Raw genomic sequence first — 72,089 nt, 5'->3', positions numbered from 1 at the left:
ATCACCTCTGGATCCCCTAGTGTAACACAATGTCTGGCTACCATGTAGTAGGTGCACAGTCAATATCTCTTGCATGTTGTAAACTACTCTGTAGTCTGGTCACTAGCCAATTTTTAATAAGTATGTAAGACCTTAAATGAGTGTTTTTTAAGGAAGTAGACATTTTGTATGGGTGAATAATGTTTTTTCTCAAGCAAGTTTTCATACTGCTTTCAGAATCATTTCTAAAACCTCAAAGAAAATTAGCACTAGAATATTATAGTCCCATCTCTTTTTTTCCAAATAAAAACAGTATTCTCCAGGACAATTGATTCATTACCTAATTAATTAAAAATGATAATGAATTAAAATAGTTTTAGAAAATCCATCCTCTACGTATGAAAATTTGGCTCTCATGAAAATATTCAGAGATATCTCCCAAATGAGTTTACGAATGACAGCAGGCATGGAATGAGTTTGTTTTCTCTCACTGCAGTCCTTTGATGGAGGCTCTATTCCAATACTCTATTAAATTCTAAGTTCTAGAATATCCTTAAAATAAACAAACTATTTCATTTCCTTGCCTACTCCATAGATTTCACCAAATACAATTACAATAGTAATTGTAGACTGATACAGCATAGTCCATTAGGATGAGAAAATGAGAGAGCTGTGAGCCTTATTCTGATCCTCATGGATATTTTAGACTAGGAGAGTCACCTATTTTGGAATTTTGGAAGGAAAGGAGCATTGACATCTCCTGCTTTAATAGTGGAAAGCCTTATCGACTCTTATGGTCAACCCTCCCCCCCCCCCCATTAAGTCATATAGTTCTTTTCAATCCCCTGACCCTAAGAAGTTGGGGTGTCTACTGTAGCTCAAGGCACATCGTCATAATAGAGTCATAGGAAGTATGTGCCTAGAAGCAGGGCAGAATCAGATTTATGCATCTCCTTGCAGTTTTCTCTCCTAAAATACAAGGGGGAAATTACAAACCGGTATTGATTTGACTGACTTTGTATCTCACTGAAATGATCCAAGCAGAATGGAATGCACTGTCACTTTCTTGGTTCAGAATTTCTTAACATAAAAAATGGGGGCTGGGGAGTGGTGAGTAACTCTTGTGGTCCCACAGGGAGCATTGTAATCAAGGAGAGCTCTGTACAGTGTTAGAAGAGTCTTTATATCCCCTCTACCTCCCTGCAATATGCACTTGCAGAATTGGTTAAATGAGCCACCATATTCTGGTCAATATGAATAGGCTTGTAAGATGCTCAGTTTGATTTAATGGCCACCCATGGACACTTCCATACGCAGAAGTTCAGTCTGAATAAAGCTCTAAAAATTCAACTATTCCATTTGGCATTGTAGCTGTATTTTAATGTCCTCTTCAGAATTCTCCGTTATAGTAACATCTCTGCAATCAGTCTCACATAAAAAGACCTGTTTGTAATAAATTGGTCAGCCTCTTATGTGCCTATCTTTCCTGATGGGATATAAAACTATAAGATTGTTCCTTGTAGACTAGGCTGTAAGATTTTCAGTATTACTAGTGTATCTCTACATTTGCACAAATGACTTATTTCAGGCTTTATTTCTGTTTCGAGTCTTTGTTTTCATTTTATCTCATAATTGTCCTGAGGGAGGAGGAAGCAAATGGATTGTGCTTGTGAAGTATAGGTCTCTGAGAGCCATTTAACTGAGATGTAGTTTATGAAGAAGTCAGTAAGTGAAAAATAAAATTGTTCCATCTTTTGTCATCCTTTCAATTAGGAGACTTATGTGACAGTTGTGAACTGTAGTGCCCTGGACAGGAATGTTGGCAGACGTAGAAGTGTGCCATTGATTTTTGTGAATATTCTGAGGTGGAATAATCACATTGCCTTGTTAGTATATAATAATCACCCAGTGCACAGACCCTAGACCTTTGGAATCACTCAAAGTTTTCATTAGAGAATCAGCAGTCTTTTAGACTCACTATGGTGTACCTCAATGTTGAAATTGCATATTACAGGTTATGCTCCTGTAAATAAAGGACATTTTGTTATGCCCACACTCAGCTGCGTTTCCTACTGTGATTTCTTTACCAGACCCTGCTGTGACCTATTGGCAAATACAATGCATTATTGGTGAGCCTTTTTTGTCTGAACTTGATGTCTGTCCAGAAGACAAAAACACTGATTAGGTAGAAGGAGGATGAAAGTCCTTCAGGAACAGAGTGACTCTGGACCTCAGCTACAAACTGCAGCTTATTCATAAATGTCAAGAAACAAAAGGTGAGGACTAGTACATCCTCTCTTGAGGGTGCCTTCTCATCTATCTCTGGGAAGCATGACTGCCTTATGGATTGAAATTTAATGGGAAATGACCAAATATAATCGCTGGGCTAAATTTGCCAAGGCCACTCTGATTCAGTTTTAAAAGGGAATCAAATCTAAGGGCCATCTTTTGCCTCCATTTCTCTTGGAGGGTTCTCTGAGGGACCCAAGGATGGCTCACTTTCAGAAATACTGATGGGGTTATTACAGAGTAGGAAGTTTCCCTAGACCTCATTCCTATTTCTTAGTGCTTCTTGACTCTTCACTCAAAGTGCTTGGAATAACAATCTCTTCAAGACATACTGGTATTCTAAGTTGTCATGTAGATGAGGAAACTTTTTTGTCCTCCAAGAAATTTCTTCTCCCTGGTCATTTAATGGCCTGTAGATATAGAATCCTACTAGTGAAAAATGACGGTTATGAGATTTTCATTATGAGCTTTCTTGGTGAGGCCAAACAACAAATATTCATAATGACATCAACAATTTACTGTTTCATTTATTATAAGTCCCCTTTATAAACATTCTCAAGTTATCTATACTTGGCAGATAAGGAAATGTAAGTTCAGTAACTTGGCAAAACCTCTTTGTTGACAGTAGCTGAGAGCAAGCTTTTGAGTTAGACAATCCTGATTCTGCTGCTTATTAGCTTCGTGCACTAGTTGCTATTATCCTTCTTCATCTGGTTTCAAGTTCAGTGTTTCTTCCATTTTACTGTGCTACCAACCTCAAATCATTACCTTGCAAATTAGCTGAATAGAAGGGGAATGTATTTTCCTAAATATGTAGCACAGGTAGTGAATTTTAGACCCTGTTTTGCAAAGAATGGTAGAAATTATAATTGTTTTTTTCCAAAGCAAGAAAACTTGCTTGAAAGAGAAGCAGTTGTTCTGCTGCTGCACTCTGTTGGCTGAGGATACAAATCTTATCCTTCTATTCTAGCAAAAGAGAAAAGCACTGTTTTATACCTGCTGTATGTGGAGTCATCAGGGGTTAGTGATGTTTCTATTAAAGAGTCAACACTGTCTACAAGAGGCTGAAGATGACCAGTTTTAGACAGTCATGTCTAATGCAGAGCATGAGCTTTGGAACAATAGCATTTTCCCCTTTTTGCTTTATGGCAGTTCTCTGATTAAAGGCCAGGAAAACTCTGTTGAACTGTGAAGTAAGGAAGGATTAAGAAATTGAATATGATCAACGTATCCAGCTGTACCTTAGAGAACATATACACACGCAACACACACACACACACACACACACACACACACACACACACACACACACCAAAGCAAAACAAAGAGCAGTTGACTTTCAGTTCTATTCATTAAAAAGATCCATTTATAATTGTACATGTGCAGAAGGGCTGCGAGACTGAAGTGATACCTGAGAGAGGCCTGGGAATATGTTTGCACCACATTACTTGGACTGCATGATAATTGAGAGCCATTGTGGCTGAACACTTTATGAGTTTGTTTAATTTGTCACAGTAAATAAAGCTTTTTTGATGCAAGTTAATTAGCTCGCTTGTGTTACTGCACATCAAATGTAATTAACAACCAACTGCCAGTGTGGGGTTGCCCTTGTGGAACATGGTAATAGGGGGAAAAACTTAACTGGGGCTGGAGTAAGTAAAAGATATATTGTTGAATCAATCACCCTTCTGCCGGCTTAAATTTGGATGGCCTAGAATCTAAGGGAAAATATCAGATCTCATAAAATATCAGCTCTTTAATTGGATTCCCTAAAAATCTCATGTATTATTCCAGGCTCACATTTGCTACCATATTAAGTAAACTCAGCTAAGTGAAATTCCTACCACTGCTCAGACTTCACTTTCTCCTTGATTGGCATTGCCTATATATCCCCTCTCCTTGGATCTTTCATTTCTAGCCATTTACCTTTCTTTAGTTTTGACATTTTGTTTCCCCTATGATAAATGCTGCTATAGCTAATGCAGAAGGAGGGCTATTAAATAATAACCGAGAAGGAATTCGTTTGAATGGGCAGAAGATAATGGAAGAACTCATTCAAAGAAGGGGTCCATACTTCCAAATTCATAATGGTATTCTCATTTAGTTTGTATTTTGAGAAAGTATTCTGCCTTACTTTTTATTTAACATTTTATTTTACATTTTACATTTTAGTTAACACAAAGATGTCAGAGAGCCTTAGTTTAACCCTATTTTTGATCATGTATCAAAAAAAAGGTAGGAAGGCAGAAAGACCTTTAAAAGGACGTAGTAATAGTAGAGTTGAGATGCTCCACTTGTCTACTATTTACATTGTAAATATTCACTGGGAAACAATTTATGTTAGGATGAGATAAACTTATAGAACTTTATAGTTTTACTGGAGTAAACCTTTCCCTCTCATTACCTTCATAAGGTGTCACCTCCTTTATAAAAAAGGAAGAATCTATGCCAACTTCTCTAAGTAATAACAGTATTTTTGGGAATAACAACCTAGATAGGAAGGGAAATTGAACTGATAGTGGAAGAACTAAGTTAAGTTCTGACTACCACTAACCAGTTATCAGACCACCTGGGGTGACTCACCTTCTCTGGGACTCAGTTTCCTCATAGAAATCAGAGTTCCATTAGATGGTTTCATCTTTGTCTTCTAGCTCTCAAGTTCTCTTGACTGTATGCTCTCTCTCATGATTTTTCAGGAGATCCTCTGAATTCATTTCTTTTTAACCTGCCCACCACATGTCTTTGCTGTCTGGTTTTGACAACAGAGAACACGTAAATCCAGTGACTCTGAAGTTAAAAGAAGTGTGTTTAAGAATCAAGACTCTGCCCCCATTCATTCATTCAACAAGTATTTATTGAATACTTTCTATGAATGAGGTTCTGGGAATCTGAGGATATAAATGATCTGGATAATCCTTCATATATATAATTGAAAAGTAGATAACAAGTAGCTAGCTTTAAAAATTAGATCTCTCTACTCATATTGAATTATTTAAAAATATTCCTATGTATTATATATATCTCTCTCTTCCCTGGGTTTTTATTTACATGCTGTATGTATTCAACACACCAAAACAAGCAAGCAGGCCTAAACTAAGGCAGAGGGAAGAAAATAAAGCTCCTTTTATACCTGAGCATTTCCTCTTGAGACAGCTCTCTTTACTGAGAGCTGGCAAGAATATACAACTTATTTTCTTTTATGTGATTTGAATATGAAGAATTATATTACATTTGAATTCATTTTTACCCTTTCAAAACTAATATTTTTATTATAAAAGTAATACACGCTTACTCTAAAAACAAAATATTTCAAAAGTTTATGATAGAGAAAAAAATTAAAGTGCCCCATTTTCCCACTTCCTAGGGAAAATCACTCTTAATATGTTGGTTCATATTTTCTCTCTTCCTCTCTCTCCCTAGACACATACTAGTAAAAATATATTATTATGTCTTTTTACACAGATAGAATAATACTATTAATACTGAAACTTGATTTCTTTCAAAGTGTATCCTGGCTCTACTTCTTTGTAAGTAGATCTTTTTTTTTAAATAACTATGTTGTATTCCATTGAATGAACCTAAGTTTATTTAACTAGTATTGCAGTTGATACTATGGATTTATTTAACTAGTATCGCTGTTGATAGATGAATTGTTTTCAGATTTTTGCTTTGTAAATGATGCTGCATAATATTTTTATAATATTATCATCACTACAAAGAGTAATAAACACCTCTTAAGTACTTATGAGGTATCAGGCACTTTGGAACACACTTTATAGACATCATTTCATTTAATTCTTGAAATAATCTGACAGATGAAGGCAGTGAAATCTAGACATGCTAGATAACTTGTCCAGGCTCACATACCTAGAAAGTAATGGAGCTGTGATTTCAGCCCAAGCATGTCTGATTCCAGAGCTAAGCTCCACACTTAGCAAATATTTTTGTACATACAGACAGTTTTGTATATATGTCTTAGTATACGTGTGTGGTACATTTATAAAGATTAAATTGCTGAGTTAAAGGATAGGCAATATTTGAACTTAAACATGTATTTTCAGATTGACCTCTAGGAAGTTTTGCCAATTAGCCCTTCCAATTGCAGCAAATAAGAGCAATATTTTCTCCACACTCTTGCCAACATTATGTAGTATCTTCTTCCACCCAATATGATAGGCAAAATAATTATATCTTTGTGTTGTTTCAATTTGCATTTCTTTATTAATTTCACTCTATTACTAATAAAATGTATATATTTACCATTTTTTTCTTCATGTGTTGAATTATGGCTCATATGCTTATAATCTCTGTTTTAAAGAAATTGCATAAAATTCTCAGTGAAGTTTTATTTTTCATTTTAATACACTGTTAATTTTCTCTGTCATTATATATATCCAAACCGCTGTTTTGTTTCTGTCTATCCCTAATGCCTTTTGAATTCCTTTATGGGCTGGATATAACCAGGTACCATCCTACCAGCAAACTCTGATTATTCAATTTAGTAATCAGTCAAGGTCACAGGACTTGGGCAAGTTAACTGACAAGACAAGGATGGGAATAGGCCACTTAAAGGTGACTTTTTCTCATAAAAATTATGGTAGTTATGGGAAGAGAAACTATTGACTTTTTAAAAAATAACATATTTTGAAAAGATAGCAGAGGGCCTAAAGGGAAAAACTGAGAAGAATGACATTAAAATAACAGATGTTCAAAATGATTTTGTTCAATAAAAATTTTAAAAATTCTTCAGAAAATATAAACTTCATTGAAACCTCAGGACTAATAGAGTACACATATTTGAAATTATGAATGTGCGCTGTAGGATTGGCTCAAGATGCATATAATTAGTTATACTTTAATTTCTAGAAATGAACACATATTGCTTAAGATTTTTCTAATTGAGACATGCTCTGGAGGAGTGACAAAGGTAACATCTATTTGACTTAATCAAGAACAACAAGTTTATATTTCTTATTTTTTTTCTCTTTGAAAGCCACCTGCTTTCAGACATGTCCTTGTGGAATCAAGAGTTTATTTTCTGTAAAATTCTAGCTTCTCATGAGTTTAACCAAAAAAGAATGAAATAATTACTCTATCATGCTATTTACTTGAGACATTAAAAATGCAGACAGACAGAAAGATGGTTAGTCAGATAATCGGATTATACTGGCTGAATCCTTAAGGAATCTGCCACTAAGAGCAAGACAGGAAGGAATAAGGAGGTGTGAGACTTAAAGCCTGAGACAGTGAAAGGTAAATGCAGTGTGCTGTGTTGTTGGGCTCAGAATGGAAAGGGATGACATTTTAGAGGCTATCCCTTTGTCAAAAAGTTCTTGCAGGAAAGCAAACTTAAAAATGTATTATCCGCTACAACCTACATCTTGAAGAAAGTGATTAATGCAATTTGGCCAGTCTATAACAGAGCCATAATATATTGTTGAAAGGGACCTGCTGAGGCAAAATGTAGTGTTGAAAATGTGCTGTTTCTTAGTAATAATAGAGGCTACCGAAGTGAGCCTTAAAAAAGAGCAGGGCTGGCCAATGATTAAGCTAACATTAACACCTTTTCCTACTTGCAAAGACTCCAACTTTCTCTAAGAACCTCTGGTTTTTAAAGCTTTTTCTTCCTGTTGTTTTTGCCTGGTTTGGATATTTTATTTTCTGGTGAGTATTTTGGAAACAAATAAGGAGTGAAGAGATGAAGAAACTCTTGGAGAAACAGAAGCAGGAAGTTGGATTTTGCTTTGCTTTCCATAACTCTATCTTCTTTTTTTAAGTAGAAATATTCTGTATATCAAATCCTGTCATGTGTCATGTTTTAGGGTATGGCACAGTTAACATCTACAGAATGGGATAGACTAGGGGGAACAGAACTTTGAAAATAGACTGCCCATTGGGTATGTGCAGTTCTGGAGGGGAATCCTGGGCATGTGTTAGGTAATGATTTAGCCTGGCCAGCAGAGCAGGTTTCTGAAAGTTTTAACAGACAGGTGGTAATTGAAGTAAGAAGCATGTATTGGAGAGGGCATTTGATAAGAATTGAGGTGAAATCCTAGCAAAATGAGGCAATGGGAAATTCTCAATGCCAATTTGGAAGGGCATGTGGTAGGTGGTGTGAAGGTAGGGAGTGGCAGTGCTCCAGTCACTGAACTGAGGATAAAGCACAGGACTGAAGCCCTCAGTAAAGAAACTTACATGAAAGGACTCTTGCCCCATGGAATATTATTTTCCTGGCACTGACAGGATTCCTGTTTGGTTAGTGGCTAAGTTGTTACCACAGAAGGAAAACAAGGAAACGAGCATGAATTGTTGATTCTTCTGAAGTGGGTAGCAAAACAGCAGTAGCAGGTTGACGTTGCAAACTCTCATCTCTAATGTAACAGTACACAATTCCCTTGACAAGAGACAAAGCAACTGCTAGGTTTAATGTGTCTTTACATGAGCAAATGATCTCGCATAATAATACCGCACCGTGCTGACAATCCTCTATGAATACCGCAGTGTAACGCCGACAGTTAGCTAACAACAGAGCTGCCTGCCCAGATAGAAGGTTTGGAACTACACGGGAGGGACATATTCGACTCAAGGTACTTCTGGGGAAATGTGGAAAGGCTGACATCTGGACTGTCATGCAAAGCAGACACATTCTCAAACACAAGAGAAATGCCGTCTGAGAGGTCTTAGTGAGGCTTCCAAATTGTCATCAAGAGGCTGTTAAATTTTCATAATTTTAAAATAGAAAAAAGAAAGGATCGCTTTAGAGAAGTAGTGGGAGGAACCAGTGCTTGAGATGGATGCATTTATTCATTTACTAAATATGTCTTGACTACTTTCTGTAGTCCAGGTAGCAGGCTAGGTGACAGAGCTGCAGACATGAATAAGATCATCCATGCCCTCAAGAGTGTTATTATCTATACTTGGAGGAGGAAATAAGCCAACAATTACAGTGTTCTGTGGTGATAAGCAGGAATTAAGTCAAGGTTGTTATGGGAGCTGAGATAAAGAGTATCTAACAGTGTGTATGTGTGTGTGTGTGAAGGGTGATATTGGTCAAAGAAAGCCTCCAGGAGAAGGGGATATTTGAATTAAATGTCGAGGAATGGGTAAGTGGATGGATGGGTGAACATTCTCGTTGGAGAGAATAAGTCCAAAAACTTAGATTCATAAAAGGGACTCTCATGGAATATATGGTGAAAGTAGTGCTAGGAGATAAATGGAGACATGGAAACCAAGAACTGCCAAACCCCTTATTCAGTAGTACCCTTGGGTCTGTGTTGATAATAGATTATTGAAAACTAAGAAGTAAAATTCTTCTTTCTAGGCAAGACACAGTCAGAGTACAAATGAAGTATTTCCTGATGCAAAACTGGTTAGACCTTGGAGGAAGTTTTGGGGGAAGATTAGGAGATTTCCTTCTCTGAAAGGTATGGTGTAGAAAGTAAGGAAACAAATCAAGAGTTCTTTTAACTTTATAATTTTTCTTTATTTCCAAAATTGCCTAAAAGGAATAGGAAAGATTATTGAAGGGGAACGCTGCAGCATAGAATGAAGCTGCAAAATTCTACAAAATATTGGTGGCAGGCAAACATTATGGGATTTCAGTGTCAAGGTAATAAAGGGGTATTTCAGTGTCAAGGTAATGATTGTGTCATAATGAACTAAAGTTATTTAATAACCCTAAAGCATTTGAATTATGTATAGTAAATTCTAACATGCTATCCTTGCAACCTTTAGAAATGAGAACTCACTTAGGTCAGGAAACTGCACTAAGATAGTCTAGATTATTATGGGCATTTAGTTGGTCTTCAGTGATAGGTGATGACTTCTAATACTATCCCTGTTTTATAGATTGTCTTCAGCCATTTGTGATCTGTAGGGTTCAGATCCAACCTGTGTATGGTGGCCCATTTAGTAGTGATGGCCAGGTTCATGTCTAGTTCTCAGCTTAACCCAACTACTTGTGTGGTAACTTTATCAAGCTCTTGCTTTGACATTTACATCTTGCAAATTGCATGCAAAGTATAAACAGAAATTTTCCTCTTTGAAATAGAAATGTTTTCAAAGAGCATTTCTCCATTTCTTCTTTGTGTATCACATCCCATTGATATTAGGAGAACCAATGCTACCAGAGTCAACAGCAGAGCTGGCTGAAAACAGAATGCCATTCAGTGTCACTGCATCTGGTAGCCTGGGGAAAGCATAGGTAACTTCATAGAAATTATCAAATTCTGTGGGAAGCACATTGGATGTTGTCTAGTTCTATATCCTCACTTGGCATATGGGAAAACTGCAGTGTTTGCTCAGAGCTCTGTGATGACAATAGATTAGAATTTAGATTTTTCTAAGTTCCAGGGCAGTACTCCCTTCTATCCTATAGCATTTACCCTTTCATCCTAAAGTATACAGCAGAATACTTCTTTTCTATTATGGGTCAGCTATTTTGGAAAACACTTTGAAAATATAAATGTCATAAAAAATGTGTTATTTAAAAATTTTGTGTAAGAAGATTTACATTCACAGGTCTTTAAAATATTTTTGGGGGGGGGGGTCTACGCAGGCAAGGGAAATAAAAGCAAAAATAAGCAATTGGGATGACATCAAACTAAAAAATTTTGCATAGCAAAGGAAGCCATCACCAAAACAAAAAGGTAACCTACTAAATTGGAGAAGATATTTGCAAATGATATATCTGATAAGGGGTTAATATACAAAATATATAAAGAACTCCTACGACTCAATAGCAAAAAACCAAACAATTCAATTAAAAATTGGGCAGAGGACCTAATGAGACATGTTCTCAAAGACACACATACAGATGGCCAACAGACATATGAAAAGATGCTAAACATCACTCATCGTCAGGGAAATGCAAATCAAAACCACAATTAGATATCACCTCATACCTGTCAGAATGGCTAATATCAAAAACACAAGAAACAACAAGTGTTGGTGAAGATGTGGAAAAAAAAGGACCCATTGTGCACTGTTGGTGGGAATGAAAACTGGTACAGCCACTGTGGAAAACAATATGGAGGCTCCTCCTCAGAAAATTAAAAATAGAACTACCCTATGATCCAGTAATCACACTACTGGGTATTTACCCATAGGATATGAAAACACTAATTTGAAAAGATACACGCACCCCTATGTTTATTGCAGCATTATTTACAATAGTCAAATTATGGAAGCAGCTCAAATGTCCATCAATAGATAAATGGAGAAAGAAGATGTGGTGTGTGTGTATATATATATATATATATATATATATATATATATATATGCGCTCACATGTTTTCTATGGCATACCTTTAGACTCTCTGCTTATCATTTTACAACTAGTACTCATGGAAAAGGACTAGAGGAAAAGGCTTTCCTATCCAAATCAGGGCCTTTAATTGTCCTACTCAAATCAAGGTCATTTTCTAAAGATATAACTCTTACAGTTTTATTATTTATCCCATTAGTGACTCCAATGAAGAGAAATATATGGGGTAGATAGAAACTTTTATAAACTTTATATCACCAGTATCCACAGATCTGCAATAGTCAGGCTGACTTCAGACAACATATTAAACAGGAACATATGGAAAACAACCATTGACTTAATCAAATAAATTTCTTTTCCTGCCTCCCTCCCTCTTCCCCTTCCTCCTCTCCTTCCTTCCTTCATTCCTTCCTTTCTTCTTCTTAATACATATTTACTGAGAATCTATTCTGAAGATAGCATATATGAAGGTGATAGGGAGCTAACAACCTAGCTGGAAGACAAGTGTACACACTGGGATAGAGTCAGGATTTGGGAGAGAAGGACTTCATTAGTAAATAAGTTTGGGAATGTTAAGCTAGCAGGGATTCTATACTCAGATGCCTTCAGAGGCCAGGGTGGTCATATGAAGATAATATAGTTTGAAGATGATAAGGAGAGGTGCATCTGCAGGCTGCAAATTTGCCCTTCTGAGTAAAAAAAAAAAAAAAAAAGAAAAAAAAGCCCCTTGGAGCATTAATATCCTGAGACAAAGAATTTTAGAGAAAGTGGGGTGCCATTGAAGAGTTTTGAGATGGATATAATATCATTAAAGCCATGTTTTGAGGGAGATTGAGAAAAAGGCAGAGATGTCAGTGTGAATTAAATGTAGAGAGACAGTATACCCCAGAGCATCAGGCAGTCCTGGTTTAGGCCTCTTATCCGCTGTAAGTATTAATAGGGTGCCCTTTCACTCTCATAAATGTCCTGATTTAGATAGTAAGTAATAACACCTAATCAATGGGGTACATTGGCCATCCCTTCAATGAATAGAACCCCATTCACAGGATTCCAACTGGTTCCTATGAACGTTTAAGGTAATTTCTTAGTAGGAAGCCCTTTATCTAGTCATGGCATATTATAGTTGAGGTGTGGATAGAGAGAGTGCTCACACACAAAAGAACAACAAAAGTTGATATTTCTAAGGTGCTTTGTTGCTGCAGTAATGGTGGCATGGTTGAGAAGTTTAGATATTAGTATAATCATAGGAAAATATGGGTAAAGACAAATATCAAACAGGGAGTACTGATTTTTTCAGAGGAAGTTGATTAAATGGGGGGAAGGAGAAGACTATGAATTTTTACTTATATACTCCTATGTTGGTTGAATTGGTGAAATTCAATTTAATTTTAAATTCAATTAAATTTTAAATTTAAAAATTAAATGATAAAATTTTAAAAAATTAAAATTGAATTGGTAAAATTGGTTAAAAAAAGACCCAATAAAATAATTTTGTAAATATTATGGAAAAGGCTAAATTGGTCTTAGATCTGGTGATATACTGACAGATTTACATATATGTCAGTATGTAAACAGATTTAGAAGATCTTATTTTCTTATGATCTTATCTCCATTAAGAGCGTATGTTTTTCATATCTGGTAAGTGATATATCTTTCTGTTGCAGTGTACTTAATTTTTAGTTCTTAAAGAGTAAAGAAGTGGATTTCTATGGGGCACCTGGGTGGCTCAGTCAGTTGGGCAGTGGAATTTGGCTCAGGTCATGATCTTGCTGTTTGTGGGTTCAAGCCCCGCGTCGGGCTCTGTGCTGACAGCTCAGAGCCTGGAGCCTGCTTCGGATTCTGTGTCTCCCTCTCTCTCTGCCCCTCCCCCACTTATACTCTGTCCCTCTCTCAAAAATAAATAAATGTTAAAAAAATTTAAAAAAAAGAGTAAAGAAGTGGATTTCTATATCAAAGATTATTGAGCAATAAGGGAAATTAGTCATCTAGAGACAATATACCCCAGAGCATCAGGCAGTCCTGGTTTAGGCCTCTTATCCACTGTAACTATTAATAGGGTGCCCTTTTAATAGTTAATAATAATAATAGTTACCATTAATAGTTACCAATACCATCTATGAAATACTGTGTCAGATGATATCTCTATGACCTAGCATAGTTCTGTACGGTGGATGTTATAAATGAGGACGTGGCCACAGAAAAGCTCAGTAACTGGTCAGAGGCCACACAGTTAATAGGCATCAAGCTGGCATTCCCACTCAGGTCTATTGGTTTCAAAGCCAATGCAATTGTAAGTAAACAAGAGAAGGCATATGTAGCAATATTAGATTTTAAAACTTTCAAACTTTGGATCTAAGTACAGCTATTAGTCATTCCAGCAGGTTGCATGGGGAACTATTAAAAATAGTTTCAAAACTTCTTTTAATGATGTTCTCTGAGAAGACCTACAATTTTGGTCTAAGGCAGATAGGTGGTGAACTGTATCTGATGGCATTTAGTCATTGTCATAGCAAAAGGATCTTTTAATGAAATAGTTGTATCAGAACAGCATGAAATTTATATATTTTTCTTGTTATTAATATCTCAAAGCATATGGCTATTAAGTAATTCTCTTACCAGCATTATAAAGATAGTTTTAAGATAATGTTTGATAACATTATGGCATACTCTTAGAGTTGGCCCTATTTTACAATATTCTGTTGAATGCAAATCATGTTGTTCATGAAGTCAAAGTTCATGGGCTCTTCATGGTCACCCATGACTATGAAACTCCTAGTGACTTGTATTCTTGGTTTGCCAACCTGGGTGACTGTGGGAAAGTCACTTATATTTTTAAGGAACTTATATTTGATAACTACAGCCCTTCAAAAACTTCCTCTCTTCCATCCATTTCTGGGAAAATCCGAGGGAAGTCTCATTTGCTTGCGAATTGGTCTGGACCACAGTTTGCTTTTTTACTCTTTTTTTGGTATATTAATAGCTGGAACTCTGATGCTTCTGTTGCCCTTTCTCAAGCCTCTTTCTGCTGCTGATGTTTCTCCCTACCCAGAACCCATTTTTCACGCTATGTCAAGGCTCCCTGCTTGTCATAGGGAAATTGTCTGTGTAAATGGCTCCCCTAGAGCTGTGAAGTACATAACTTGTGCAATGTATGACAAAGCTCTGTTTAAGTCTAACCCACTAGTTTACTAAATATGTCTAGACCTATCTGAACCTCCTACTAGTAAAGTGGAAGCAGTGAATATTTCCTACATATAGAAATACAAGTGGTTACTATTATAAATACTAATTTGTGACAATTCTAAAGAGACACTGAGTATTATACCCTGACTGAGGAGAAAGTCTTGCTCATATGTTATATAAGTGATATATAGGTCACATGGTAGGTAGGTAAAAGACGTTTCAGTGCCCTTTAACAACCTCATACTCTGTGATTATAAAATTACACATAGATCCACATAGGTAACCCAAGAAGGCTATGGGCCTAAAATGGTCATCTCTACAAAAATAGCAATGCAGTTCCATTTTCAGTATTCTGAGACTGAAAAAGTTTAAGTTCAATGACAAAAATTAGAACAGAGCAAAATAATAGAAAAACATGGTAATTTTTTTCATATTTTACACATGTATGTATATATGTACACACATATAAAGAGTAACTCTAGAGTCTGCTTTAAAGACTAAAGAATTATTGCTGCTTTTAAAAATAAGAACAAAAAAAGCAAATGTGAAAACTTCTAAATTAAATTCCAACATTTTCAAACAAATGCTGCCTGGGAGATCACGCAAAGCATTCAAAGCCTAAATTGAATGTATGTTGGCAAGAGCATCTTCACATCTCTCTAAATAACTAGCTAATACAGTCAGTATTTTGCACCTCATCGAGGCCTGGCACTTATTTGCAAAATGTTGCAGTCAATTGTCAACTAAAAAGAATGCACCATTTCAATCCTTTTTGGTGTGGGGGTTAGGGGACTGGCAAAAGGTTTCTCCTCTGAAGAATGTTGCATTGCAAAGACTGAAATTCTCCAGGGGCTGCTAATACTGCTGTCAGGTGTAATCTACCCTATCAACATTTTGAGGAGAAAGAATCAACACAAAAAGAAAACATGAGGCCATTAGAAAAGGAGATGTAGAAGCAACCATCTTGAAGCTGCTGTAATTAAGCCTTTTATCTGTTTTATTGAATAAAGTTTTGTAGAAAGTCAAGTAGAGAACAAAAAAATATACTCTAAATTGTTTCTCTTTTCCTTATTCTTTTGCCAGGCCTCTGCTTTAATAACCACAACAAAGGTTCACCAGTCATTTGGCCTTTTATTTAATTCTTTCTTTATTTATTTAAAAGCAAGGCAAGTGATTGCAAAAGAAGTATTGGCTTTGCAGCTTAGCAATCAAGGAATATATATCTAATGGGAAAAAAGCATGTATTGAAACTGTTATAATACAGAACAGAAAACAAGAAGCATCATGAAAGATGAACAAGGGACTGTTAGCATCCAAAAGAAAAATGCGTGGATGGAGATTAGTGTCTCTCATTTTTTGAACCCACCTACATTATAGACATTATGCTTAGTGTTCTATACATTAATCCTCTAACAACGCTATGTGATAGGTGTTACCCCATTTTACAGATGAGGAAATTGAGATGTAGAGGTTAATACATTTGATTTGGTTTCCACAATAGATGGTAGAGCTGATATTAGAATCCTCAAATACCTCTCTAACTCCAATTTCTAACAGGAATGCTTTAGGGAATACTTCACAGAGATAGGGGCTTTTGCATAGATTCTTGAAGATTAAGGGGATTTGAACAGTGTGTGATATGGGAAGTGCTCATTTCATAAAGAAGAAATAGTGTGGGCTTACGGATTGAAGTTTCGTTGGAGCCTAGGGTAGGAGCAGAGTTTCTCTGTTTAGTGAGTTGGGACTTATAGCTAGTTTATAAATTGAAACCGTGGTAAAAGTGGGGAAAGAGTTTAAAAAAACATATGTAGGCCTTTATTTTAATATAAAACATACAAGTATATTTTTATTTGTCAATCATCTCTTGAGGCACCAAATCATTTTCTTGAGTATCAATCTGTTGATTGTAGTCTGTACCCACAGTCCACCATTTTATGCCTGATTTGATACAAACATGTTTGGTTATTTAAAATGGAGCAAAACTGGAAGACACAATCTGAGTGTGGCATCCTTCTGGATTTTTATTACTTTTTTTTCTCAATTTGTTATAGCTGTCTTGCCCATTCCTGGTTTGACATCAGTTTTTTTTGTTGTTGTTGTTGTTAGCTTGTTAGTTTTTTTAAATCAAGCACATAACTTAGTGTTCATAGAAACAATTTTCTTTCTGTACTCATATTTTATCAGTTTTCATATTTAATTAAATCACATAATTGCAAGAACAAGTAAGACTGGCATAAATAGGTTTGGACAAGTATACAGCTAATTGGTGGGAGAAAGGCACAGATATACTATATTACTTGCTAGCCTGGAGTGTTTAATCATCCATGTTTTACAGAGGGAATGGAGAGCATTGATCTGATGAGTCAATTAAACAGAAATGTGTTAAAAGAACTGCTGTTGCAATGGAAAAATAGGAGATAACATATATTAGGGTCAGATCTTTCAGGGCCTTGAATGCCAAGCTGAGAAGTTTAGTCATCATTGATTAGCCATTGTTGCTATCCCTACAATGTTGGGATCATTGTGTTCTGAGCTGTGGATGGGGATGATTAATTTAAATGCTGCCTAGAGAGATTTGGTAAAGAAAATTATGAGAGGGAATAGTATAGTGGCAAGTGTGAAAAGAGAAGAGGGGATGGATGTGAAAGATATTTTAGATGTAGGGTGAGTAGGACATGACTGGACCAAATATGAGTGTGGTATTCAATGTATCTTTCTCAGAAAAGTGAGCAAGTAGGAATTTGTCACCATGACATTGTATGAAACTCCAGGGACTTTACTAGTGCTTTTGACTTCTTGTTTCCATTAAGCTTAAGTCATTCTGCAAACCATCCCAGTGATTGCAATGGTATCTCTTGTATTAGCCCTCTGTCCATCACTATCTGTACAGCCTCACCAGTATTTAGCACTGTTGTATATTATTCCCTCATTGTTTTAGGTATATACGCTATTGCACTAAGACACACTCTATGTTTTTTTCATTTTAGCATCTCTAAAATCAGAATGCATCTTAAAATGTCAGTGCATCTTGACATATGATGACATGTTAAAATTTTTTTGTGCTTATTTATTTTTGAGAGAGAGAGAGAGAGAGAGAGAGAGAGAGAGAGCGCAAGCAGGGGAGGGGCAGAGAGAGAGGGAGACACAGAATCCAAAGCAGGCTCCAGGTTCTGGGCTATCAGCACAGAGCCCAACGCAGGGCTTGAACCCACAAACTGTGAGATCATGACCTGAGCCAAAGTCGGATGCTTAGCCGACTGAGGCACTCAGGTGCCTCATGATGACATGTAAAAATTTAATTAGTTGCATGTTTTTCCTTTCTTATGGCTCAAAAAATAGCTGTGTTTTATAATCTTGAGCACCTTCCTTCCTCAACCAGGTTATAAATTCTAGGAGCAATTCTCAGACCACTTATCTTCTTCATCCTTTACAATGTCTCATACAGTGCCAGACACATAGTACACCTTTAGTAAATATTTTTGAATTATTGTTAACTCGAATTAGAATTATGATAGGTCAGTTCATGAATAAGGCATTGAACGAGGACTTGGAAACTACAGTATTCTGAGCTTCAAGGATACTTCCACAATGTCTTAAGGAGACTCTAAGAAATGAAGAAACAGAAATGTAGATTTCTATTCAGAAATCACAACATGAGTAAGAATTAACTTGGTTGGCTTGATATTTAAAAAATTTAGTATCTATTGTTGATTAGCTCTCATGACACCTAAGGAATTTTTGAAGGGGACTATTTGATTTCCCTTCTGTTTGTTTTCTTCCTTGGGAATATATAAATTACTAGACAGGAAAAAATGAAGAGAGAAGAATGAAAGATTCAGGTAATAAAGCCATATAGACTCTACAAGATAAAAAAAATTTTTTTAAAGAAATTTTTTTTAACGTTTATTTATTTTTGAGACAGAGAGAGACAGAGCATGAATGGGGGAGGTTCAGAGAAAGGGAGACACAGAATCTGAAACAGGCTCCAGGCTCTGAGCTGTCAGCACAGAGCCTGACGCAGGACTTGAACTCATGGAGCGCGAGATCATGACCTGAGCTGAAGTCGGCCGCTTAACCGACTGAGCCACCCAGGCGCCCCAAGATAAAAATATTTTTGATAAAGTTGACTGTTTCCAAGATTTGTCTTAGCTCAAAAAGTCTAAAAGAAGAAGCCAGATGCCTGAGTATACATATGTTAGAAGGCACAGTGGCATTTAGGCAAAGGAAACAGGTTAGTTTAGCAGTATTCTAAGGAAAATCATCAAAATAAGTGTGGATTATCTGCCAATTTCTCCAATTTTCCAATGAGGATATAGAAATTGCTTTCCTTAGAAAAATTAATGAATGATGGAAATACACTTTAAAATCTTCTACTGATATAAATCATTAATGGAATTATAGATAATGAGAGTTTTTTAAATGTTTATTTATTTATTTTGAGAGAGAGAGAGTCGGGGAAGGCCAGAGAGGTAGGGAATGAGGAGAGAGAGAGAATCCCAAGTAGGCTCTGCACTATCAGTACAGAACCCAACATGGAGCTTTAAGCCACGAACTGTGAGATCATGATCTGAGCTGAAATAAAAGTTGAACGCTTAACTGACTAAGCCATACAAGCACCCTGATAATGAGAGTTTTGAATGAAAAGATATTTGCATTATCTACAAATGGAAAGTGAAAAATTGAGGATTTGGCACAATGTTTCTAAAGTGGGTATGAGGTTTTTTGGAGTCTGAGGACAAAAATGTAAGAGATTGCAATGGGTATGATTTGAGTGTTTCTCTCTTACATTACAGAACCTAAATCATTTTGGAAAACCAAACCACATTTACAAAATGCAAACTTCCTGGAAACATCCACTCCTTGTAGTGAATAAATACACTTTTCCCCATGGGTAGAGTCTACACCAGGCCTATTAGGAAAATGGTAGTAGAAATGAAATTATAAAAATAAAATATTTAATGAGAAAATGTTTAATGAGGCCATAGTATGATATTGATTTAATAATGATGAAAAAGGAAAAGATGCTTTGTATTATTTATCCTGGCAGCTTCATTTTGGATTGACTTTCCTAGGTTTATTAAGATTAAATAATGTGAAAAAATTAAGACACTGCCAATTCTCAATTATTGGTGTGAAGAGGTAGTTTATTGGCATACAATTAATAACAAATTTTGACTTCCAATATATATTGTAATGTTTCCCAAACTTTGCTACACATTGGAATTACTTGGGAATCTTTAAAAAATATTGTGTTTGCCTCCCAGCCCTAGGCATTCTAATTTCATTGGTGTGGGGTATGACCTGAGCATCAGGTTTTTAAAAAGCTTTCTGGGTCATTCTAATATACAACAACGGTTAAGAGTCACTGTATTGCCAGTGAAAACAAGTATTGCCTACTTTCTGTTTTACTGACATAGAACTCCCTCCGTTCACTGCCTAGGCAGAGAAATGTTTTGTTACTGAAACACATGCCCTTTGCAGAAAGGGTAGTTTGTGTAGAGGGCTGTTTCTGCCTGATAGGTAGTAAGCCTGATGGACTAAAAGGAAAATATTCTGATCATAAGAGATTGTGGGAAAGAATTAAAGGTTCTGATAAAAAAGAAATATTTCTCCATTCCACCTGAGATTGGACTTACTGAGTCCTCATTAATTAGCTTATATTAATTTTCTATAAAATATATATCCATATTCAAAAATCAGTTCAAAATATATTAAAAAGATAAATTTTGATGATTTACTATTCTGAATTACTTAAGTCTTGGGGAATAATCAGAGGTCTATTTTCTGAAAGGGAAAAACACTTCAGATTGTTGATCATTGCAATCACTACTCTAGGTAGATACATATTATATCTTTGTTATCTTTCATTTCGATGATTCCCTGAACTAAAACTTGTTGTAATACTACCCTTCATAATGGCCCTAACTATTCTTTAGCAAGTTCTGTGATAAAAAGAACAAGATAGTAATTTCAAGATGTATTTCCTATACGACTCTGCTTTTGTGACTTTATCGATCCCAACATTATCTGAACTCTTTTCCTTCTAGTTTTGGGATATCAGATGAGAAGGAGTTATTTTAACTATCTCTTGGAAAATAACATCGATGAACTATTTTCGTCCAGTGCAGCATAAATTGTTTTTGTCCACAGTGGATTCCACCCAAAGAAGGCAGACTCTGATTACTGGTTATTAAGCTTTTTTCCCCTGGCCATATGCCTGAATGGAAACGTGGCAGATTTTCCTTTGGGTTTCAACAAAGTGTTTTCTCAAACCGCAATGAAACGAGCTGATTGAAATGTCATAATAACAGTGGTGGTAGTAGATTGTTGCTACTTCTTGATAAAACAGAGAAATGGGGCTATTTGAAATCAGGGTAACTTTTGAGTGAAAGGATAAGACTTGGAAACCAAATATCAAATATGCTGGCTAATAATGAAGACCATTTGCTTGTTTGGAATTTCTGCAGATAGGCTATATTAATTAGTTTCTCATCTCCTGAGACATATAAGAAACACCTCAGAATGAAGAAGAAAATGCCAGAGCAGCACTTGTGTTGGGTGATGTTTGTGTTGGCTGTACTTATGTAGGACGAAAATGTCTTTTTTCTCTTGTTTAGTAGCATTCCCGACACATTTGGGGTGATATCTAATGGGACTGGTCATCAGCCCAGAAATGCATAAAGGAGAATGCATTAGCCACAATTTGTCCTTATAATGCTCTCTTCACTTATTCTGGCACAAGATACGGATATATTCTAAAGAAGATCACCTTGCTAGAAGTGCTGATCACAATGCTCTCATTAGTCATCCTGAGTCACTGAAGTGGACACTTTTATTGGTGATATGATGTAATTGTTGTATTCTCAAGTCTGAAGCCAAAAGAGTTTAAGATTCATGAGGGGTTTTCGATAAAATATATTTAAAATCAAAGTCTTAGTCTTGGGCCTCATGTAAACTGAAAGTAAAATCGAGATATATTATTTGATCAAGTGCCACAAATTTTGGACAAGGCTCATTTTTTTTTTTACCTCAACATATAGGATTAATTCTGTATGTTATTTTTTCATTTGTTACCCCCCCTCCATGTATGTCAGCCATTTATAGTTGTTTTTTAAAATTGTGATAAAATATTCCTCACATAAAAATACACCATTTTAAGTATTTTTAAGTGTGCAGTTTTGTGGCATTAAGTACATTAACATTGCTATGCAACCATACCACCATACATTTCTAGAAAAATTTTGTTATGCCAAACTGACACTCTGTATCTAATAAACGGTAACTTCCCATTCCCCTTTCCTCTCAACCCCTAGCAACAACCACTATTCTACTTTCTGTCTCTGAATTTGGCTAGTCTTGGTATCTCATGTAAATGGAATCATATAATATTTGCCCTTTTATGTTCTAAATTCTTTTTTAAGCAGCTGGTTTTATATAGTCATCACAATTCAAATAAGGAAGAGATCAATAATGCCAACTTACTTTCATGGATAAGAGAGCTGATCCCTGAACGTTAGCCAATTTGTTCTACTGACTTCTAGCCCCAAAAAACATTATATCCAGTTTAAGATACTTCATTAAAACACTATTTTGTACTTCTAATCACTTTTATGATATTTGTTCTAAGAAAGTCTTTATTTTTTAAAATTTATTTATTTTGAGGGAGAGAAGGAGAGAAAGCATGCATAGGGGAGGGCCATAGAGAGAGGGAGAGAGAGAATTTCAATCAGGCTCTGCACTGTCAGTACAGCTCTCAAATATGGGGCTCTCAAACCCATGAGCCGTGATATCATAACCCGAGCTGAAATCAAGAGTTGGTTGCTTAACCAACTAAGCCACCCAGGTGCCCCAAGGAAGTCTTTAAAACCTCTCTCCCATCATCTCTCTACTGGTCCTATATTTAGCTTTCACAAAATGAGTTGACATTAATTATAATGATAATGAAGATAGCTAATATTTATTGTGTGCTTCCTGTTTGACAAACTTAATGCTGTTATATATGTATTGACCTCATTTAGTTTATGCAACATTTTATAAGGTAGATACTCCAATTATTCCCATTTATAGGTGAGAAACTGAGGCATGAAAGATGAGGTTGCCTCCACTGGGTTGTGCAGCTAGTAAATGTAGAGCCAGGACACTGAATACCACTACCTGGTCGATATGTAATAAATAAAAATCAGCATGTTAAAATGAACTGGATTTGGGAAGTCTATTAAAATTAAGGAAAGCTATGAAATTTCTGGTTTTTTACTTTTTCAATTATTTTATTTTCATTGGCAATTCAATTCCTTCATACACAAATGATCACCCAATTAGCAGAATCAAGGATAATGCTAAATTGGTTAAATAATAGACATTGCAGTAACATTCTCCTGTACAAAATACTTTTAAAAAGGATGGTCTTTGATTCCTTTCTCTGTATATCTGTAAATGTTATTACACATATGTTAGGCATTAAGTAAATTAGTGACAATAAGACATATGAGAGATGGGTAATACCAAGTTAACCACCAACCTAAGTAGACCAATGCTCTGATGATGCTTTTATCCTATAGGAATTTCAAGTTCTATATCTTAAGTCCACATTCTTTGATACATCAGCAGCACCTATCAGGCTAGGATTTTCTGTTAACTTTATCCTGGTTCTAGTCTTGATTTGCTCTGCAATAGAAACTGAGTCTTTCTTCTGTGTCTCAGTCCTATGGTTCTTTCAATCACATCTAACAGTCCTAATAGGATGGGTCAGTGGAATAACTAGCCAGTCAGGAGAGCATGGCTGAATAATTCCCAGTCAGGAGGTTATGGGTTATTTAAGTGATTGACAATATTTTTTGATAATGAGTCAGGTAATGGCTTTGTTCTGTCTTCCACGTCATAGCAATCAGCAATTAGAATTCCATTAGTCATTTCCTCTCTGGTAGCTTAACTCCATACACAGCATCCCCAAATATTCACCAGAGATGCATCCTGTATAACAGGTAGTTGGAATGGCTGTTGCTGCAGGACAACAAATGATCTTTGAATTTGGAGAAACAGTCTTTTAACCTCTAATATTGAGGTAAATTTTTTTTCCCTTTCTGTAAACATTGCTTTAAGACTGGATCATTTCAGGGCCAGAGGGGAGACATGGTGTTTACTCCTAGGTTCTCCAGAAATTAGCCTAATGCCTAAAATAGATCATTATTGGATAGAACTTTTAGATTCTCAGTTTCTACTGCCTACTTTCATTCTGTTACTCATGGTTATGTCACCTGTCTCTACCCCCATGCATGCTTCCATCTCCTGCTTTGTAATTACTTTCTTCAAAATATTCTTGCCTGATGATTACATCCCCCACTTACTCGTCATAAGTTTTATATAATGTATATATTGTTTGTAATGTGTCATTTTCCTTTATATTGTTACATTGTAAACATGCTGTGTTAAAATATGTTAAATTGGTTTAAACAAGTTTCCTTTTTAGCTGCCTTTAATTTAGCTCAGATTGGTCTAAATCCATGAAGAACCATATATTAAACACTCTTGAATAGCTTCTATGAAAAGAAACTTAATTTATGATGTTTAGTATTATACATTATACAGTTTCTTTATTTTTCGCTCAGTTCATCATGCTGTGAAAATTCATGAATATTTAACTATTAAATGAAATGCAAAATTTTCATTATCATTTTATTGAAAACTTGACATCTTAAAATACCATACATACCATTAGTATTCTAATGCATTGTCACCTTATTGAAAAATGCTGCTAAAAAACAATACAGCCATTCAGAAAAAAAAATTTTGTCCGCCCAAGGCTATTAACTATAGTTCTACACATACATTAGTGACAAATAAGTGAAGCAGCCAATGCTCACAAAAGATGTCACTAAAATGCTAGGAAACAACTGTAACCATAGAAACCATCTCACACTGCAATCTGAACATCTTTTGTCAGTGTGTGACTAGAAATGAGATGCTTAAAATCATTAGACTATCAAAAAATCTGAACATCTCTCCATTGAAATTTACATATTTAAATATTTTGAAACCTGCAAAAACTTCAACATGATACTTCTATAAAATATTGTTTCAGCTCCTAGCCCTCAACTATCAGTTTAGATATAACAACAAAAATTATACATGAAGACTTACAATTTTTCCCCCTCTATCTTTAGGCTATATGCATTGTCTAAGGAGCCTAAACAAACACCCTGGAGAACAGAGGTTAGCTCTGAGGGCTGTCTACCCTCCTGCTCTAAATCTTCACAATGGTGCCATTCTTCACCTTTCCTTTCTCCTTTGAACAATCACTGGCTTAAATTGTACCTGCTCCAGCAAGACAGGTTTGCAGGTTTCATAAGCCTTCATGACAGTAAGTACAAAATTGTCTTAGATAATGAGATATTTAAATAAAGGATTTGACAAACCAGTGTAGGAGAGCGTGAGTTTGGATGAATGTGGAACAGCCTTTGCAACCTTGGCTATGGAACTGACTTTTTCCCCTTGTCTTCATCTTCTCAGAAACTCCTGAAAGGTCTGGTTATTTAGCTGAATGATCTGTGTTTAAGGGGCAGTAGAAGCCATTTTCCCTGAAACCTCCATTTGAAACTAAAGGTTAAGAAGCTTCTTTAGCAGCCTGGATTATTGAGACTTTACTGCTTCTAAATCACTCTCTCTACCCGCTTCAGTCATCATTCTAAAAACATTTATGAAGCACCCATAATGTGTAGGCACCATTCTAGGCACATGGGGCAGACACATCAGTGAGCAAAGCAATGTTGCCTGCCTTATGGAGTTTGCATTTTAGCACTTGGAGACAGAAAATAAACAACAGAACAAATACTAAATTTATAGTATGGTCTATATACTTGGTATTTTTTGAGTGCCTACCTCATGCCAGCCACCATTCTAGGCTTTTCAGATCCAGCACTGGACAAGATAGGCACAGCCTCTGCTCTCCTGGAGCTTTCATTCTGAAAGAATCTTAAGGAAGGATTTAGTAAATACATGAATACATAGATAACATACTTAATCTTTGAGGCTTTATCATTGGGATCATCCAGGGCAGCTCCAGCTATCTATATTATAGGCAATCAACATGACATAAATAAGTTCCATGGAACAATTCTTTGTGGCTGACCATGTATCTAAAATATGGTGTCCAATTTTCTGTTCATTTCTTCTCATTATACTTATTTTTCGGATTTCTAATTCCTCTTCTCTATAGAAAATGAAAACCCTATCCTTTATGAATGGTTTCTATTTTCCCACTGCCAAATAACAATGGTCTTCTTCCATAAATCTCTATAAATGAAGCTTACCAAAGATTTAATAATACATAATGCATGAAATACATATTGATATATGTATACAGACAGTCCCTGACTTAAAACGGTTTGACTTAATGATTTTTTGACTTTATGATGAGGTGAAAGTGATAGGAATTTAGTAGAAACTGGAGTCTGGATTTTGCTCTTTTCCTGGGCTAGTGAGATGTAGTGAGATCCTCTCTCATGGTGCTGGACAGCGGCAGGAGCTGTAGCTCCAGGTCAGCCTCATAATCATGAGCATAAGCAACTGATACACTTATAAGCATTCTATACCCATAAAATCATTCTGTTTTTCACTTGCAGTAAAGTATTTGATGAGTCACATGAGATATTCAACACTTTATTATTAGATGATTTTGCTCAACTGTTGAGTAATGTAAGTGTTCTGAACATGTTTAAGGTAGGCTAGGGTAAGCTATGGTGTTCAGTAGGTTAAGTATATTAAATGCATTTTTGACTTAGTATTTTCAACTTATGATGGGGTTATCAAGACCTAACTCCATTGTAAGATATGTAAATGTGAAATACATGCATATACACACAGTTTTTTGAATACCTATTATGTGCTGGGCATCATGTTAAAAATATCATTCTCAGGGGCACCTGGGTAGCTCAGTTGGTTGAGTGTCTGACTTCAGCTCAGGTCATGATCTCACGGCTCGTGAGTTCGAGCCCCATGTCAGGCTCTGTGCTGACAGCTCGGAGCCTGGAGCCTGCTTCAGATTCTGTGTCTCCCTCTCTCTCTCTCTGCCCCTAACCCACTCACATTCTGTCTCTGTCTCTCTCAAAAATAAATAGACATTAAAAAAAATTTAAAAAAATATCCATATTCTCATTTAAATATTAAAAGAGCTTGTGGAGGTGGGCATTATGATCATCATTTTCTGTGGGAGGGAAACCAAGGACTAGAACAGTATAGTAACTGGACAAAGGATACATAGCTAGTGACTAGTATTGCTAAGACTTCAACATGAATGCATCAGACTTTGGTCTATGATTTCAACCACGATTATTGAGTCAAGGAGAAAGACAGACTGTGCTTCCCCCCACCCACCCACCATGTGCCCCAAAGGGACTCTCCAGAAGGACATAGCCTGCACTTTATCATAGTGGTCCTGGAGCTTCTTCAACTCTCCTGTGGGTGGCTCCTGTCTACTCACTGCATTCCTGCATCTTCTCTACACAGCCGCATGGTCTCCACTAACCACAGTGTCCAGGATGTTCCTTCACAGCTGTGTATGCAGGGGTGGCATTAGGAATCAGACCAAAGGAGAAGGGTTTCTTATGATTGCTTAATAATGACCTTCTGTACACAAATGTTTAGAAATCTTAAAGTTGTAAAGGACCATGAAGGTATCTAACTCCCTCATTTTACTGATGACTAAATGGAGATTTAGAGTTGACATGAATTGCCCAATTACTTCATTAGCTAATTAGCATCAAAGCCAGGTCTGAACCCAGGAATTCTATCTCTTTTAATAGTAGACTGGCTCCTACACATATCTGTTGTGTGTATGTGTGCCCATAAATGTGCAGATAACCAGTACAGACATACACACACGTGTGCATTCTGTATATATTGAGAGTTACCCATATGTTTAAATTTTATTTCCAGTTTAAATTTTACTCTGGAATATCAATTTTGTTTCTTGCCTAATTTTTGTTATGATTCTTTAAACTGCATCTGTAATGTCACAAGCAACCTTGATTCATGGGAGGGCACTGAAGGAGGAACTAGAGAAATGATGTGAGTCTCACTCATCAAGCCTCCATCTCTCCCCACCTCCGCAGTACCTCCCACAGAGCCCACAGTGTAGTTACACTTTGCACCATTCCAAACCCCTATGCCAAGTATGAATTTCATTAGTATTTTACAAACAATATATTTTATATATGCATACATGTGTATGTATACATAGAATATTTACATCCAATAAGAAGGCCCACACATGAAATTTTCTTTTTCTTTAAAAGTGTAAATGTGTTACAAAATAGTTACTCTACCTTTTTAGATAATAGAGAAGATGATGCCTCTGAATTTTAAAAGGTCTTTAATGATAAATGAACAAATGAATAAAAATTTAATAAAAATGGCACAGCACCTTGATCTTTGCCATGGTAAGTCAAGCGTGAGAGCTTTGATTCCAATCCTCAATCACTCAAATGATATCGAATCTAACACATAAGTGATTTCTGTCCACACTGCAATGTAATATCCAGCTGTTTGCTTTTCTTCCGGGACCCTGCTGCCCACCCCATCTGAAACTGAGGGGAGGAAGCACTATTAATCATTCTTTTGCTCATTATTGAACTGGATTCTTCTCAGAGCCACTGGCCCCCCAGGGCATGGGGGAACCTGCTTAGGCGGACCACCCAGGATTCCTTAGAAAAGTGGTCATTCTGAATGCAGGTGGTTGGTCTCCTGCTCAGGTTTCTGTTAAGACCCATTAACTTTGTCTTGATGGGCACTTAAGAGTATTAACTCCTTCATTCCCAAGGCATCTAGGCACTAAAGTTTTTGAATGTTCCAGGAGAATTATTGCTCCTCAGACTCAGGGCACCAGCAGCTCTAGTTCTGATGAGAGAACACCACCCCAGGAAAATTACAGACTAAGGATCCAAATCCGAGCCAAGAAATCCCAGCAGGTACCTCTTAGAAAACTGGGAAGTGTTCTGTATTATGGAATTGAAGATAGAAGTGTTTTTCAGGGTGCTTGGGAAGATTCCTTTGGTATCTCAATGGCCCCCTCCATTAGTTTTCCAGTGGTTGAAAATTTACCATGACAGCTTTATTCCTTTCTATTTAAGATTTTGCCACCTGTAAAAATGCAAATACCCTTGGAAGAATCAGCATATTAAGCTTTATGAATGAAAAGAACATTTAAATGAGAGAGCTGACCAGATTCGTCCTAAGTACAAGCTTTGATAGAAGCTGGTGACAATACTGAGAGGGGGATGGAGTAAAGACAGGTGGAGGTGCCAACAACAGGAGGAAAAGAAGAAGGAAGGGAGATGGGATTTGCTGAAAACACTTGTCATTGTTAATAAAGGCTATCAATTCAAGGATTGTAGGAGAAAAAGAAAGGCAGAGGGATGAATGGGGGGTGGTGAATGGGAGAGGAGTGAGTGTGTGTAGGAGTCAGAAACTAGTGAGAGACTGGTAAGACAAAAGGTTGATTTACTTTAAATGCAAACATTGGGCAAAAAGAGATGATCATCTTTGTAGATCAGATACTATGAGAGAGCAAAGAAGTTGATGTCATCATAGTAAATTGGTTTGCAGTACAGATAGAAATCAGTACTTCTGTTTTAAAGTCATCCAATTCCTGGGGTGCCTGAGGGGCTCAGTTGGTTGAACATCCAATTCTTGATTTCGGCACAGGTCTTGATCCTAGGGTTGTGGGATTGAGCCCCACATCAGGTTCTGCACTGAGTATAGAACCTGCTTAAAATTCCCCCTCTCTCTCCCTCTGCCCCTCTGCTTCTCTCCCCCACTCATGCTCTCTCTCTCTAAAATAAAAAAAAATTAAAATCATCCAATTTCTTTGTTGGTATCTTTTACTTTTCTCCATTAAAGTCTTTAAGGATGCACATAAAGCATGGAGACTTAGTAAATATTTGTTGAATTGAATTGAAACCGAAATGCTTTTTAACAACTTTTTCTTAAATCTACTCAGACAATATCACTACCCTGACAAATAGGCCCTGGGAACTCTGAATCCAGAATTGAATAAAAGAGAAGCTCTTTACACTGGGTTAAACCACCTCTCATATGTCAGTGCTCTCTCCCTTACACCGAGCATGGTTGCCATTGCAGGAGAGGAAAAATACCTTTTATTCTACCTTTTTAAGTTCTCGCTGGGGCCCTGTTAACAAAGAACATATTAAGAGAAAAACATACAAATTTATTTAATGTAACTTTTATGTGACATGTGAGTCTCCCTCCATAAGGAAATGATACGCCAAAGAAGCAGTGAAGCCTGATTGTGTTTTGTTTTGTTTTGTTTTGTTTTTTTGCTGGGCATCGTGAACCTTGGAGAGTTATAGAAAATGTGATAGGACCAAAAAGGCTATGAGCTAAGAGTAGTAAACTGGAGAAAACTTTTGAGGCCCGTGCATCTAAATTCCTTTTGACATCCCTCTGTCTTCAGAGATAAGGTTGCTCTTTTCCTCTGAATATAGGAAAGGCACCTCTCACATGAGGATCTTATAACCTGCTTCATAGGAAGGTCAGAAAATCTTTCAGGTGCTTGCTGTTTCTCAAATTCCTTCACCTTGAAATATTCAATATGCCAAGGTGTCATATTTGGGGGTGGCCTGTACTGAATCCCGTTACCATTTTCTGTACAGTTTTTCTACTTCTCACTTATGAATATCTACATATCTGCTGTGTCACATGAAGCCCTGTCTCTTCTGGTTTTCACATTTGCTTTTCAGATTTAATGTCTTCTGTTAGACTTTTTTCAACTGATAAAAACTAATTTTTCAGCACTGAGCTCTGTACTTTCCTTTGAACTTCCATACAACAGTCCTGAATGCAATACCTTAACATATGCTGAATAGGACTTAGACTGATACAGAAAGATCTGACAGATAGTGTCTAGATGGTGGGGAGAAGACGTGGATGCTAATTCCATAGTAACTGTTGAAATGGTAATGTAAAATGTGCCAGGATCTATCTCTAAATTATGATTCTAAGCTCTAAATTATGGTTCTAGTGTAACCCTTAGGAATGATTCCAAAAACTCTAGGGACAAATGGCCATAGCTCTTATTTATTTATTTTTTTTCCCAGTAAGATGTGTATTTCTCTTTTGTGTCCACTCTTGGAAGTTTATACAGTTCACTTGAGGTATGAGTCTGAATTTTGTATCCAATCAGGATAAATCAGGGATTTGGTTCCTGTGATGCTACACACTATAGTTATTAATGAGCCCTACAGAGTGCTGATTTCTACCAGCCAAATCCTATCACCAGATCCTTGGAGAGAAGATGGTCATCCTGGTGAGAGGGAAGATGGAGGGAGAATGGTTAAGCTTACCTAAGAATACCCAGGTTCATCCTGGATCATCCCAGAGTTTTTGCTTTTAGAGCTTAAGCTCTTCCATTCCCATCCATATGTCCCTCCAAGTCCCTCACAACCCCAGACACACTGAATCACAGATAATCTAATTAGCCATTCCTTCAAGGGCTTGAAATACCTGTTATATGGATCTGTCCTCCAGTTGTTGGGCAATTTTTCCTTCTCAACCCCTGTAAGATCTTCTTACATGCTTTTTCTTGACAATAAAGCCATCCATCCAGTTTCCAAGAGAGGTTCCAGTTCTACCCACCTTCACTATTTCTGAAGATGGGAGGGTGGAGGTAAGTTTTATGGCTCAGAGGTGAATTATCCTCTTAAGAATTTTCAAGGAGATTTTTCAGCATCTCTTCTTACTACAGCATAGAAAAAAGTCCAATTTTCAGTAAGCCATCCTTCTACTTTAGGTATCTCCAGGGGTAATTTTGTTAGTACTACCTTGAAATCTTTTTGGTGGCACTTGAGTATACATCAAATTTAAAGTGCTTCTGGAGGCATGGTGTGAGGCAGGGTTTCTCAATTTTAGAGGCTCTTAAAAGAATGGCTGATAGAGTTTTTTAGTTGGAGAATACATAGAGATTATCCAATTCAGTGCAGCAATTAGACATCAGAGTGTTTTCAGTTTCCTCTCTCATGTCATATATCACTAATAAAACTAGAGCTCTTTCTTGATGGACCTTATTCAACCCCACAATCCTTTCCAATTTAACACTCCAAGGAGACATTCCTAATTGATCAGACTTGATAAGCAATATGAAACCTGTTTCCTCTGCACATTTAGCTTGATCTTTTTTTGGCATATTATAGAGAGAGGGAGGAAAGGAGAGTGGAAAAGAGGGAGCTACAGAAGGAAGGAAGGAATGGAGGGAAGGACGGAGGGTGACTGTCTTGCTGGAGTCATATAAGTTTTTTTGGTATCATTGAGAGTATAATTTGTGCTATGCCAACCTTTAACATTTTCATTAATTAATGCTAATTAATAGTTTTTGCTTCACAAAGCTCTTATTATAGAATTAATTCTCCTTAGAAAGCATCCCTAGGAAATAAGTTATAGCATTGTATAATGTAGAGGATCTGAACCTCATTAGAATGAGGGACTTTGTAGCCTTTTAATTTCCAAGCAACTTCTGTATCACTGAGAGCAGAGCTAATAATCCCACAGACTCACAAGCTGAGAAGTGATAGTGTGATTGGGTTGCAGTTTTTAATATTTATGAGTGCCTAACTGTCACATGGACTCAAATCTAAACTTTCTGCTGTCACTCTCAACAGGGAGGCTGAAAGCAGGTCAAGTGTGTGGGCTCATCCTTCAGTTATTTTGGAATTAATGGTCCACTTAGGTTGGATCTACATAATGCCACATCAACTCATTGAAAATGAAAAATTAGGTCAATCACCTAGCTATTTTGATACCCAGTGAAAAGTCATCAATGTGTCCATTCTGAGCTTTAGGCATAAATCATTAAAATCTTATTTGTGGTATGGATAGACAACAAATACTATTAGGTTCTATGACCCAGTAATGATACATGATATTTAATGAGTACATTTTATATGCCAGGCCCAATGCTAAGCACTAGTACTTTAAATATATTATTTTATTTAACATTCACAACAACCCTCTATACTATTTTCCTTGTTTCAGAAATGAGCAATCAAAAACATAGTTATCTTTCTTTTTTATTAAGATATGGATTATATATTGGGGACCTGGGTTGCTCAGTTGGTTAAGCGCCTGACTTCTGATCAGGTCATGATCTCATGGTTTATGGGTTCCAGCCCCGCATCGGGCTCTGTGCTGACAGCTCAGAGCCTGGAGCCTGCTTCGGATTCTGTGTCTCCCTCTCTCTCTGCCCCTCCCCCACTTGTGCTCTGCCTCTCTCTGTCTCTCAAAAATAAATAAATGTAAAAAAAATTTTAAAAAATATATGTATTATATATTTAATAAAAGCAAATATTCTTTTATTCTGTGGTCAATTATAAGTCTAAGGAGTTTCTGTTAAAGGTGGATCAAATAATAGGGTCTTAGTATAAACTGCCATTGTTTTGGTTTCTAAAATTCTTCAGAATAAAAAGTGAATTTAGAAAAACATATTGGATATCTGGAATGTTGAGGCCTTTCAGGAGAATTGAAACCTTGGTGGGATTAGGACTTTTTATCTTCAGTCTTCCATTTCCTGATACCTCATAATGGGTTGAGGTCACAGTAACAGAATTGAGACCCTGTTCCAACCTAGTTCCAACCTAGAGGAACTGTGTCATATTGGTACCAAGGAAAGATACTGAAACAATCTGGAATTCTGTTTGCCAAGATCATCCATAAAAAAGTACATGATCCAGGAAAGTTGCGCTACTTATTGCCAACCATTCAACATTAAAAAAATGTTTACTTATTTTTGAGAGAGAGAGAGAGAGAGAGAGAGAGAGAGAGAGAGAGCACAAGCAGTGGAGGGACAGAGAGAGAGGGAGACACAGAATCTGAAGCAGGCTCCAGCCTCTGACCTGTCAGCACAGAGCCCCACGCAAGGCTCAGACTCAGGAGCCGCGAGATCATGACCTGAGCCAAAGTTGGATGCTTAACCGACTGAGCCACCCAGGTGCCCCATCAACATTTTTTATACACATGAAATGGCTCAAGTATACAGGGAGAGAAGACTTGAAAGGAAAAAGTAGTCAAAATAGTCAATCAACAAATAATTTAAAAGGAGGGACATGGAAGGGAGATATGAAAGTACTATAATTTTGCCTTGGTGATGATAGAGGAGGTGATAGGGCAATTGTGGGTATGCATGTGAGTTTCAAATCATGTAGCTAAATTCCCTCTTTTACCTCATCCAGTTGCTTCCTTGAGTTAGTAATAAAGTTCTCACAGATGAGGCTCCCTCCAAAGTTTGGAGCTCAGATAATAGCTAAGTACACGTCTCCCCTTTCCCACCTGTATACTTTGGACATAGATCTACATGCCAAGTTTCTTCCTGGTCAGGACATGGGGACAGTGCTCTGAGTAGAGACTTGTAGCAGATAAGGCATATATGAGATGGCATATAAAGTCATCTTTCTAGGCCTGTGCCTTGTACAGGGGGGTGAGGATAGTGGTAAGTGTATGTGCATGTGCATGTGTGGAAAAATTCTTAAGGGCAGAAGATGCAATTAAAAGAGAAGAAAGAATAGACATGCAGCATAGGGAAAGGAAAATATCATAGGAAGCAGAAACTAGAAAAGACATTGAAGTTGACATTGAAGTTGATACCTAAGAAATGTTTGACTGGCAGAATTGTTTGGTCAGGGTAAATGATATTTGGCCAGGGTTAACAATGTTTGACCAGGGGAAATAAGGCAAAAGCCTTATTTTCCTTTCCAGTTCAAACCCAACATCCTAGCAGTCTGAGATGCAAAAGGTACTGCCTGTAGTATGGGCTTGTTCAGAGTTTTGGGAAATCTTATCTTCCAATTGTGTAGCATGGAAGAGTCAGGGGTCAAAATTTAACAGCATAAAAAAATGATGAATACAAACACAGATTTTTAAAACTCAGGTGCAGATTATTATATTGATGCCCCCTGATCATCCTACAAATTAGAGAGGGCTGCTGACTCTAGCCTGTTCAAAAAATTGTACCTCAGCAGTTAGTTTGTCTCAGATTTAGCCCCTGGCTAATGGAAAGGAACAGACAGGAAGTACAAGTAAGTTATCAAATAAAAATGTTTCTAGTGCTTTTTCACTTAAAAGGTAGCTCAGTGATCTATAAATTGACTGAACTTGGCTTGGTTTCACTTTGCCAGATATTGTCATCATCTTTGACTCACTGATGCTATACGAACCTGCAGGTTTTCCATCATGGGTACATGTTCTTTTGGTGGAGATAGATGTTCTTTTTTGGAACTCTTCATCAGCTGCCTTTTCTCCAGCCTTTCTTTCTGCTCACTATTTTTCTAGGCATGAAGTTCAACCACTGGAGATTTCACTGACATCTAACTGCAATCATAGTCTTTGGAGGATGGAAATAATTAAACTAGATTATATTCACATTTCATATCTTTTTATAACTTCATATACTTTAATACACCCACAGCGACAGGTAAAAGTAAGTCAAGATTTCCATAAAGAGACATTTCACCTTGTGTCTAATTGAAAATGCAAAATAAGAAGTGAATCTTAGAGATGAAACCACATTGGAACAGAGGCTTTGGCATATGAATGAGTTTGTGCCTCAGAAAAAATGCATTTTATTTTTGTTGGGAGGAAGAAAAGGAATGGATATTTACTAGTCATGTGAGCTTGGACAAATCTCTTAATATTCTGGGCTTGAGTGTTTCCATCTGTGAAGTGAGGAGATTGGATTAGATTATTTTGGTATTTCCTCTGGTTTTCAAATTTCATGATTTGGATCTGGAAATCATAAAAACATTCTACATAAGAGGTGAGTGCAATGGGAGGGAGCAAAGTTTTCAGAAGATGCCCCAACTTAATTTGTGATTTAAAATTTTCCTTGTTCTGTTACAGTTATTGGAATATCCATGTCTAAGAGGAACAGAATCACTCTCCCTTGGACAGAACTTGATAAAGTTTTTATTCTTTATATTTGTTCCCTAAGCAGCATTATATATGACATGTGAGAAAAGTTTAGCTTTCTCTGTTTCACAATCATGTTTTCCTAAGGACACCCTTGTTCCCCTTAGTGTGTGTTCTTGAGTAGATGGAATGAGTAGGAGTGAGTTTAGAGAGCTCAGCAAAAAGCGAGGCCAACTCACAAAGAGTCTTATATGCTGTAAGAGAGAGACTTAGATCTCTCAGCACCTTATTAGGAAGGTGATGAAAAGCCATCAAAAGCTTTTTAGGTTTTTAGTTGTGTTGTACATGTAGAAGGTCAGGAAAAGAGGGAAGTTGATGATGACTCTTAGGTTTCTGTCTTGGGAAACTGAGAAGATGGTGGATGTTTGGGTAAAGAAAACAGTGGGCTCAACTTTATGCATGGTAGATGAAAGTATAGCAGGAATGGTTGCAAGAGGAGTTGAAGGAGGAAGGGAAATGTTGACTTTAAAGCAGAGGGAGAAAAAGAAACAACAAGAGAAGGTGGAGGCCTTATTGGCATAGCTAAGGGCTTCACAATACTGGGGGCTTTTTGCCACCTGCTGCTCTAGACTTGCTCAGCTCATTAAACAAACACTTCATTCCTCGGGGAACTTATGGCATGGGAGAGAGAAACAGAAAAACAATTATAACATCATTGCAGGAGCTAGCATCATGCTTCTTTCTGTATTCCTGATGCCAAGAATGATGAATAGTGAGCCCCTTTATGCTTGTTGAAAAAATGGATAAATTAATTAGTGAAGTTCCTTATTAAAAGCATATAAAACATGATATAGGATTATCAAAGAAACAATGAATTATTTTTGAGTGGAGAGTAAATGTCAGATAATATTTAACAGAAAATGGCATTTACTCTGGGACTTGAAGGCAGAGAATGGCTGAGAAACAGTTGAGGTAAAAGGAATGACATTTGTAAAGTCATGTTGGTATTAAAGTGAATCTATTCTTTATATTGAGCTTTTGTCCTTTTAAGATAGTGGTGTTGAGCTCTATTTTTAGTATGGATTATCACAGGGGGATTTAAAAAATTCTTAGAAAAAGACATTCACTCTTGAAAATATGCTTTTATTTCACGGTTTTTAAGATTGCTAAACTATTATGCTTTGCGCATACAATAAACAGAAATGGTGTGTACAGCTTCCCCCACTTAAATGAAATAGGGAAAATAATTCAACTAAGCTATTTCTGCAGTCATTGAGTGAATGATGTCATAATGATTTTATGTGAAGAATAGCATCAGTGTTGATGAGTAAATTCTGATAAATTTCAAAGACCTTAGTTTTAGAATGAATAAATGTGGACTAATTTAGGTTTAAAAACTACTATTAATTCTTTTTTTCAATAGAGCTGAAGATCCATGAATATGCATGTTTCCAGTCTTCCTCCTTTGAGTCTTCAACAGACTGTTGAAGTCTAGAACCCTGTCCTAAGGTATCAACATTCTGATATTGTTGTAATTTATTCATGCAAAATAAGAGAAACAAGGTTTTCTAGACTGTCACATGTGTCTCCTTCCTTAATCAAATACTGTTTAATATATTCTACATGTCAAATATAAATATGTATCATGAGGAATATTCTGGCTCCTGAAGATATGGCAGATTAGGAAGAGAGACAAAATTTACCTAAATGGAAAATCAAAAACAGTCATAACTTGTGATTTTGATTATTAAAGTTCAGTAGAATTCCCAAAGAAATAAATTCTCTTTTTAGCTACTTGCCTTGTTGCATGTTGGTAACAAATACCTCAGTATACAAAAGACCCTACTATGTACATCTGAGAAATTTATGTTTTATTCACCTTCTGCTCCTGAATCTCTACTTATATTCTGGTGTTTTTTCCAAAAGAATTACTTTTATGAACACTTTCAATAGGCAAAAAAACAGACAGCAAATATTCTCTAAGTGCTTCCTGTGTACCTGTTACCTTGCCAGTTATGTTGGAGGCTTATGAGATGAAAAAGACATAGCCCCTGCCATCGACATGCTTTATTTGGTAATGGGAAGAGTGGGAGTAGGTTGGGAGTTAGACAAGTACTCAAATGACTTTGATCCAGTCAGAGTAAGTTAAGAATCGTGGAGAAAGAACTCAAAATGCTATGGGTGAAAGCAATTGTCTCTCAAAGCATCAGCAAAAAATAATAGTGAGAATCTTCTATGTATCAAATGTATGGGAAATAAAAAGGCAAAGAACATGGGTCTTCATAGAACAGCAAAAATGAGATTCAGTAAATGTTTTTTTCTTTGAATGGATCATATAAACCTTCAGTTTACTTGATATAAAGCATCATCATATACCTTGAAAGACTCAGTGAAGTCAGTATCATGTTTGATAAGCCTTTCCTGTCCACAGCCTGAGCTCAGGACCCAGGGCAATTTTCCCTTTTGTCTGAGACTCAAGTATTTTTTTTGGAAGCAGACAACCTGAGGGTCCTTTTCTCTTTCAAGATCAGGGACATCTCTTATTAGCATACTGTAGCTGGCATATCTCTAGCACCTACTACCTACCACCACATATGAGGTGTGGTACCTCATTCCTATTTGATTCTCTGTATGACTCCTGGAAATAAATTCAGTGGGGCAGCTTTCTGTGGTTCTTACTCTAAGACCACATGTTGTTTCCAACTCATATCTTTGGGTGGACAATGAAACTGAAAACTTAAATCTGTCTTTGTTGGGCTGGCCTCCTAGCTGTTTCAAAGGTTCCAGGGATCTAGATGACATTGCTTCATTGGCTCCTGAGAGAAGTTTACCCATCTAGAAGTCTTGGTCCCACCCCTCAGAGATTCTTATTCAACTGGCCTGAGCAAGAGATTTTTTTTTTTATTTTTATTTTTTTTTAATATATGAAATTTATTGTCAAATTGGTTTCCATACAACACCCAGTGCTCATCCCAAAAGGTGCCCTCCTCAATACCCATCACCCACCCTCCCCTCCCTCCCACCCCCCATCAACCCTCAGTTTGTTCTCAGTTTTTAACAGTCTCTTATGCTTTGGCTCTCTCCCACTCTAACCTCTTTTTTTTTTTTTCTTCCCCTCCCCCATGGGTTTCTGTTAAGTTTCTCAGGATCCACATAAGAGTGAAACCATATGGTATCTGTCTTTCTCTGTATGGCTTATTTCACTTAGCATCACACTCTCCATTTCCATCCACGTTGCTACAAAAGGCCATATTTCATTCTTTCTCATTGCCACGTAGTACTCCATTGTGTATATAAACCACAATTTCTTTATCCATTCATCAGTTGATGGACATTTAGGCTCTTTCCATAACTTGGCTATTGTTGAGAGTGCTGCTATAAACATTGGGGTACAAGTGCCCCTCTGCATCAGTACTCCTGTATCCCTTGGGTAAATTCCTAGCAGTGCTATTGCTGGGTCATAGGGTAGATCTATTTTTAATTTTCTGAGGAACCTCCACACTGCTTTCCAGAGAAGCTGCACCAAAATGAACAAATCAGGAGACTATAGATGCTGGCGAGGATGTGGAGAAACGGGAACCCTCTTGCACTGTTGGTGGGAATGCAAATTGGTGCAGCTGCCCTGAGCAAGAGATTTTTAAACGCTCACACATGATTGTTATTTGTAGGCAAGTATCAGAATCACCAAGTGTTCTCCATGGACGCCTCTGGGTTCTGGGAGCCCTTCCTCTCTGGTTCTGAGGGAGCTTGACAACTCCTCTATGGTAGGAAGCATGGCTTTACCAAGCCCTAATATTCTAGGGAAAATCAATTAGAATATTTGGGGATCAATTTAAAATATTATGTAAATATTTAACTTAGAAGTCAATATCAGTTTTTCAGGTTCCCTTGGTTCTTCAGTTGACATTTATTTCTTGGGAAGCTAGTATGGCAGCCCCTATCCTAGGTAGATAAGATGCAATTGTGAGAAAGACTCTCTTCTGCTAATGAGAACCTACATAGTATGGTAGAAAGAACACAGGTTTCAGAATCAGGAAATCATTTGTTTGGGTGTTGGCTCCACTATTTACTTTGTTGTGTGACTTCAAAAACTAACTACAGCAAGACAGACTCCTCTCTCCCACCTGGGGCTCAGGTATCATGTCTATAAAATTGAGATATCCATACATAGTTCATGGTGCTATGCATTCAGACTAGAAGTCATACACACACACACATTTCTTCCGCTTAACAACCATTTGCTTACTATATAGTAGACACTAAGCAAAATATTTTATGTACTTTTTAAAATGAAAACCCCAAGAAAATTCATTTATAGATGAGGAAACTGAGACTCAGGTTAAACAGCTTGTTCACAGTCGCACATATGGAAAGTTGCAGAGGGAAGATTTGTCTGATAATATGGTAGATCATTATAATGATGGCTCCCAATGAATCACACCTCTCAGTGTCAGCCACGTGCCTTTGCAAGTGAAGTTGCTGCTTTTCCTATGAGATAGAAACTATTTATGTCTCCTTGAATCTGTACTGGCCACATGGTAGATGTGATGTTGTGTGAGTTCTGGAGCCTCGGTCTTAATAGACTATGCAGCTTCTACTCTTGTGGTCTTGGAACCTTCAGAGTACCATGCTGTGAAGAAATCCAGTCTAGCTCACTGGAGAAGTGGGGCCATGTAGAGGGAAACTGAGCTTCCTAAACTGACGGCCAATACCAATTTCAGTACATGTAAATGAGACCATTTTGCTGTCAAGCTGTGAAGTGACTGCACCTACCTGAGTGACCCCCACAAGACCAGCAGACAAATTGCCCAACCAACCCTCAGAACTGTGAGAAATAACAAGTAACTGAGTTTTGGGGTGGTTTGTTATGCATCTGAAACAGATAACTGAAACAGGTCAAAGTTCTTGCTTTGAACAACTGTCTAGAGAATAAAATATATAGTATACTGCTTGGCACACAGTATATATTCATTAAATGGTCAGTATTAGGATCGTCATTGTTAGATTAGGAGGCAAAGCATACACATTCAAATATCTCATTAATAGCAGTGATGATAAATAGCAATGTGTTAAACAAACAGATGCCATGGGAATTAGGTGACATTCACTCTGGGCTGGAAGGGTAGGGTGGCATTGGCACTACTAGCCCTTGAAGCTTTCATGCCCTCGATAAACCTGTAGAAATCCCATTGTCCTCCAAAACTTTGCCTGGATTAGCTTATGGTCACTAAACTTATAACCGCTGCCCACTTCTTTTTACTGCTTCCCATGTTGTTAATGTGAAAGAATATGAGCCCCTGCTGGTACTTCCCAAAGTCACAGAATTCTATTAAAAAATAAGAGAATTCTATTAAAAACAACTGCCACAGAAAAAGAAAAGTTTAAATAGGCAATAGGCAATTACCTGAAGGCCTGTTCCCTGATTTCCCTTGGGCAGTTTTCTGGAAGGTGCTGGCATATGAGTCAGTGCACAATTTCATGACTGGGAGGGAGGTTATCAGAAGCAGGATATGCCTTTTCTTTAGGGGAAAAACAAGGCATATCAACATAAAAGTCTTTTAAACACTTTCAATAACCAGAATGATCTTGAATTTTTAAGACATCTTGAACTCCTTTGGAAAGCATTTTAAGTCATCACTGTTTTGATATTGCCAAGAGGTTAGTCTAAGTGTCATTGCCTTTGAAAGCAATTTTTTTAACCAAAAGATAATTTAATCATTAAATGGCAATTTGGTCCAATAAGCAAGAGTAAGGCAGTATCAGCATGAATTTCAAAAACCTGCTAAGAGCTATAAATATAGCCTGCAATATTTTGCAATATCTAAAGTGTTTGGCCTAATGTTGAACATGCTCCATTGTTCAAACCAGCTGTGTTCTTTCACTCTTTCATTTCTATAAAACTAGGATAAAGGCTGTCAAAGCAAATGCGGCAGCAGCGGCAGCAGACTTTCTTGCTGAAAAGTTCTGTGTACATAGTACATAGCAATCTCAAGATGGAACTTTGAATGTTTCAAACCAGAACAAAATCTTCATCTAATTATAAGTGAACTATATTAAGCACAAAAGGCAATTTCAAATTATACTGAACAAAGTTACATTTTACTCTTTGCTTTCAAAATGCATTTGTCGCAATTTTACAAACTAATTGCAAATTCATTTTGCTTAATTTTCTTAGGTTATTTCTTTTATTGCTTTCAAGTGCTCTGCATATTTCTGAACCATCGAAATCCATAAGGAAGATTTAGAGGATCTTTTTTTGTTGTTGTTAATTTGTATTTAAGATGGTAGAATAGGAAATGAATCATTCTTTTTGTTTCTAATTCTTGGATTAATGTGGTGACCAGTAAACCAGTTCCAGTTATTAGAGACACATTCAAAATAGAGGGAGAAAAAGTTACCAGTGATGAGCACATTTGAAAACTAGATTTGGAGAAAGACATGACAGTTTAGAGACAAACTCAAATGGAGCTGAATGTAACTGACTGCCTTTTATACCTATATGATTGCAGGTCTTTGTATAACTTTGCATGGTTTCTTAAACAGAGGCAGCTCTCCATTTCTACCAAGGTTAGTTATCTGCTATGTAGATTAACTTTGGCAAATGGTTCATTTAAGGCTGGTTAATTCCAGTTTGTCTTCCCCAATTACATGCTGTGTCTAGGCTAAAACAATTCTAAGCTCTAAAATTCTTGCATTCCAAAGTTAAACACAAGTTGAAATTTGTTGTGTTATTTTATATTTACGGTCTGCCCTCCTCTTGCACCGTTAGTAGGGTTGATGGATGGTAGCCAGTGTGCAGCATGTACCATTTTGTTTCACTAGTTTCACAGACAAAGCACGTTTTTGTAAGGATTGAATTCATGTTCTACATGGGCTTTATTCATAGCTGACCTAGAGGGACGTGTCAGTCCCTAAAGGGTCTGCATTGTATTCTTAGGGGTGGTGTGTGTGTGTGTGTGTGTGTGTGTGTGTGTGTGTGTATGTGTGTATGTAGGGGGAAGGGTCTCTGGGTGGAGACGGGAGTCCAGTTCTGTATTTTCTCCCCTGCAATGGAACAGACAAGATAGCTACCAGAATTGGATTTCTAGGCCTACATGTTTAATATTATTACTCTATCTTCCTGTGACTAAGTGAATTGTTTATGTGTTTGTTAATTAATTGCTCCCAAATGATAAGATGTGTGTATGCTTCTTTCTGCATTTTGTGGATTTTAGCAGTTTTTGCTTCAGGGGAATGTCATTAAATTGTAATAATAACCTACATTTACATAGCACCTTCAATACTTTTATACTAGAGGAACCTAAAATACTTTGAAATTTCCCTGAATAGATGTAAGAGCTATACATATCTTTCCTTAGATGTCCTGAAATATCATCTTGCCTATAATTAAAATACAGTCATTCTTAAAACATAGCCATAGAAAATGAAAAGTATTATCTCCTTGGCTGGAATTGGAATTAATCAGGGATTTTGGATCTAAGGAGACCATTTAAGGACATAGAGATCTAATGCATGGTTTTTTGGTCTCAGCTCTGCTCTTGCTTGGGTTACTTTCTTCTGACCATCTGGTCTACCACATATCCTAGGAAAGAGTCCTCTCTTCCTTTTAATACTCCTCCTCCTCCTCTTATGCCTCCTCTTCTTCCTCCTCCTTTGTCTTTCTTAATATAGTGACTTGCTCCTTCCTCTTGCTTAGGTGATAGCCAAAGCTTATGGCTCTATTATTGATTAGAAACTATTGGCTTTTCAGATTCTTGCTGAAATCATAATATCAAGATTTCTATTGCCCAATTCGTACCAAACTCCCAGCTGAAAGAAATAGTCATCTCATAGAATGGCCTGAAGTATTTCCAGATGGCTTATTTCTCCAGATATTTAAATATTTACCCTTAGGATCATTTCAAACCACGAGAGACCTGGGTAGTTTAAGCATTTTATTTTACTCTCTCAAGAGATTATTTTTTCTGAATTTTATTTAGTAATTTATTTTCATATTCAAGAATGATTTTGGACAGCTGCTTTTATTGAGCTGTGCTTTACTGTTGTGCCATTTGCTAGATTAAGGGAAGTTGGGAGACAAAGGTCACTTGAAAGTTGTTTTGTTTGTCACAGGAGTGTTACTAGAAAGTGCATGGCATCACACAATCTTCTCTTTATGTGGATCTGAAAGAGACATTTCTCTCTGGTCTCAGTACTGGGAAAGGCTTGGCTTCTTTATAGCAACTGTGTTATTTTTATATCATAGACACTACCAATCATATCATATTTTTCTTTGGCTGCTCACAAACTCACAGCCAAATTTGTAACCCACTTCTAGGAGCTGTGCAAACTTTATAGCCTACATTTCTCTGTGCTAATCTTTCTCTTCGTTTTATTTTTCTACTCTTTTTTTTTTTTTTTACCCTCCTCTGATTATTTTAACATGATTTACTCTATGTATTTTTTTTTAACCTATCTCATATCCTCTGAAAATTAGGGTGCACTAGATATAAACAAGCAAATAAATAGCAAGGAAAAGCATTCTATGGAACCCCAGGGGTGTGTGGATTATTTCACATACAGCCAAGACAGAATGCCCTCTGTCAGTGCTGCTAGGTTGTGTGGCATTCCTAAATCTCATCTCTGGAGACCTGGGGCTTTAGACTTTGTAGCAGGATATTCTACTCGGATTTCCAAGAGGAAAAGGTGCTCTAAGCCCAAGTGGGAATTTTAGTCTTCTCTTGTCATGTTGGATTCCAAAATTCTTAAGGAATGTAAATAGGATATTTGAAGTGAATTCCAACTCTGTAAATCCTCCAAATGAAGAGATCACAGGAAGCTCAGAACTGCCTGGTCTTTATGGCTTATGTGTCAAGTATTCTATATGGAAGGGAATCCTCAGGCAAGAGGGAGGAGGCAGAGCCTGACACTAGATGCCCACATTAGGTTGGAACAGCCCCAAAGCTGGAAGAGTGAGTAGCGGGCCTGCCCATGTAAGAGAAAGCTGGATGGTCATGATACTGTCTCCAGGGACTCTTCTTTTATGGTTTAGGGAAAGCAATTGCCACCAGGGTTCCCAGAAATGATCTGGGGACCAGCAGTCTAGGGCAGGACATTTTAGAGGGCAGGGATTTCAAGTGGTTAGCAGGTCCATCAGTTTTAGGACCACTGATCTTAGATTCAGTGAAATGATTCCATTTCCTCCCTTGCATGCTTAGCAAACAGTTAAGCCTTTTGCAACAATGCAAGTGTAAGTATGCAATTGTTGCCCTGTTGGAAGGACAGGAATAATGATGCCAAATTACAAATATGAGCCCGGAAAGATGGTTTGGCACTGCTCATGTCCTAATTCCTGCTCTATACCAGGATTCTGGTAAGAAGGTGATTGGGAATGTTGTTTTTTGTTTTCTTTCTTTCTTTCTTTCTTTCTTTCTTTCTTTCTTTCTTTCTTTCTTTCTTTCTTTCTTTCTTTTGTATGGAAAATGCTAGGCAGGCCAGGTAAACAAAAAGGAGCCTAGATAAAAGTTTTTTTTTTTTTTTTAACACTGACTCTGTTCCCAGGTGTGAAATTCTGTCCATCTTTGAGATCTAATTTTACTTGAAAAAAATATGGACAGAAAAAGGCAAGAACAGCACACCATCCCTGACTCTCTTACCAGCTTCAGCGGAGGTAAAAAGATAGAACATTTTATCAATATAAATGATTTCCTAGAGCTTCCCCAGGAAGTAGAGTAAGTGGGATTGGGACATATGAGAAACATTTTGAATTTTCTGAAGGAAGATGATAAGGTAATAAAAGCTGAGATCAATTTAGAAAGTCTGACTAGAATTGAGGATCTCCCTGCCTAGCCTGAACAGCCACAATTTTCAGTCCTTGTGTGAATTCCAAGTGACAGCAGGGAAAGGAGTCCTCTGCTCTCCAAACACCATGCAGTCAGTTGTAGTAGTAATGGCAGAGCCCATAGATAATGTTATGCCAACTAGAGGTTGGTGAGAGGTGAGTGCAGGTCTGCAGTCTGAACACCTGGGGCTGGCTTGAGGCCTTTGGCACTGTCCTATGTTTACATGAGTCAGCCCTCAGAGATCCTTTGGCTTCCTGTCTGATTTTTAAGTCATAGCCAGATTGGAGAGGCCGACCAAACTGAGGTCTCCGGACTATAGCAAATAAGAACTTTGGTTTTGACCAGGGTCCCAGATCTCCTTGGGCCCAACCTTCTAGCAGCATATTTGACTTGACTGCTCATAACAAGATGTCACTTAAACCAGTTCCCCTAGTTACTTGAGATAAATAGCACAGAGGGAGAGAGAGAACTGAGGGAGAGTAATATAAAAATGTGTGCTTTTAGCTGAGATTTTCAGCTACTCCTTTTGATTTTCAAAATAGCCCCCATTTCTGAATTCTGAATTTCTGGGAGAAAGATGTCAAATCTAATGATTGCCATTTAGTTTTTCCAGTGATTCATTGGTACTGGGAAATAAGAATTGGAAGGGAAGACACAGGATTGCAGCTGGACCAATTTTGTTTTTTCTTCTCCCCATATTGTCGCCACAATGATGCTATTTTGTATAGGTATGTATCTTCTGCATCCTTAGGCCCTGCTTTAAACTCTGGCAAGGAATATATGAAAAATTTCTCCCTTCAATTCTGTTAAAATTATTTCAGTACACAGTAACATAACCTCCCATTGTATAAGTTTCCAACAGATATTTGAAAAAATATAAAGCACTGTTATATGAACCTTAGAAGGTGAATGGAGTGTGGTCTTTGCCTTCCAATTGAACAGGGAAGTTATGCTATATATTAAGCTATCTATAACACTTGGCTTGCTGTGACACATGTGTTGGAAAATTTGGAAGTAAAGCTCTCTGGATGTTCAGAGAAGCTGGAGGAAATTTTCTTTTTCTAAATTAAAAAAAACTTATTAAAATTTTTTTTTGCCTCTAAAATTTTTATTTTAATTTCAGTTAGTTAAAATATAGTGCTATATTAGTTTCAGGTATATAATATAGTGATTCAACAATTCCATACATTACCCAGTGCTCATCAGGGAAAGTGCATTCCTTGGTCTTCACCACCTATTTAACATATCCCTCCACTCTCTCCCTTCTGGTAACCATCAGTTTGTTCTCTGTAATGAAGAATCTGTTTCTTGATTTCTCTCTCTCTCTTTTTTCCTCTTTGTTCATTTGTTTTGTTTCTTAAATTTCACATATGAGTGAAATCATATGTATTTGCCTTTCTGTGACTTATTTCACTTAGCATTAATACTCTCTAGCTCTATCCATGTCATTGCAAATAGCAAGATTTCATTCTTTTTTATGGCTGATTAATACTCCAGTAGTGTGTGTGTGTGTGTGTGTGTGTGTGTGTGTGTGTGTATCACCTCTTCTTATCCATTCGTCAATTGATGGAACCTTGGGCTGGTTCCATAATTTGGCTACTGTAAATATTACTGCAGCTAACATAGGGGTGCATGTACCCCTTCATTTTAGTGTTTTTGCATTCTTTTGGTAAATACCCAGTAGTATTTGGATTGCTGGATCATAGGGTAGTTCTATTTTTAATTTTTTGAGAAACCTCCATACTGTTTTCCAGAGCGGCTGTACTAGTTTGTGTTCCCACCAACAGTGTAAGAGAGTTCCTTTTTCTCCACATCCTTGCCAACACCTTTTGTTTCTTGTGTTGTTGATTTTAGCCATTCTGACAAGTGTGAGGTGATATTTCAATGTAGTTTTGATTTGCCTTTCCCTGATAGTAAGTGATGATGAACACTTCATGTGCCTGTTGGCCATCTGTAGGTCTTCTTTGGAGAAATGTCTCTTCATGTCTTCTGCCCATTTTTAAAATTGGATTCTTTGATTTTAGGTGTTGAGTTTTATAAATTATTTATATATTTTGGATACTAATCCTTTATCAGAAATGTCAGTTACAAATATCTTCTCTCATTTAGTAGGTTGTCTTTTAGTTTTGTTGATTGTTTTCTTAACTGTGCAGAAACTTTTTATTTTGATGTGAGTCCCAATAGTTTATTTTTGCTTTTGTTACCCTTGCCTCAGGAGACACATCTAGAAAAAAGTTGCTGTGACTGATGTCAAAGAAGTTACTGCTTGTGTTCTCTTCTAGGATTTTTGTCATTTCAACTCTCACATTTAGGTCTTTAATCCTTTTTGAATTTATTTTTGTGTATGGTGTAAGAAAGTGGCCTAGTTTCATTCTTGCATGTTGCTATTCAGTTTTCCCAGAAGAAATTTTCATTAAGCTGTTGAGAAATGTTTTTCTAGGACTGTAACTTTTGTAGCTAGAACTTGAGAGATATATATTATAGAATTTTAGAGTTAGAATGAGGAGGGAGGGCAATATAGGAACATGGATGACATAAGCTATAAGGCCAAGGGTGGTTTCAGAGAACAGACACTGGCCCAAGTGTAGGGTATATAATAATATTAGTAATAGCTTATCTTTAGGATATTCTATGGTTTTCACATCTTCCCCCCATATGTTATCACATTTGATCTTTATAACAACTCCACAGGGTGCACCTCTATTTGTTGAGGATCAAGTTAATGAATTTTTTCCTCCTCACTGGGCACTAGGGAGCCACAAAGGTTATTTCTGAGATGGGCTTAATGAAGGGCAACCCAGCTAGAAGAATTTTTTTGCAGGCTGGATTGGAATGAGAAAGTCTGGAGTTAAGACAATTCTGACACTATGGTGGTTGTATAGGTGCGAGAACAGAAAGGGAGGAATGAGAAGACACATCCCCAGGTATAATTGCAGATCAAGTGGAAGTGACTTGAATGCTTCAAGAGGGACTCAAAAGCATTATTTTATGAAATTCTCTGCTGTGATCTTTCCTTAGCGTTAATTGTTCTTTGTATTCTCAGAAAATTCTGATCACTTTAGCACTTCTTTCTGCCTCATTTTATTATTGTTTACATATTTCATACTTACTAGGTTGTAAGCTTCTGGCAGATAAAAATAATGCTATTTATCTTTGTCTTCCCTTGGAGGAAGCATAGAGCTTGGTCACTTGCACATAAGTAGTATTTAATAAACACTTGCCATATTTAACTAGTTTGGCAGTGAAAGACACAAAGAAAGCTTAAAACAGCAGGGTTGCAGGAAAGGGTTATTTATTTAAGAAACAAGTGAAATAAAGTGGACAGGATATCCAAGATGGAGTCAAACTTGGTTTAAATCCTGGCACACATTTGTTTTCTAAATGACCTTGGCCAAGTCACTTAATGTTTTTAAGCATTATATTTTCCATCATATGACATCCCAATGATAAAATCAACCTTTTGAGGTTGCTGTGAGGACTAAATAAAACATTACGTGCAAGTTGTCTAACACAGTGTTTGGCATGGAAGAGATTTTCAACCATGTGAGTTCATGTCCAGGTCTGCTCCAGCCCCCTGACTTGAGTATGTTCCTAGACCGATGAGGAGAAGATTAAGAGATGGAAAGCATAAAAGAAAGGAGAAATTATAGATCAAGTTTCCATAAGATGGAGCAGGCAGAGAAGGTATTTCTGAAAAGACAAGACAGATACTCTTCCCTTTAAATAGGCAGAGAAGGAATAGTGAAAATTTATTTTCAAGTGAAGAGTAGTAGTTTCAGGAACACTGATCTCAGAAAACTTGGAAGATTATCTTCTAAAGGTGAGAGGTATGGGGGAGGGGATTGTAAGTGCGGTTGAGTACTGGAAGAGAGTAAATAATATCTGGAACAGCTGCTGTGGGTATTGGGGCAGGGAATCAACAACACAAGAGAAAGATTGCTTAAAAGTAATTAAGGTCAGTAAAGCCTGGATGGCATGAGTTTGCTGTTGACACAATCAGCAAAGCATCAAAAAGCATGAAGGACATGTATACATATATATTTTTTTTCTGCAAAATAAAGGTATACTGATATATTCTGTCAAAGAAACAGAATAGCTTGCCCAATCTACTGTTATATTATATCTGGAAAAGACTTTAGAGATTATGTAGTTCAACCTAAGCTTAGGTATGGGAAATGAGTGTGACTTGCCAGAAATTATTTTACCAGGAGGCCATATGGCATAATGGTTAAGAGTGTGGCATTAGGATCTGCCTGCTGCATATGAATCCCAGCTGTGTAGCCTTGGACAAGTTTTTTAGCCTTTATTATTATAAAATTATCCTGTGCCTGAGATACAATAGTCACTCCATGAACATTATCTAGACTCAGATCTCCTGATTCTTCTGTACTGTTCTGTCTGCTACATGAGTCTGCCTTGTTGACTGACAGAACTCCCTAAGGATTGACCATGGGTAACGGACTGTAATCTCTTTTGGTGCAACTCTTTTTATTTTTTATTTTTTCCATTTATTTATTTATTTATTTATTTATTTATTTATTTTTTCAATATATGAAGTTTATTGTCAAATTGGTTTCCATACAACACCCAGTGCTCATCCCAGAAGGTGCCCTCCTCAATACCCATCACCCACCCTCCCCTCCCTCCCACCCCCCATCAACCCTCAGTTTGTTCTCAGTTTTTAACAGTCTCTTATGCTTTGGCTCTCTCCCACTCTAACCTCTTTTTTTTTCCTTCCCCTCCCCCATGGGTTTCTGTTAAGTTTCTCAGGATCCACATAAGAGTGAAACCATATGGTATCTGTTGTGCAACTCTTTGTAAAAAACATATCAGAGGGGCGCCTGGGTGTCTCAGTCAGTTGAGCGTCCGACTTCGGCTCAGGTCATGATCTTGCAGTTTGTGAGTTCAAGCCCCGTGTTGGGCTCTGTGCTGAAAGCTCAGAGCCTGGAGCCTGCTTCTGATTCTGTGTCTCCCTCTCTCTCTCTCTGCCCCTTCCCCCGCTCATGCTCTGTCTCTCTCTCTGTCAAAAATAAATAAACATTAAAAAAAATAAAAAATAAATAAAAGTAAATAAGAAACACATCAGATATATTGGGCTTATATTAGATATATTGGGCCCATATTTCTTATGAATTTGCATTCTTAACCTTTGACAAATCAAATTTTCTCTTCCGTGTTTCCACTGAATTTATACAGCACCTTCACGATAAGGATGATCTTGCTTGAAATACTTGTAATGAATGGTCTTTATATATAATTTATGAAACTGCCTTATTTCTTTCAACATAGAGTTTTTACAACCACTTACTTTTGAAGACTAATCTCAATTTTCTTAATCAGAAATCTGTTAAAAAGAGAACCCTGTTTAATGTATTTTTGGGTAAGAAAATCAAGGCACAAGGAGAGTCATTGAGTTTCCTGAGGCCAAACAATGGCAGAAATGTGGGATATGAAGCATGGATTATCCATAGAGTGTGGCTTCTCTTCCAATCATAACCTCAAACCAACATGAGCTGATCCAGAGGCCTGATACATAGACCATAAGGCACTAAACTCCCTTTTTTAGAGCCCAGAAATAATTATTTCTTTCCTCTACTTCTCTGACTTCCATTTTTATAGTAATGAAGAAAGAATTAAAAATCAGGCCTAGTAAGACCATTTGGGCCTCAGGAAACAAATCAATTGTTTGTGTTTCCTTCATTCCAGAGATATTCTGAGGGTTGGTACACACCAGCCTGGAAGAGAGAAAGATCCATGGACCATCTCATTTCTGACTCACTCAGCCAGCTGGGTGTTGAGACTATTTCCATGGCTTCCAATCCGTCAGTGCTTGAAAACATTTACTACAGAAAGGATCGCTGGCTGAGGGAAGACATTTGTCTAATTCGGCAACAGCACTTTACACTGCATTTCCAGATTATGCCTCTTCTTGAAAATGATCTATTACAGGAGCAGTTTATAAAATTAAACACTTGTCATTATGCAATGTAAAATTCATGAAGCAACCAAATGTCAGGGATCTACATATTTAAAAGATGGGAGTTTTAGCATTTCTTCCCTGGCAGGGATTCTGAGCAGAAAAAGGCCCAGAGAAAAACATAGCTAATCACAAAGCTGTTTTGGAACAGACCAAACAACTCCTTTTTGGAACTGTTAGTCCAAAGGGACCCTCTTTTCCTAATGAAAAAAGTAATTATTTCTTTAATAAATATTTACTGAGTATCTACTATGTGCCAATCACTATGCAAAGCATGGGACAACATCAGTGATTATAAGCAATGTTCTGGCTCTCAGGGAGCATACATTCTAGTGAAGGGTGGGGTTCAGGGAGGCAGGCAGTAAACAAGTAAATAAATGAACAAGAAAACAATACTTTTGACACTCATGGTTCCCTCCTTACCCATAAACATTATTATTATTATTTTTTTCTGTCAGAGAAAAAGGAGATCTATCTCTTTAAACTACAGCAAACTTTTTTGAATTGCCAGGGCTAAATCACTCATGTGTACAGTTAACACTAAGCAATTGTGAGGTGCAGAATCCCATACTAGATTCAGAAATGATGAAATACTGTAAGGTGAAAAAGAAACTAGCTGTCTGTAAGGAACTTTCTTTTGAAGAAATATAAACCACACTCTTGATAAAACTGAAGATCATACTGTTAAGACCCTCTAAACCATGCTCTCTTCTGGTTCAACTTTACTTCTAGCACTGCAAGAAAGGAGTAATAAGCATTTATCTCCAGGGTTAGCCTGTGAGAGATGTGGGAGCATTAGGCAGCTTAAGCTCTTGCTTAGGGGCCCAATTACCCATCCATTGCATGCTCTTGAAGAACATTCCCTGCTACTGGGACCAGTAACCTACAAGTTTACTTCTAATGACTTCTTCATAGGGAACCACACCTACTGGCTATAGTTTTCTTAGGATGTTTGTCCTACCAGCTTGAGACCCATGAATATGCTAGTGCCTTCTCCTCAGAGCTCTGTTGTCAGCTGTCACACCACTATCACCAGTTCACTTTCAAGGCCAGGTGTGTCATTGACATTGAGACCTGGCTGCTTTGGCATATACAGGAATTTTCAACATGGAATCATGGCTTTGACATAATATTTTAACTTCTGTCTTTTAGTGTTTTAAAATATGCATCATGGTGAGAGGTAAAGGTATAGTAAGAGTCAAAAATGTTGGTTTCACATGTCAATTAGTGATGACACAACAAAGAAAACAGTGATTTTTATACATTGAAAGTGCCATTTTTGGTGTCAAAACAGCTACATCAAGATGATTATGTTAAAGTGGGTGCATCATATCACAGTGTCAAAAGTTGTTGAAATGCCCTCTTACTTCATCTTCCTTGCTCATCTAGGGTAGCCTGTTCCAAGAAACTCTTTAATCTGAAAATAACCTGAGTGTCCAGTGTCAGTAACAAACTACACTAAACAGATGTCACACAGCATTCCTGCTGAGGCATAACAGCATCACGCACCTATGTCAGAAAGCAGGGAGCAACTATAGGGGGTGATGAATCCTCAGGCCATAGCCTGTGGTCCAGCTTTTTGTGAACATATATATTTCCCTTAAAGTGAGACCACTTGAGGAAGGATCTCAGAGGAGAGATCTGAGACAAGTGTGATCCACCTTAGATTGCTATCAAGGGGCAAGTGTATTTTGAGAGGTTAATAAGACCTAGGTTTTGGAAGGAGTGAATGGGTCGGGGAGGGGGGGCGGGGGGAAGACTTCTGTGTGCAAAATATTCCTGTACAAGTGATGCCAAGAGACAAATTGGAGTTGGACATGTGTTCAGGGAACATGTGTTCAGAGAAAGTGGGATGTAATTGGCAAAGAGCCTTGAGTATGTGAAGCTACAGAAATTTGATGTGGTATTAAGAGGCAATAAGAAACTATTATGGATTTTTAACAGGTGGGTTACATAATAGCAAAGTGGTTGAAAGACTAACCAAGCTTTTTTGTGAGATAATCTGGTACAGGAGTGGAATTAGAAGACAGAAGAGCTTCCTTGAAATTACTCTACAACCTAGGTATAAGGCATTGAGGATTTAAACCCATTTGCAAAGACTACATAAATGGAAATGAAGCTGTATATGTGAAGTAAATCAAGAAAGAATTTGCAAGATTGGGAAAGATTAAATATGGGGGATAAAAGAAGGATAAATCCAAAATGAATCTAAGGTGTTAAATTGAGTTGAAAATTGGGCATATTGTTGCCATTGATAGCAATGGACATACTTGGAAAGCATGTCTGCTTGGAGGCAAGAGTCAGAGCCCAGAGTTTACTTATCATAGTGTTGATGGGACAGCCAAGAACTATTCTGTTGCAAAGGTAAGTGGTGATATGGACATGGGAAGAGGTTGTAAAATCACTGTGGAAATGGAGGATTTTGGAACTGTCTTTGAAGAAATGGGAGCTAAACTCTTGTGAGCAAATTGTCATCAATTACCATCATCATCACCATTGTGTAAGGATACAGTGGGAATAGGTAAATACATTTGTAAAGTCACAAACATTTATAGACAAAACCCAAGTTTGATAAAGTCCCCAAAGAAGAAGATATAGGTGAAAAATTGAAAACAATGGGGTATTTGTAAAACAGAATGAGTAAAGTAGAGAAGAGAGTGCTTCGAGAAAGAGGTACAGTCAGGGTGCCATGATGAACCAATGAATTCATAGACTAGGAGCAGAATTTGACCATTTGACCTTCTGGAAAAGCTGATTTCCTTTTTTAGAAAGTAGTGAGTTTACAGACAGGATTAAGTAGGGAGTAGCTGGTGAAAAAAAGGGAAGATTATAATAGAACTCAGTTTGAAAAGGATGGAATCAAAGTTGGAAGGGACATAGAGGTCATCCACTGTGACTTCCTCTTTATTTCAGGAATCACTTTCACAGTCTGTATCCCTAACAGATATTCCCGCCACCTTGTTGGAAGGATGCCCCCTAATTTGTCAGGCAATTGGTTCCATATTTGAACAGTGGGATAGTGGGTCAGTGAAGTTTTCATTTCACTGAGATAAAAAACAAAGCTTGGAAAGATACAAGTACAGAAAGATATTTTCTGGTAGCAGGAAAGTACAGAATGATCAAGTGAAGCTCCATATTTAACTAGAAGAGAGGCTTGTATTGGGCAAGAAAAAGAGACATTAGAGAAGAAAGGATGAAATAATCTAGAAAGAGAGGGAAGATAAAGTCTCTTAGAGGCCAGAGGCAGGAAGTGATCAGAGACACAGATGGAAAAGTTATTTTCTTTTTATTTATCCACCCATCAACCAGTGCCTGGTACAGTGCTTTTAGCATAGCATGTGTGCAATAGAGAGACGTGCTGATTGATTGAGAAGAAAGGTACTTTTGAAATCTAGGAAAAGATAAAGGGAGGGAGTTGAAAGCAGATCTAGGATCTAACTAATGCTACAAATCTTATGAGCTAAGGAGCAAAAGAAAATTCAGAAGCATTACTTTTGGCCACTGAAAAGAAAATGGCTGTTGTTTAGTCAATTTTAAAGATAATGATTAAAAAAAAAAAGAAAACTATCTGACTCCTTTGTACCTTCTCCCCAAACTGAAGTAATAGACAAGGCATTCAGATCAAATCATCTCTCCTGGAAGATGAGACATGCCAACAGAACCTCAGCCAGATGGGAGCTGTAGAAAGAGGCTCAAAGGGACATTTTGTTGCCCAGTCAGTTTGGATTTAAACCAGGTGCCTCCAGGGTAGAAGGCCAGCGCTTCGCCAGGCAAGAGCACGGATGTAAGCTGCCATTGTGTGAAAACAAGTTAAGTTGCTTGGTTCCAGGGAATATGATCCAAGTGTCATAAATGCATCTGTTTAATAATGCGTATCAGTAGCTGTTCCAGAATTTGGGTGCCTTGAGCTGCCTTTGTTTCCTCATTTCCAGAAACATGGACAAGCCTGTGTCTTAACAAAAGCACTAGATGGCAGCATAAGACATCTATTCAACTGTCTCTCTCCACAGGCTGCTGGAATTTTGACAGCTACAAAACGGTACCTGTGGTTTTGTGTATAAAACTGGTATAACTGTTTGTACATTTAAAAAATGTAACAATAAATTAAACATAAGGGAAAGGGGTTGCTAATAAATACAGTGTTAGACTGCATTTTTGTATACCAGGTGACAAGCTCGGGCATTCAAACCTGATTTGTGCAAGGGGATAGGCAGGATGGGAAGCAAGTTGAAGGAGCTGCAAAATGTACATGCTGAGTGGTTATAGCTTCCTTGAGGGTTGTTGTTGATTTACCCATATGTCTGTATGCATTACACAGAGGTGAAAATCTAGGAAAGTGAAGGGTACGATATGTCTGAAAGTCTGGTAACGAGGGATTCTAGATTCTGTGATTCCCCTAACTCACTGTTTGGATGCGTGGAAGCTGAAAGTGTGAGCTCATTATATCTGTTTTCCTTAAAAAGGACACAAATCATGCCTTTCCATTCTCTTAGATCCATGTATCATTTAGAAAATGGGCCTCTTAAGCCTGCACACATCCTTGCCTATAGGACTGGGCTCAGTAGGCACAGTTGTCTTTTTCTCTGTTGTGTAGGCTGATTCACTTTTTTTGGTTAGAACAAACTGTAGTCCGAGATGCCAAGGGTATGAGTTTGATTCCCGTAAGGGCCAGTTGGCTTGCTGCAGAGAGGTGGAAAACAAAAACTATTCCAAGGCTATGTATAGTAAACCTTGCTCTACCAGCTGTAATATTCTTTACCACTCCTAGAAAAAGAATTCAGAGCACAAGTTCTATCAAGATGATCAGAAGCATTATCTTTTTATTCTTTCTTTCTTTCAACAAATATGTATTATCTACTAAGTGCCAGGCATTGTGCTGGGCAATGAAAGATCTAAAACAAAAACAAACCCCCCCCCCCAAAAAAAAACATGATATAGCATAATATACATCTTTCTTTATTACACAGACAATAATAGAGGTTCCTACTAGTATAATGACACATGACACATAGATCCATAATATCTTATTTGGGTCTCACAAAAACCCTATTGTTTGGATCTTTTTACAGATAAGGAAGCTCAAGTTCAGAAATAATTAGAAATTTGCCTAAGATCATAGCCAATAAGTGGTACACATGGCATTTGAAGCTAGGGTTTTGATTCCAATTCATGAACTTTTTTCACTACACCGTACAACTATAAAGAAAATGCGTAATATAATATAATATAATATAATATAATATATTATATATATACATATATATTACCATTTCAAACTCTTCTGTCGAAAACATTTTTATCTCAGAAATGTGCGAAATTTAGATCAAAGATTTGAATTCAAGTACTGCATGATTATTAGTAAATAATGGTAGGAATAAAATTTACTAACTGTGGAATAAAAATAATATAAGATGCCAAGGAGGAACATTCCACCTTGGTTTGTTGTTGTCCCTAGTGCTGGTTTACAACTAGGACAAATGTTCTTTTTAATAGCAATTTTCTTTTCATAGAGTGGACACACATATTTCTTCTGCTGAAGGAGTGTTTTCCATATATTATTTCTTTATGTCACATACCTCTTTCTCTCATTTCCCTCATTGTTTCCCCTAGGTTTCTGTCATACTCCATAAAGTATGCTCAGCTCCTTGCAGACTGACTGGCATGTAGTGTTTCCTCATTTATTTGTTGAATAAATGGAATGAATAAAAATAAAGAGTCTCTATTTATTTGTTCTCACTTGGTCCAGCCCAAGCCAGTCTCCTGCCTCTTTCCAGAGGATCTCTCCATTTTAAAATCAGAATTTACTTCGAATCTGATCTACTAATCAAGGCTGTCCCTACATTTTTCTAATATTGTATACTCTCTTGCCACATGGTTTAGCGCTTGTTTTTGGGTTTTCTGGCATTGTTTTCTAGTTGTTTCATGTAAGAGAGTCGTGTTTCTTCAACCAGAGTATGAGGTCTAGGAGGGCAGTGCTTGTCATCACATAACATCAGTTTAGTTGCTTCTCACAACATTTTGCCTATTTAAATCTGTAAATTCTGTGTGGTCATGCCTTTTTGTGATGGCACATTCTAGTCTAATCCCATCTAGAGGCACTTGAGCATGAGCAGGGATGTGGAGATGCTATCTTTTGGAAGGTGCTGCACCAGGTGAAATCATCCTGTTTCAATGTGGGCATTCAGACCAACAAAGAGGCCGTGTTGCTTTATACCTGCAGCCTGCTGATTGCCCATTTTAGTGATCTAGGTCCATCATCTCTCTTTTAGCTAGTCACAAAGGGCCAGTTGTAAACAACCACTGCCCAAATTGTATCACATTACCCAGGAGATGAGCAAATGCCAGGAATAGCCTCAGTTAGAGTCTAGAGGGCTTGCAACTTACAGCCTGTGATGTAATCAGAAGCAAAGACCATAAAAAAGTAGGTTGATTTCCTTTTACTTACCATTCAATGAAATGAATCATTTAAACACTCAGTGATTTTTTTTAAATAAGCTTTTGACCTAGAGATTAATGACGTTCTCCCCATCCCATGCGTTCTATGTGCATAAGCCCAAAGTTGGCTTATCCATATGCATTATGTTGCTATCTATATGGTCAGATCTGAAGTACTCTACAAATGCCGCAGTTTTTTCCTGCTGGCCTATTACAGTATAACCTTTAGCATCATTTATTTTGGATAAGGCATCCAAATTTCTATGGAAATGGATATTACCTGGCAGAGACATTAGAAATTACCAACAAAGAGTAATTCATTGGGTCATTTAATTTTCACTCAGCATCAGCAACCTCCACCCCCACCCTGGCTCAATTCCATCCCTACCACATAGAATCCGCAGGAGGGCAGAAAATGAAAATTTACCACTCAGAGGTAGAAAGTTCTAAAACAATCTTTATTTGAGACCAGAGGTGAAAGGATCAAAAGTCTGAAGAACCCAGAAGTATGTATGTATTTTTTTTCTTTTGTGGGGTTCTGGAGAAGAGAGGAGGGGTAGGATCCCAATTCCACATTTTTAATCAGTGTGTTTCCAGGTTGGCCTGAGGTTTGAGGTACAGGGTCACTCCATATCGTGTCTGATCAGCACTTAAGAATTTACTGATAAATGGCTCTCCCATCAAATCCCTCCAAACCCTTCAATAGCTGCTCTTGCCTACAAGGATGGGCCTTTCTGAAGGCTCCTGATGACTCACATCTCACCTTGCCAGAGGTCCAGAGAAATACACATTTTTGTGGTTACTATGTTCAGGAGAGGACACAGCAACTAGAATGGGAGTTAGGGGAGGGCATGCAGCCTGGGTCCAGTGTCCTCGGTTTTTGTAGTCTTTGTGATGTTTGTCTGTATTTCATCATCTTGTGTTTGTAAAAATAGCCATGGATAGCCTAATAATTTTTTTGTAGGTACCACATCTACAGAATTAAGAGATCTGTGGTGCCAATTAAGTAGTGAATATTTAAGGGATCAGATCCGTTAAAGTGACTCAGACTAAACTACCTGAACTGCCAAAGAATCAGCTTTGCTTTGGTGATGTGCCAGGAGCTGGACTGTTTTAGTGGGAAGAGTGAGAATCAAAGGATTGTGTGTGTTTGTATGTGTGTTGTGTGGTGAAGATGGCAGTGGTGGTGTGTGCATGGAGTGTCAGAGAGTGTGTATGCATGGGTCGGCACCTCTGTGTATTTCTGCGCACGTATGTGTGTGTGGACAGTGAATCTTATATTCCCTTGTTTAGTGGAGTTAATAGGACTATTATTGTATGGTTTTAGGCAAATTGTTCACTTATGTTATTCACATTTCCAAATATCTGCAGCTGGGTCAAATGAAAGCTGGACTAAACTGTACCTTCAGTTAATCTACTCTGCTGTTTAGTTCTTCTGAGCAGCTCAAATGTTGATAGACCATATGTGGTCCAGATCAGACAGCATGGAGTTCTAGAAGTGGTTTAGGGTTGGGGAATAGAATTCTGACCTGGATAAATCCTACCTGTATAACAACTACCTCAGATGTTTTCTATGAGGGAAAAAAACTAGGCCTCTCCTGAAAAGTGCTCAGCATGTGGCATCTCATTTAGCAGGCATCCAACCAATGGACCTTCTCTTTCAACCTGGCATAGTGAGCAGAAATGATGACTTAGCCCTTTGCTTTTGTTCTTCTAACTTTAGAAGACATAATATAAATCTCTTTTTGCCATCCTCCCAAAAAATTCACTTTATTTTCCAAATAGTGCTAGAACGTAGTAACAAAGTGGTCCCAAATAGCACGCATTTCTGATATGAGGAAATACTTCTTTATGTCTACTGTGGGCTCTAGACTTTTGGTGCCTTTGGGTAATCACATGACTTAAAGCAAGACTTGCAAGAACTCTAAGTCACTATTTTTTCCACACTAATGTAAAAATTACCCTTTAAAGGCCTAACTCAAATTTTCTATTTTGGCCCACAGCCATCTGTCACCTTTGTGAATTTTGACTGCTACTAGGGTTACATGTTCTGAAATAATTTCTTCCATGATATAACATTTCTCCAACCAAATATTTAGCTCTAAGTGTGCAAGGTGTGTGCAATATTTTTTTCTGTAGTATATTCTACAGTGAAAATGTTTATTGACTGGTGGATGACATTGGTGATTTCATTTTCTAGGGAGTAATTATCCAAAACGTAGACTACCACATTTGGATTTCTTGCTTTTTCTTCTTCCTTCACTACTTTACCTATTGTAAGCCCCCTCCCTACTCCATCCTCTGTACCCCCAGACAATGGACAGGACAGAGGAAATTTAATCTGGTATCTTGGTCCACTCTTAGATGAAAGAACTTGAGAAGCCATTGCCTACAATGAGATTTTTGAGTTTTCCAAATTATCCATGCATTCTTTTTTTTTTATTTATTTAAAGATATTTTTAAATATTTGTTTATTTTTTGAGTGAGAGAGACAGAGCATGAGTGGGAGAGGGGTAGAGAGAAAGGGAGACACAGAATCTGAAGCAGGCTTCGGGCTTTGAGTTGTCAGCACAGATCCTGACGTGGGGCTCGAACTCACGAACTGAGAGATGATGACCCTAGCTAAAGTTGGTCACTTAACCAACTGAGCGACCCAGGTGCCCCCATGCATTCTTTACTACTATTAGCAAGGGCTCCTAGAGAGAAGCTCATGAAAACTTTATACAAGAACCACTATTATTGCAGGGAGGTAAGGGTCAAGCATAACATATGAAATTAAATGTAAGTTCTGCAGCTGTTCAGCTGGGTATAATAATACACACCTGATACTACTTACATTCTGATGTCCTAGTTGCTGCTAACAACTTTTAAACAAAGAAAGCACAGAATATTTGCATAACTAATTCCAAGTTTAGGAATTTGCTTTATTATCGTTAATGAAAAGAAGGGGAAAAACTCAAGACTATATAACTTGTGGAATCAATTAAATGCTCTCGATTTCTTTCTTTTATTTGTTCATTCATTCATTTGTCTGGCTTTCCTTCTTTCCATCCTATACTGCTAAAGGTGATGATTAGGGGAGTGAAATAAGAGGATGAGTTGGGAGAGGTGTTGTGTCCCAAGTGGGCCAGTTCTCTTTTGCTGGTCTCTGTCATGATGACAACTGAGAAAATATTTCTTTTCTTTTTTTTAACGTTTTATTTATTTTTGAGACAGGGAGAGACAGAGCATGAACAGGGGAGGGTCAGAGAGAGGCAGACACAGAATCTGAAACAGGCTCCAGGCTCTGAGCTGTCAGCACAGAGCCCGACGCGGGGCTTGAACTCACGGACCGTGAGATCATGACCTGAGCCGAAGTCGGCCGCTTAACCGACTGAGCCACCCAGGCGCACCAGAAAATATTTCTAACAGCCCCCATGTCTCCATTTCAGCAGCTCCCAATATCACACTGTCCTAGCACTGGAGTACCATGGGCTAGTCCCCACACTATAGGAGGTGCTGTAACACAGCTTCTGTTTACAAACAGCAGACAGCCTAAGTACTGTGGGCACATTTCCCATATGGCATATATGTGGCATGTATCTGGGTTTTGCCAAAACATTGGTGACTTTACATACATTCTCAAAAGTCAAATGAAGTCAATTTCTGGGGCCTGAAACAGTTTAACACTAATAACAGCTCTTTCTCTTCTAGTTTTTACAATCCTACTCCTATTACTCTTCCAGAGTCCATTAAGATGAAGGCTCAAGGGCTAAAAGACAAAGTCAGTGGGCTTTTGCTATTCGGTGCATACTAAGCAGGTCACATACCTGCTATGGGATGAATGGTAAAATGGCTTTGATTTCTCAATGGTGGTAGTCATACTTCTAAGAAACATAACTTCATTTACTTTTAGAGGCGAAGCCAGTTGCCTTAGGCCCTTGCCAACTTCTGCCAGAATCAGGTGCGGGGCCTAGAGAGGTGAAGTAGGCATAAAATGACTACTTCTGGCTTTATTCTTCTTTGATGGTTTACGAATGGCTCTATTATTATGAAATCTGAAGCAAAGAGCTGAAAGAGGCTGGCTTAAACTTCTATGTTCCAGAGCTCCAGTTGGCTTTGAAGAAAGTAACAGCATTGAGGTGATTATCATTATGTACAATAGAAAGGTATGAAAATGGAAATGACTTGTCTAGGGTAACTTGAATTTACTTTTTTTGGGAGATAATATGGAAAAGATCAAACCTTTAATGTCTATTCCTCATCTTTCCCATCCTTTACCCCCACTCCTATCTTTCCAGAAAGCTGGTGTTTACAAGGTTTTGAATGTGTACAGAAGCAGCCAAATCTGTTTGAGAGCCTCAAAAGTATTATCTCAGGGAGTTATTCATCAGAACCATAGGGATCTCCACTGAGGAAAACAGTATCATATTCTTAGGGCAAACAATAGGTAAATTCATTTGCTTATAGGCTATGCACAGCGAAATATACAAAGGATCCATTCCCATTGCTTATTGAATGCTTTCTGGGTTATAGATACATCATCCCACAAATAAAACAGGTAGAAATCAATATAAATTGTATAATTTATGCAGTTTATAATGTAATTTATAATGGGAGAATGACCGCCTACTATCTGTAGGCAATGTAACCTAACAGACCCATGATGACTGTCTCTGGAGCCCTCCAAACAAGGGAGGACTTTTTCTGGCCACTCCATAAATCCTGGCTGGGGCAGCATAATTTTCTTGTAAATTTATTGACCCCTACAGTGCTGAGTTAGGTATTTTTTTGAGGATTTAGAAATAGACTACTTAATGACAAATCTTGGTCACTTCTTGATTAGATTGTTCAAGTTGATTACCTTGGTCAAGGGAAACAACATTTTTAAGACTATTATAAATTAGTTTGCTGTAGTGTAGAGAAAAATGCTATTCGCACAAGCTATGGTACAAAAAATCTCACCAGTTCCCTGTATTTAGCCACGTGTCTTGCAAATACATACTACTAATTACAGGAGGAACTAGGGGAACAATATAAAGACATGTAATAATGCAGTGCATGTATCAGCCAGCATAGGTGAAGCTCTATAACATAAACTTTCTAATGCAGTAACTTTACACAATGAAGGTTTACTTGCTCGTGTCATAGTCTAATGCAAGTTGGTGGAGTGGATGGGGGGTCTTCTACACAAGCTTCTTTCATCTTCTAGGGCTTGGAAATACTCCATTGGAATATCTGAAATCAGCTGACTAATGAAGAATGAAGAAAAGATGGAGAAGGTACAATCATTATAAAGTGCCTTGACATGGAGGTGACACATGTTGCTGCTTCTCAGGTTTTATTAATGAGAAGAAGTCACATGACCCCATCTCATTGTAACAAGTCTGGGAAATGTGGCTGACCATTCACCAAAGAAAAGAACACAGATAATGGTGAGTTCTAGCTGTCTATTACAGTACAACTCACTGCTTTGGCAATAGCAATATCTTTTCGTAAACATGGGACAAGCCTTTTTTTTTTTTTTTTTTTTTTTTTTTTTTTTTAATGGGACCAGCTAAGGCTTATTGCCAGTATTTCATGTAATAGTTTGTAAAAGAGTTGCAGACACAATAGGGTGACTGTTAAATTTTCCTTTTGTATTACCTTCTCTCAAAATACATTCCACCACTGAGTATTGTAGCTGGGGATCACTGTTTCAGGGTGATAGTAGTGGATTCACTACCAGTCAGATCTTGTCAAGTGAGCACACACCACAGGCCCTTGATCTGAGCCTGGGTAGCTGGTTAAGAGGGCTGTAAATTTCAAGACAGTTCCATTCCCAGGTGCCATGGCACCTCGTGTTTCATTTCTAGCTCCTTGGTGAGAGTGTCTCCTCCCACTGGCATGACATTTAGATTGTTTTAGTGGCTCTTAAGATGGGTGTGAGAAGAACAGAAAAGCTCCTTTGAATTGTAATCAGTCTGTCTCCAGACATAATGCTAGCAAAGATGCTTAAACAGCACTCTGTAAAGATGTTAAGAAAATATTTGTAGTGCTTCACACACACCTATAGACAAAAAACAGTTCTTGTTGCTGTAGAAGCAGCAACACTGTACAGCCTTAATTAAAGCATCATCTGACCTGTTTTTTTGTTTTGTTTTGTTTTTTTGTTTTTTGTTTTTTTTTTTAATGCTACAGTTGCAGAATCCTGCTGAAGAAAAGGATTAATTACAGATGAGCTGTGTGTCATGATAATTAACTATTGCGGCTTCCCTTATTTGCTACATTCTGGTACTTTTTCCGCTTTAGTAGATTCAAGGAATGAGAATTTTTATCACATCCCCTGCCTGATGTCCCTGATGGATTTGTCACACATAAATTTACACAGCATACACAAAATATTGAGCCATCAGCAGTTTTTGTTTTTTTTTGTTTTGTTTTTTTGTTTGTTTTTTTTTTTTTTACCCCTATGCACATTGGAATAGACAGCAAAGTCAAGCTTGTAATAAGACAAAAAGGTCCAGGTATAGAGATTTTAAAGGTATCATGAGATGTGTTTTTACAGGTTGAGAAGGGGTCCTGAAGTGAAGTTGACATAAGCTAGCTTTGGAAATAGTGAGCACATGTTGGTGGTGGGCGCGGGGTTGAATAAATGGAATCCAAATGATTATGAGGAGATGACAAGATCATCTGGGTCTGATTTGATTAAGACTTGGGATTTTCCATTTAATACAATACAAGCTCATTCATTGCCAAGGTCATATCATACTGTAGTTTTCCACAAGATGTAGAACTCCTGAAAGCATCCGTGGAAAGTGGTGCCATAATCCTAGAAAATGCATAATTTTCTCTACCTGAAAGGATCTGTTAGTATTGCCATTTGATTTTCTAACCAAAGTGGCTAAAAGTGTGTCCATAACCTATTTGACATTCCCTTCTGTATTGGTTTGTGCTCAGCTCAGTAGAGAGTTGTGAATAGTTAACCAAGATTCAGCAAAGGTTTACTTTGACTTGGAGCTTCTAAGAATCACTCATTTTGGTGCTACAGATAGCTCAGTTTCCCTGTGATCACCTCACTTCTAGAATGTCTGAAACTAGCCTTGTCACCTTTATTCAACCAGCCCTTTCAATAGTTGTAAATATATAATTCTCTGTATTTAATTTCTATCTAGATACCTACAGTGGCTTCATTGGTCCTGACTAAACCCTGATTAATAGATATATTTTCCAATATATATCTAGATATCTAGATAATTTTTATAATAGATATATTTTCTAATTCTGCAGTTGACCAATTTCTGAAAAATTATGTGACAGAAATTTTTTTGTAAACAGTCAAAATTTCAGTTTGTTTGAAGTGAATTATTTACATTTTAAAACATAAATTATTTCCCCTCTCCTCTCAAAATAACTTGCACACAGGCTGTAATATTATCCACTATAAATGCCAAGCATATCAATCTAAGGGCACAGGCAGGGTGATCCTGTCTCGTTCATATTACTTTTATTTTTTAAAAATTTTTTAGAGTTTATTTATTCATTTTTAGAGAGAGACACAGAGCATGCACAAGAGCAAGGGAGGGGCACACAGAGAGAGAGAGAGAGAGAGAGAGAGAGAGAGAGAGAGGAGAGGGAGAGAATCCCATGCTGACAGCACAGAACCAGATGCGGGGCTGAAACCCACAAACTGAAAGATTATGACCTGAGCCGAAATCAAGAGTCGGAAGCTTAATTGACTAAGCCATCAAGTGCCTCAATATTAGTAGAAATAAGGACAGTTATAAATAAATAAATAAGAAATAAAATATATTTTGGTTTTAGAAAATATGCTTCCTGTATTTTCTAATGGGTGATTTAATTTTATCAAGTTATGAGAGAAACTTGACTGGAAAGAGAGGTGGAAATGTGGATTTTGTCAATATCTAGTTATGTCAAAATCTGCTAGTCATTTGGAAGTGTGTCTCCCATACGTAAAATCCTGAAAGTCTATTTAGTATCTTATCAAAGTTCAAAGAGTCTCAACCTATTTGATTACATAAATATATATTTTGAAATAAGATACCAGATATGAACAGTTGTAATTTATGTTAAATTTTAATTTTAATGGATTTAATGGATTTTAATTATCCATAAAAGATAAGGACTGTCTGGCTGATCTCAAAAGTCGTAATTCTGACTGATTTTCTCTTATAAATTGCAGATGTTCTGCTCTCCTGGACAAACTGAAATTCGTACATACATAACATTCTTTTTTTTTTTTTTAATGTTTATTTTTGAGAGAGATATACACAGAGAGTGAGCCGGGGAGGGGCAGAGAGAGAGGGAGACACAGAATCTGAAGCCAGCTCCAGGCTCTGAACTGTCAGCACAGAGCTCAACGTGGGGCTTTAATACCTGAACTGTGAGATCATGACCTCAGCTTAGTCAGACGTCCAACCAACTGAGCCACCCAGGTGCCCCCCCCACCCCACACACATCGAGTCTTGTTTATATGCATACTATAGTTAAGAACAACTGGTGGTGGTGATGATTTAGAAATAACAGTACTTAACATTTATTCTTTGCAAATTTAATTATAGGCAGGCTTCTTCAGTTAAATTTAGTTTAGTTAAACATATGGTACATATACATACACTGATATAATGTCTGGACATTATAGAGGAACATGGCATTCTTCCCCAGAGTGAAACAGATAAACTTGAGTACATGATGTTAACATTCTTTCTCAGATATGCTTAAATAAAAATACAAGATACTAAATAGTTTTTGGAGAGAAATTAAGAATGAAGATGTAAACTCAAAACATTATTATAACCCTATCATCAGGGCAAGAGTTCTTCTATTCATACAGCATTAAAAATTTTTTTTAATGTTTATTTATTTTTGAGAGACAGAGAGAGACAGAGTATGAGTTGGGAAGAGGCAGAGAGAAAAGAAGAAAAAGAATCTGAAGGAGGTTCCAGGCTCTGAGCTGTCAGCACAGAGCCTGATATGGGGCTTGAACTCACAAACCACGAGATCATGACCTGAGCCAAAGTCAGATGCTTAACCGACTGAGCCACCCAGGTGCCCCCATACAGAATTTTTAAATTGGGTTTTTCTGATATTTGTGTAAGTGTTTTTAGTTATTATAATAGCTATTTTAATCCTGGTAGCAATCCATTTGTTTAGATAAATATCATTTTAGTATTCTTATTTTACAAAAAAGAAATTTTCCTCATTTTTACAGTTGAGGAAACTGGGGCTTAAATAAGCTAAAGTATATATCTGGACTATGCCAGTTAGATAAGAGATAGGGCAGGTTCACTAAGATCTAGTTCAGTGTTCTTCCCACCAAACTATGCCTCTCTCTCCCCATATATAGAAGAGAATTAGCTTTGTTGCTTCTAACTTCACCACCTTTGTTTCACTGGTCACAGAGAGAGGTCTGCCCTGGGTTGGGACTGGTCTGGGTTAAAAGGTCCCATTGCCTTATGATCAAGGCAATAAAGGAGGTAAGGAATACAGATGACAATAAGTCTGTAATGCTAAGACAAATGAAGAAACAGAAATGAAAATGGTTTGATGGCCATAAAAAAGCTGTACTTCTCTAGTGTCTGGCTTTAGGAAGCATAATTGGTACTTCAGCTGCTGCATTCTAAACTCTGTCACTACATTCACCCCAGGCACCTTTTGGACAGGTTGTTTCTAGACAAAAAGAGTACTTGTAGGATTACCGAAATAAGTCTGTTCCTCTTAGGCCTGTTCCAAGATACAGGACTCCTCTGACTGGCAACTTTAGCTAGAGGATTTCCTATTGGCTCATTCCAGGGTGATGGCAGTGGAGGTGGAGAGAAGTAGTTGAATTCTGTATATATTTTGAAGGTGGGACCAATAGGATTCACTGACAGTTTGAATGTGAGAGTATGAGAAAAGCATGGATGTCAAGGATGATTTCAAAGCTTTTTACCTGAGCAACTCGAAAGCTGGATTGTCATCAACCAAAATGGAGAAGGCTTCAGATGGAGCATATTTCCAGGGGTGGAGAGAAGTTTCCAGGCTGTCAGTAGTTTTGTAATGTTGAGTTTGGGGATGGCTATTGGACATCCAAGCATATATGTTTAGTAGACAATTTGATGTATGAGTCTGGAGCTCAAGAACGAAGTCTAGTTATATGTTTGGAAATCACTAGCACATAAATGGGACTGAATGAGATCTTTGAAGAAGTGAGTAAGGACGGGGGACAATTGGTCTAAGGATTGAAACTGGATGGTCAGGGAGAAGAGGAAGAACTGACAAAGAGCCTAAGAGGGAGTTACCAGTAAGACAGGAGGAAAATTGGAGGAGTATGGTAACATAGCTGTCTCTGAGACATACCTATGGAGTTGGGAATATTAGAGTTATAGACCGGAGTATGAGTTGTAAGAATAGGATGGGCTAGTGTTCTTCTATACATGGGCCTTTGGATTAACTGTGATGTTGAGAACAAGACCGTCATTGTGAAGCTTTGAACTATTAGTTATGGGCTATGAATCAGTAAAGATACTTTTGATTTCAAAGACTAGAAAATGCAGCTCAAACCAGCTTCAACAATAGAGGAAATGTTTTGGGTTATATATCTAAAATATTCAGTATTAGGGTGAAGTTCAGGTGAGGCTTGATCCAGTTTTTGGGTGATGTCTTCTGGGAAATGAGTTGTTTCTGTCTCTGCATTTAATTTTCCACATAATAGCTTCATTTTAAGGCTGGCTTCTCTTATAGTTTCTAACCCCCGTCAATAGCATCCAGTTTGGTATTTAATGTTTCATTATTCATTTTTGGTGGAACAGAGGGAATTCTTTTCTGGTAATTCCTCCCTTGAGAGAGAGAGAGAGGGGGAGGGAGAGAGAGGGAGGAAGGGAGGGTAGGGGGAGGAGAAAGAGAGAGAAAGAGAAAGAAGAAGCTCCTCTAAGAAGCTTCTAAAAATATCTCATCTCATTTTTTCAAATTAAGTTCATATTCATCCCTGTGGCCAAGACGACAGGATGAACAGATTGCCTTGACCCATTCAGTACCTTCTCCATAACAATGCTGGAGCTGGAGCTGGAGCTGGAGCTGCGTCAGTTCTGCCAAAACATGACTATGAGATTAGAGTGAGGAAATGGAAGCTGAGGAGATCTACTATGATCTGTAGTCTGGCTAGACTTCTTGCTGTTAAATACACTATGTGGTTGAGGTTGTAGAGTTTGGAGAAGTAGTCCTTTTGGAGTACCATGAAGAAATTCAATTGATTAGGTAACTATAAGACTCATTAGTATAATTGAATGAGGAAAATAAGTTAAATATTCCCCCCAAAAGTAGCTATTTCTTTTCCAGTGGAAAAAAACTTCTTTTAATCCTATTTCTCAGGGGATAATTCTCAAATCTGGACTATGCCTCAGAATTGCCAGGTTCCCAAACTCTATCTCAAGACTTCATGAATCAAAATGTTCAGAAATGAGGCTTAGGATCTATGTTTAGCATTCATTGCAGATGACTCTCAAGTAGCCAGATGAGAGGCTTTGGGAACCAATATCTAAGGCTCATGCAACGTCCACCTTCAATAATAAACAGTATCAAAACTCTGGACTGTGATATCAATACTAAGGGATAAATGGCTGTGGCTTGGAAGTTCAAGCTCCATCAACGGGAATGAAGAAAAGGAATGTTAACGCTCCCTAATGGCCTATAACTTTCCTGGCAGATAATAAATACATACCGACTCTACTTGAAATACACGTCCTTGCCAGTCCTACCACATTCCTTTTAGGCTATGGATGACATGCTTTGGCTCATGCACCTTTCTAAGTACGCTGCACTTCAGAGCTAAACAATTCATTGAGTGTGAATCACAGCAGCCCTACTTCCAAATGTGGCTCTCCAATTAAATAAAACTCAAAATTCCTCTTGGCTGTGTCCTCTAGAATTCTTACTATGTACCAAACTCTGTTCTAAGGTTTTATATGTACTAACTCACTTAATCCTCAACACAACCCTCAGAGGTAGGTGCTGTTTCTATTTTATAAACAAAGAAACCGAGGCACAAAGAGTCCAAGTAACTTTACTATACTGACTCAGCTAGTAAGTGGCAACATTAGTTCTAGGACTGCCATTATGGGTTCATGTTAGGACGTAGGGAGCCTGAATTCAGTAATGCCTTTAATAATGTCAAACATGGAGGCCACCTGCTCATGAAATGACACAGTGTCATGATTAATTCTGGACAACAGGGAGCTATCTTAAGATGATTTGAATCATTAACACATTAGATAGTGGCCCAATTACAGCACAGGTGGGAGGGGATAAAATGGCACACCTAACAATGCTTCTGAGATTGTTACCTGTGATACCTAGGTACCTAACCTATCCTGACATTGTGTGATTTGACATTCAGTGTAACCAAATTTGACATTGTGGAGTCTTCTAATGATGTTTTTCCTGTATTTCAGATAGAGTCATTTCAGGGAGAGACTAGAGGAAGTTTGAAGGTTGGGATTGGATACTTACCAAAAGAAATGAGAAAGTGGATTGCTAATCAGGGCAGTGTCTTCCCACCATAGTGTAGGGGAAGTTTGAGAAGCCAGCAATGTAAGGCAAGCAAAGCTTTGCTAATGCAAATTGATTCCTGGAGAGCTTCCAGGTCACCAAAGGCGGGTGATTATCTTTGCTGTTGGAATAGCTTTGGATAATGAGTGGTAATCATTAGACATAAAGTGAAAGTTACTTGCCTTTTGGACACTTCTGCAGCATGTGCTTATGGCATATTTAAATAATGGGAAAAAGTAAAATAGAACTCATTTATTTCAGAGTAGCTTGTTGAAAAATGCCATTCCTAATAGCTGTGGCTTTCTTTGTCCAGTGATTTTATTCATAGAGTAACACTCCTTTTATTTCTTGCATTATGGTGGGTGGTACTTTGGGTTTCTAATCTAAAGATTGATTGATTAATAGATCAATCCATCGATTGATTGATTCATCTATTCATTCACCAAACACATTTACTGAGTGAAGGAAAAGACACAAGAGTGAAAATGGCTTGGGTAGTTTAACATTTCCAGAAATGTCTAGCAGGTCATGACAGAGAAACCATTTATGTCAACATTGTCCTAAGCAACTGGGCAAAAAGCCTTTTATATAGCCTTAGAGGAATACTGATCATTTATCCCCACAAAACTGACTTTGCTTTTACTAATCAAATGTCATACTTCCCTTATTTATCTTAACCATAACCTTTGTTTTCATGTTTTAATCCAATCATAAGCATCTGTGATCTTTTCTTTTTAGTTTTCTCAGTTTCCCTTGCCTGTTGTAGAACACCTTCTGCACAGGCAACTTGCTTATGTCTTATTGAGTACAATGGGACAACTAAGTCATCATTAGTCCTATTGCATAATAGCTACCATTTTAGTAGTATAATAGTGGCACACAAAATGGTCCCAAAGCATTATATATTCTAATCCTCACCACAGCCCTGAGTTAGGTATTCTTATTTCCATGTAAAAGAGGAAGAACTCAGGGCTTAGAGGATTAAATGACTTTCTTAAAGTTACCATGCTGGTAAGTGGGAAAGGGGAAGTTTGTAATCTAGACCTCTACAGCCCCAAACCTTTGTCCCTCATGCTATACTGGAGTTTTGCCACACAGACTAGTAATTCATTTCACTTTACCTGTCTTATTTTAAGGAAATAGCCATTTTATTTCTTCTGGTCAACTTTCTTCAAATATTTTTCCGGGAAGTGACTCATTGATAAGTCTCTCCTTTGGAATTTTTTCTTTATAGATTTTGAACTCATGAGCATTGGCCTCCATGCACCCTTACTTGTATTCAAGGGGAGACATATAGTCTTTGTTCTTTATTTCTTCACCTCCCTTAAGCATTTTCATTGCTGGCCTTTCCTGCCCAACTCTCATTCTTCTCACTTACTTACCATCTCTATTCCTTCATTCTATAGGATCACAAAGAAATGTGCTAAGAAGAAACAAGAAATACATTTTAAGATGTATTTTTGGATAGGAATAGGTAAAGAGTTTGTGGGAAAATATATCCATGTTTATTGTAAGTTAGATTACCTATAGGAAATGCAGGCATGCATATTTTCTTTCTATTAGATTGTATGTTCACTAAGCTAAGGACATGTCTAAGACTATGACTAAGGACATGTCATAGAATCAGAGATGGTTCTGTTATATTATCCAGATTTAAATACTGCATAGGAATTCAAGAGGCAGGTGGAGACTTAAATAAATCACTGAGTGCAAGAAATAGTTTCCATCCATC

The 72,089-nt window shown here is 37.4% G+C and overlaps 1 long non-coding RNA gene across 1 annotated transcript; it reads left to right on the top strand.

The window, feature by feature from the left end:
• The first annotated feature begins 36,978 nt into the window (after positions 1–36,978).
• LOC132668438 (uncharacterized) lies at positions 36,979–64,180 on the top strand. Its single transcript, XR_009605576.2, has 4 exons — positions 36,979–37,129; positions 55,351–55,457; positions 63,045–63,267; positions 64,013–64,180. It is a non-coding gene; the product is annotated as an uncharacterized LOC132668438 (long non-coding RNA).
• Positions 64,181–72,089: the final 7,909 nt, after the last annotated feature.

Source organism: Panthera onca, chromosome B3, assembly GCF_046562875.1.
Source record: "Panthera onca isolate mPanOnc1 chromosome B3, mPanOnc1 haplotype 2, whole genome shotgun sequence".
NCBI classification, from domain to species: Eukaryota; Metazoa; Chordata; class Mammalia; order Carnivora; family Felidae; genus Panthera; species Panthera onca.
This window is presented reverse-complemented; position numbering and strand designations above follow the sequence as displayed.